Source organism: Rhopalosiphum maidis, chromosome 4, assembly GCF_003676215.2.
Source record: "Rhopalosiphum maidis isolate BTI-1 chromosome 4, ASM367621v3, whole genome shotgun sequence".
Taxonomy (NCBI): Eukaryota; Metazoa; Arthropoda; class Insecta; order Hemiptera; family Aphididae; genus Rhopalosiphum; species Rhopalosiphum maidis.
Window position 1 is genome coordinate 20,383,545 of NC_040880.1, and position 63,369 is coordinate 20,446,913.

At 26.9% G+C, this 63,369-nt stretch overlaps 4 protein-coding genes across 4 annotated transcripts; 3 read left to right on the forward strand and 1 right to left on the reverse strand.

Moving 5' to 3' along the window:
- Positions 1-3,702: 3,702 nt before the first annotated feature.
- On the forward strand, positions 3,703-23,348 carry LOC113548417. Its single transcript, XM_026949287.1, has 27 exons — positions 3,703-3,815; positions 4,571-4,686; positions 5,164-5,334; positions 5,447-5,670; positions 6,588-6,796; positions 7,262-7,384; positions 7,466-7,614; positions 7,853-8,010; positions 9,822-9,936; positions 10,981-11,060; positions 11,145-11,293; positions 12,232-12,561; positions 12,678-12,793; positions 12,858-13,017; positions 14,208-14,333; positions 14,401-14,549; positions 14,625-14,829; positions 19,800-19,845; positions 19,975-20,129; positions 20,504-20,833; positions 20,907-21,022; positions 21,107-21,277; positions 21,346-21,569; positions 21,783-21,991; positions 22,678-22,800; positions 22,863-23,011; positions 23,090-23,348. The coding sequence occupies exons 1-27, from the start codon at positions 3,723-3,725 to the stop codon at positions 23,346-23,348; spliced, it is 4,455 nt and encodes a 1,484-aa protein (XP_026805088.1). The 5' UTR covers positions 3,703-3,722.
- Positions 23,349-29,091: 5,743 nt separating this feature from the next.
- LOC113548425 lies at positions 29,092-34,095 on the forward strand. Its single transcript, XM_026949301.1, has 6 exons — positions 29,092-29,166; positions 30,157-30,365; positions 30,823-30,945; positions 32,163-32,311; positions 33,185-33,355; positions 34,050-34,095. The coding sequence occupies exons 1-6, from the start codon at positions 29,106-29,108 to the stop codon at positions 34,093-34,095; spliced, it is 759 nt and encodes a 252-aa protein (XP_026805102.1). The 5' UTR covers positions 29,092-29,105.
- Positions 34,096-34,113: 18 nt separating this feature from the next.
- On the reverse strand, positions 34,114-40,987 carry LOC113548432 (DC-STAMP domain-containing protein 2-like). The gene is made up of 14 exons (XM_026949311.1): positions 40,861-40,987; positions 40,546-40,681; positions 40,236-40,386; positions 40,004-40,163; positions 39,647-39,768; positions 39,405-39,546; positions 39,096-39,309; positions 38,903-39,032; positions 37,640-37,808; positions 37,411-37,575; positions 36,644-36,893; positions 36,151-36,378; positions 35,908-36,077; positions 34,114-34,259 (listed from the first exon to the last, which is right to left on the reverse strand). The coding sequence occupies exons 1-14, from the start codon at positions 40,985-40,987 to the stop codon at positions 34,114-34,116; spliced, it is 2,310 nt and encodes a 769-aa protein (XP_026805112.1).
- An 11,919-nt stretch (positions 40,988-52,906) lies between these two features.
- On the forward strand, positions 52,907-56,209 carry LOC113549098 (probable NADH dehydrogenase [ubiquinone] 1 alpha subcomplex subunit 12). The gene is made up of 4 exons (XM_026950257.1): positions 52,907-53,078; positions 53,842-53,924; positions 53,994-54,109; positions 55,967-56,209. Exons 1-4 carry the CDS (start codon positions 52,984-52,986, stop codon positions 56,096-56,098), a joined length of 426 nt encoding a protein of 141 aa, XP_026806058.1. The 5' UTR covers positions 52,907-52,983; the 3' UTR covers positions 56,099-56,209.
- The last annotated feature ends 7,160 nt before the right edge of the window (positions 56,210-63,369 follow it).

A 63,369-nucleotide genomic window follows, 5' to 3' on the forward strand; every position in this document is an offset into this window, starting at 1 on the left:
AAAATCGTATATATTATCTGATCATATTTTATAATTTATAAACAATAATAGTAAGGTAATAAATATATTAATGCTCTACTATGATATGACGTCTGAATTATTGATATTTTATTTTATAAAATATTTAACTAAATCAATTTAACTCCGTTAGTATAGGCAACACAACTTTCATGAATCTTTTGTAACATTTAAATAATAGGGCACTGTCGAAGAAAAAATTTATATTTTAAGTAAAAATAATTTTTTTTTGGAATGATGTTTGCATGATAGTTGTGTAGAACTTTTATGGGATATGTAAGATATTACATAGTACTGAAGTACTAGTACTAAGAATTTCTATTAGTATCCATTAGTAACCCTTGGTTTGTGATTTAACAATTATAAATGTTAAATTAAATTAAGTTTCTTGGAATTAAATCTGTAAATTGGTCACATTAATTATTAAAAGTAAAAAATCATAAACCAGTCTTAAACCTATTAATGTAATAGTTTATCAGTATTAACTAATCAATGTAAAAGGTAATGTTACAGTAAATACACCCCTAATATCACTAGTCTAATTTATATCGTTTAACTGGTATTCAAGTTCAAATCAACTTAGACTTAACTTAGGCTAAGTTAAACACTTGACTAACGTATTTTTTTGTTGTATATATTTACGTTTTAAAAAACTAAATGTTAACTTGATAAACAAATTTATAATAATAATTATATTATTATTTTAAGGAAATAATTATCTCTGCAAACGTGTTTTAAGTTGAGTTAAAGGTATATTCTAGATAATAATAATTGACGTACAATTTTTTCAATTTATCATTAAACTGGTTTTCTTCAATAGCGTAGATTTATAAATTATATTAATTATGACATATAATAGGTTAAAATATCTAAACAATTTTTTTTTTTTAACGATACCTGAAATATTTTTTAATCAAGAGTTATTACATAACAATACAATAAAAATTAAATCTCTTTGTACATTATACAGTGATATAATTTTTTGATAGAAGACTGTTTCAACAAAGTATACTTAAATAATATAAAACCATATTGTAATATTGTATAGGTATCTACTCGTACAATTCATAAAATAAATAAAAATGTAATATTTATGTTAACAAAATACCGTACATATTACTTTTTTAAGCGTATCCTTTGATATAATATGTGACATAAATATGTTATATGACCCCCATTTTAATACATCTAAATAAAATATTGACTAAATACCTACATTTTGTTTCAGGTGAATTGGAAAAAAAAAATTAAACACGCGACTCGTGACTTGACTCTACTATTCTTCGAACATTTTATTTATACTTTAGTGATAGTCTATTACCATTATTTGACTAACAAAGTATGCCATTTGTGTGCAAGGCGAGTCGGGAGTCCGAATCGATCTAATTTTTTCATTTGGTTTGTGTACTTAATCGTTTAAGATGCGAAATTCTGTGGCATTGATGTTTTGTCTTGTGGTGTCGTCATTTAAAACGTCGGCGGAATACGACGGTTTGATAAACGCGTTGACCAGAGTGTTTGTTCATAATCACGTACAAACTGTAACTGCCGTCACGTGTTGGCCCAGAGGTAACATTTTTTTTTTTTTTGCCTTTGTCGTTTTACAAAATTTAAAGATCGATCTGAATGGCATAGAACTAATATTACGCCCATGTACGTAATACGTATTTTACGAATATAAAAATATAAAAAAAAAAAAAAAATTGTCCCACAGACGCAAATAATCGACTGTTATTAGCACTGTCGTCGGCTGACATATCAGTGAATTTCCATCCGTCCGTGATTCCAGTTCACGAAACTTGGTATAGATATGGAATTCTGGTCGATCTGTCTTGTACTCAAGTTGCGACCACTCTGTTTCAGAAGGTATACTGCTGTTGTATAATATTATATTATCATTATAATAGTATTGCTTTTACATTACGCCGTATGAGTACCACTATCCGCACCTATTGATTATTTTTTATCGGGTTTTTTAAAGACGAACAAACAGTGTTGAGTTCAAAAAGCAAAAAAAAATATCTAGATAAATATTAGATGACTAGCTAAGTAAATTAGTCTATTTATATATGATGATAGAATACTCAATTTTCGTCTAGATTTGCATTTTACAATAGTTAATTTTTATTAATGCTTGACATACTATTGGATTCTTGACTGATTAATTTTATTAGGAGAGGCATAACCAGGAAAGTTTATTTTGTATCAAAAGTATATTAAAAAATAAAAATATGTATGATGTACAATTAGTAAACAGTTATTGAGAAAAATATATGTGATTTACACAACGAGATTTATCTAAATATTTATGTAGATTTCCATAACTCTATCTAAATCTTCGGTTCCAATTGAATACTAATTTGTCTATTTTTTTTAGATACAATTTAAGTAGATAATTTATCTAGACATCACCGAATAGAAAAGATGTATGTTTAGTATTTATGTGTTCCGTCATCGTGTACATAGTTTTCTTCGATATTTGTTCGACTCCGCTAGCTTATTGTCCATAATAATTACTTATCTATTCTGCCAAGCCTTAAATTTAATACAATATATAAATGTGTTAAATTATAACCTTTAAGTGATTTTAGTTTGTTTGTTGCTTAACGTTTTTTTTCCAAATAAATTATACTAATTATATTCTAAATTCGTTGTATAAAGTATATACATTATATACGTTATGATACAGGTATTTTAAATAAATTATACATGATATTAATACATAATTGTATACATTATTAAATTCAACATTGTGATATGTTATAAATTAATTATTTTAATAAACAATTTTAATAATAATAACATTTATGCAGTTTAAAACGTATAACTGGTTTCTACCGTTTTTATAAATTTAAGACTAGGACAAATAATCGATTTATAGATAATACCATGTATGACAGTGTAACAGATGAAGTTAATAGATATACATATATTATGTAATACAGATTTATATTATCTAATGGACAGTATTCGATAGAGTCAGTATAAACTTTTTTTATATATTTTTTTTATAACAGGATGCTTCGGTGGAATCGATCGCGTCGATACCTTTAGAACGATTATATTGATGAGGTTATTACGTAAAATATTGCATTTAAATATAGTATAAGATTTTTTAAGTTTTTTAACACATGAAATAAAAATATATTATTAATTTCGTATTATTTTTAAGATGCGATAAAATATCGTAGCAATCTTATCGATATTCTGATGCAGTATAGGATTTAATAACTAGATTATACGTTGCACTTTTAAACGTCTGTTAAAACGCTCGTTATAGTAAAAATAGTTTTATTCGTAGACTTAACGCGCTTGATAATTATTTTTCTAAAATTATATACCACAAACTGACGAGGGCAATCAATTCACGTCATTATAAATTGTATTTAAAAAAAATAAAGGTAATCGAATAATAATGGCGTCCCTACCCATAAATAATATTATATTTAATGCGCTCGCAGGCTTCGAAACACAGACTTTTTAACATGCAAAATGATTGGATACTAATAAATTCACGGCGAAACGAAAGTCACGCGCTAAACACATCGGCGATTGCGCTCGAGACGTTCGAAATGCATTTAAGCGAAGCATACGTTCTACCAGAGTCCAATGTGTTCCTTTTTGTCGACTTCGCCGATGGGTGGGAAATATGGGAGGGCTTCAAAGTCGGTAAAATGGAAAGAATCCAAGTGAACAGATATGGGATGGTGACAATCGACAAGCTTAATTTTGAAAAAAATCACTCCATCGCGTTCAGGTCCAACCTACGAGGTATCACATTGAAGGCTACTACTGTGGTGAGTAGATATCGTATTACGTTTCTTACATAGTGCATGTAATAAGAGACACGTGAAACAAAACAAATCAAAATGAATAATTCAAATGTAAAACATAATAATATCACCCATAGAATTATATAGAAGAATAGAATCAAAGTAACTATTTAATGAAAAGCATTAATAATATCAGTGTACATCACACTGTAGTTTTTCAATTTTTTTTAGAACTGTTAGACTGGATATTTTTAACATACAATTTTTTTGTTTTTATAAATTTAAAAGGGTAAACAGATCATTTATTGTTCAATTTTTTTGATAGTATTATGTTAATATTATTTGTTTGAAATATTTTCATTAATTCTTTTTTTTACAACCTATTACATCAAATTTAATCAAATATTATATTTAATTATCTAAATTAATAGGCTTACCCAAAATCTTATTTCAAAGAACTTGAATTAAAAATTAAATTGTTGTCATTAATCTCACAAGTAGTGCCTGTTTTGCTTGTTAATAATCAAGACAAAAGCTAGATAAAATAAATATTTCAATTAAAGAAAAAAAAACTGTAGGTATAAAAAAAATAATTTATACAAATAAGTATGGATGGTTGGGGGAGGTGTTAACAGATAATAATAATATTTTAATAAAAAAAATATGTAATGCAAATGTATGTATAAAACATTTAGATTAAGTCATTCAGACATTAGTTCCATAAATACATTTCTGACATTTAGTATTATTTATTTAATTTTGTCACCATTTCTTGATAGATCTCGGAACCAAATAAATTCAAAGGATTTTATCCATTTGCTGACACAGATTTAGACACTTTTGCTCAGATGCACTACGATTTGAACATGATTCTACAGGATCAACTTAATTTTAAGTAAGAAAAACGTATTGCAAAATAAACAGTAAAGTATTGACGAAGATAATATTTTTTTTTATTTACTTTAAGCTTAAAGAGTTAGAGTTATTGTGTATTAACTATTTATTTATTAACGAATTGTCCAATTTTAAGTACATTTACAGTAGTGACAATTGAGAATAAAGTAGTAATCATTATTAAAACTTAACTTTTTATATTGGCGACTTAATTTCTCGTAAATAATACTTTACTTAATTATTTCCTTTAAAATGACCACATTAAAACTACCTTTTAATATTATTATTATTTATATATGCAAGTAAAAATGTATTTGCTTAGTATTTAAATATCAAAATGTGTTACTATTTTAATATTTTAGAGATTTAGTAAAATTATGAACAAAATATACATTTTTTTATAGAATATTTGTGTTATGAGGTAATTATTTTTTTAATGTTAATAGTAGTTTATACACATATTTGTTTATGTACATAGAATAGATCTAGGTATCGTCGACAGTTTCGGCTGGAATTTGGGAAACGGATCGTTTAGTGGGCTGACGGGTCAACTACAGAGAGAAGAGATTGATTTCGGCGGCATCGGTTCATTCATAAGAAAGGATCGAATGACTGCAATTGACTACACCGTAGGGACGTTCTATAGACAGTAAGCCGATATAATACACTGTTGAAACACTTTGCTAGTGACCTATATGCATCATAATAATATACATATTTATGTACCGAGATTTTACGTTATTATTTAATTTTGATTGTAGGCCGGCGGCGTTGTTTAAACAACCACCACTATCCAGCGTCCACAACATTTGCATTCTACCGTTCAAGTTTGAAGTGTGGATGGTGACGCTTTTCACATTTATCGGATTTACGATTCTCATCGCGTTCTTGTCCCGGACAACCCGTGCGTTTAAGAAGGACGAAAAAGAAACGTTAAACGTTTTGGAATCGGTTACGATCGTGCACGGAGCGATTTGCCAACAAGGTATATGATTAGTCCGATACATACACAGACGTGTAATTTTACATTAAGATGATTTCAGCACAATTTTTCTTTTCTCTCTCAGATCCACGAGCAAATTTATATATATATAAAATGCATTCATGTAAAACCATTTTTTTTTTAATTTTCGAGTAATTATTTATATTCTTATTATAAGAATAATATGTTTAAAGATTTGCCTTAAAAATAAAATGTCTCTATAAATTTAAGTAATGGATAGTACGTTATTTTTAGACAATATCTAACCAAATCAATATATTATGTTATGCCATCAAAAATATTATTATCTATCGTTTTCGTAATCGTTTTTATTGACATTAGGTACTCTAAGGTTATAAAAAAAATATAAAAATATTAGTTTGCATTAATACGTTTTGTGTATGTTGATCGTGTGCTAGAGAGAGAAAACAGTTTGCTTACATCCTGCTCTAAACCTATCACGGTTATTCAAAGGTCCGTATCGCATGAGCTATTGCAATGATGAACTTTTCTGTACCCGAGTTTGTAACACTAGATGATGGTTATTATTTGATCCATCTATACTCACCTGTTTATGTAAAGGGTTTTTTTGTTTGTATTATTATACTTATTATACTGCAATTTACACATACGCGTATATTGTACATATTGCCCTACTGTGTGGTTAAAATTATTTTTCAAAGCCATATAAATATGATTTCTCAAAATCACAGAACTGATCCCCAATCGAGTATATCTGTGATGTATCTGTTATCGTCACACATTTGTCGCCACCTCCTTTCCACCCCACTACCTAAATTATAATGTTATATAATTCTCATCCGGTTGATTTACTCAAAACGACATCGCGATGAATACAAAAAAAAAAATGTGATAAATAATTAATAATTATACACAATAGATATTGGTTTTTTTGACAGGGTACACGATGAATCTGAACGCAGGGTCCATACGAGTTGCCATTTTCGTGTTGTTTTTGACTGCGGTATTTTTGTTCACGTCATACTCGGCCAGTATCGTTGCATTACTCCAGTCACCCAGCAATTCGATAAAAACCATTAACGATTTGGTGGAATCATCGATGACATTTAGCGCACAAATCACTCCGTACAGTCGTGTATACTTCGACGTAAGTATAATACATCTTACAAGCTAGTAAATAGGCATATACTTTATAACAGACCCAAAATTTCGCATTCTTTCCTAAGTCATAAACATAATTGCAAAACAAATTATTCAAGTATTTAGAGTAAAAACGTTCATCACTATATATCGCTCTTTTAGATTTCTTTCTATACCATATGGAATTAATTTAATTGAAAATTATATTCTATAAAAGCTTAAAAATTTATTTGATCTGATCCTATAAATATGTTATCTCCTGTTTTTTACTCACTCACTCTTAAAACTGGCGAAGGTGTACCATTTTCTTTTCTTATTTTCAGTCGTCACGAAAGTTATTTAGCACGAATTAATTTTTATATTTAAAATATAATGCATTCTTTTTGTTTTTAATCGTGGGATAGTTTAAATAAATTATACATATAATACATTTTTAATCGTGTATTCTTACAAATGCAATTTTATATTTTAGGAATCTGACGACCCACTTTTACGGAAGCTTTACGATAAAAAAATGAAATCTCACGATAAAGATATGTATACAGATGCTTCTACAGGAATTACTAGAATTCGAACAGAGTTCCATGGATTTTTGGTTAGCCGAGTCATAATATTTTAACAATAAGTAGGTCTAAGATGTACTTGAATAAATTTAACATATTCGTATTGTTTTAAGATTGAAGTTGTATCGGCGTATAAATTAATTAGTCAATTGTGGCGAGAAGAAGAAAAATGTGGTATATCGGAGATTCAACTTTTCAAATTACCAATACTTGCATTAGCGGTTGTTAAAAGATCTGGGTATAAAGATATTTTAAAACAAAAGTAAGTTATCAAATAATATTATTAGTTTTATATAATATTAATTGCACGTATCATAATAAAGTTTAATCTGAAAAAACTTACGTAACAATATTATAATAATATGTTGACATTTGTGTTAAATTTAGCCATATAGGTATATTTTATTATTTTATATTGTATATGTATTTTATTTCCTCTTTATTTTTTTTTTTTTTTTATAATAAATGATATGTTATTATTAATAATAATAATATTTAAGATTAATGCAACAACAAGAAGTCGGACTCAAAAATCGAATCATAAGACGATGGATCCCTGCCAAGCCTATGTGTGATTCTTCAAACCGAGCCAATCAGTTTGTCAGTGTTTCTATAAAAGAAATATATCCCATGCTTCAGATATATGGATTTGGATTATGTATTTCGATCATAATTCTATTTTTCGAAATTGCATACAACGCTTACACTTGTCGAAGCAAAACCCTGCACATCAATTCATATTTAAGTGTGTTTCGTTTTATGTATAATAAAAGAGACTCTTAAGTACAAGTATACAAAATTATTAGTATAATAGTATCACAACATATTTAATATCATGTTCGTTATTTCCATTCATTATCCGTGTAGACTTATGTTCAGCAGTATGGCCCTTTAAATTATTGAAATTTCCGTTGTTATAACATTTGATTTATGTAAAACTTATCTTAAGTTTATCGGCCGTGATTTTTTAAGTATGCCTACATTGTATTTTTCATCGTTAAAATATACGTACTAATGTAAAAAATATATTACACAAGTTTAGACAATTAGAAAACTATAATATGTTAATATATTATAGTAACATAAGTCAACTATTTTAATTTAAAGTATAAAGATTTTTTTTTTTGTTATTAACGTACCTACCTCTAAAAATGTCATAAATAGTTAATTAAGTTATTACGTAGGTATAATATATTATTATTATATGTATTTTTGATGATCGCTTTATACGAGTACCTACCTGATTATTAATTTAAGACGACCCTAATGTTATTGGGCATAATGAAAAAATATTGTAACATTAGTTATTATTTTTGTGTGTACAAATCTAAAACCTCGTAAAATTGAACGCGTTTAATAAATTGCAATTGACAATCACTACGGCAGTGAATAAGATTGAATTAATTGCATCATTCAATAAAATACAAATATAAGAATTAAAAACTTTAAAACTATGTTGTTGGCCAAATGATATTCATATTTACCAAATTTCAAACGAAGACAAATTGTATTAGCCATTAGCCGAGCCTAAAGAAAAGTATTGTATTTGCATTCATTGTTATTGTGGTCCTTACTCCTTAACCTAAGAATTGAAAAATACTTTTTCACATAGTAATTTTAGTAATTTTTACTTTCCATATAAATAAGAGTATTAAATTTTATTTTATTGTTCTGCACTGGGTTTAGTGAGTGAAATTTGTAGTAGTTAATAGTTATATTATCTTAATGAATTTTAAGAAAATAAATAAACAATAATATCAACAATTTATTCAATTTATTTGTAAGAGATCAATATATTAAACAAAGTAAAGTGATTAAAAATCAGTACAACATAATTATTGATAAATCAGTAAATAACTTTCACTTCACCAACATTTTATTCAGACATTTCAATATCCTAATTTTGCTTAGTAAAAACAATTATGTTATCATTTTGAAATTGTGTTCATAGTAAAATTAAACAATTTATACCCGAATACATATTATTATTAACTTGACTATTTGGAACAATTGGATCATGCCAGATTTCTATTAGTACAAACAATTATAACTAAATAACAATATAATTTTTTTGTTTTTAAATAGTATCAAATCGTCTAAATTAGTATTAACATATTTCATTAAAATTGGTTAATTAATAAATAAAATACATTTGTTCATAAATTCCTGTATTGTAATGAAATATTTAATACTATAGGACGGCCACCTTTAAATAGCGATCATTATTTATGGTCCCTATGGTGGCTGTTAATTGGAAGTTTCACTGTATTATAAAATAACAATATTCGCAATGTTAACCATTAGCACGGTGAATAGAGTGATGTATTTAGTCATAAAAGAAAAACAAATAACACGAACTAATTATATGTTTGATAGCATGATAACATACAACTATACTGTATTTAAATAAATTGTAGTGGTTCCAGAGCTATTTTTTTTTTTTTCATATCGTTATAATCTTATTTAAAGGTTTAGCCATCGCCTTCGACTTAGAAAATTTACCCAGAATACTCGTAGTCACTAACTTTTTCCGTTTTTTAGATTCAAAACATGATACACAAAAAGCGGATTGGACAGATGTAAAGTGCTTTAACGTTTAGAATGGAAACAATGTTATTTACGGTTTTAATTTACAACCCAGTCTTTATAATCAATATCTGGTATACTAATAATTATGCTAGCGTAGGATTCTATAGATTATTCAAATAAAATTATACAATTATAATATGCTTAATCTTAGTAACTATTTTTTTCCTTAAGTTCTATATTTTCTTCACGAATTCTTACGTTTTTTATCTCTAGTACCTGTAATTACTGAAGATATAAGTTTTCTAATTGTTCTGAAAATTTCAAGTTATAGGTACTCGTATATTTTACTGATTGCGAAAGAATTGTTATGGAAATATCAGTACTTAGCGCTTTGATAATATCCTGGTTATATTTTGTGCATGCCTGATGTCTGTAGCCGTTTTACTCTAATTTTCAAAAATGTTCTTCTCTCAACCGTTCACAGTAATCTTAACATTGCTTAAACTTCTTACATTTTAAATTGTCTTCGTCGAATATGACATACGTTATCATTGCATATCACATAAAAAATCTTATGTAAGTAACTTAAATACCTATAGTGGTAACACATTTAGATAAGAGCACTCATTAATACAACCGTCACCAACAAGGACTAGGTAATAACTTTTAACAACCAATAAGTAATAACTAATGTATCATGATGTTGTTATTACATAAACTGAAACTAAAACAGAATATTATAACATTTATTTCCAAGAATCATTTAGGTTTCTCATAAATTGGAAACAATTATGTTAAATTAACCTTACCTACTTCAAACACAAATTCTTGAAATAATTTTGTGTTGTTTGCCAATATATTAGTTTAGTTATATGGACATTATCGATCGAAATATCATATTCACCAACAGTAATATTAAATAACATAATGTTACTTTTTTATAAAAATCTTAACTAATATGCGATGAAGGTTTGTATGTTTATAAATTTGCTAAAATCGTAGTTAGAAAATTAACGAACGATATGATCAATATTATTTTTACTCGAGTAATATTATTTTTAATTTTGACCATTCAATTCACATCTCAAAATGAACACAGTGATCTGATAAAAGTCATATCGAACTTTTTCATCCAAAGACACGTTCAAACAATTACTGCTGCTACATGTTGGCCAACAGGTAATTAAAATATCACTGAAATCGATTATGATTCCAATTTGAATGAAATAATATACAGTAAAATTGTTAAATTATTTTTGATAGATGTAAATGAAGAACTATTAAAGACATTATCAACAATCGACAAATCGTTAAGTTTTCATTTATTTGCGCCTCAGACATACGCCACGTGGTATAGACATGGGTTCATAGTTGATTTGTCTTGTGACAGGACATTAAACTTCATGCACAAGGTTTTTACTCACATAATATATATTTTATGTTATAACTGATACATACAAATATAATTTATAAACATATTGATATTAATTAGTTATTAAATTATATATATTATAAACCATTCACTATAGTAATGTCATATAGTAATTATTAGTTATTTATATTTGGCATTCCTAGAAATGTATGTGAAGGAAAAATCATCAAACAAATTTAAAATTATATTATAAAATACTGTACTATATTAAAAAGTTTAGCTATAAATCATTAAGTACATTTTTAGTGGAAATAAGTATTTTTGTTCAAAGAAATATGTGTATATATTTTATTATATACCAAAAAATATATTGGAATTTTTATAAGTATCTGATGGATAGTTCTTTTTAATATAAACTCATGCTACATTAATTAATTTGATAATTTATATTGCCTTTTTGTGTCAACTCTCGTTTTTATCATAACTTTTTATAAAACAGTGATAATTTGAGCAATAAAAATTGTTTTTATGTACTCGTATTTGAACTACTTGAACTTAATAATATATTTTTTGTTTTATTATACTAATAAATACTAATATTACTTAGTTTATTTTGAACATGTTTAAATACTTAATAATTTTGTTATTCAACAATTATATAAGTATTATAGTTTATTACCTGTAAGTTCCTCTCGAGAATTACCACTCCTAGTAATATGTTTTATTTATATAAACTTTATTTATTTTTTATTTTTTTATTACTTAGAACTAAATTTATAATAATATAAAAGATATTTAATGACACATAATATTTAAATATAATAAACATAATAAATAAACAAATATATTTACTTTTATCATTATACAATTTTAATATATTTATGAATAAAATAATTGTTATAAAATTTAAAAACTGTACTTTTAAATATTTTATGAGTTCGTTGTATTTAATGATGCTTGTTAATTATTATTGTTTAGTTATCAAAAGACCGATTATTTAACTTGCAAAACGACTGGTTATTGTTTAACCAAAATTCAATTTCAAATACAAATGATACCTTGACGATTGCTTCGGTTGTTTTTGAGACATATTTGGGTAAATCATACGTGTTGCCAGATTCTGGTGTGTTCTTGTTTCAAGAAATCAGAAATAATGTTTGGGAGATCTGGAGTGGTTTCCGAGCGAGTAAATTAGATACGATTCGAGTCTTCAAAACCGGTTTGGCTTCAGAATATCACATTGAAATCAGCGATTCGAATGAACTGAGAACGAATTTTCGAGGAGCTAATCTAAGAGCGACTACTGTGGTAAGGATGAATGCAAAATTATTTCCGTTCAATATTTGTGAATTTTTACGTATATTATGTACCTATAGGTATACATATACTATAAACATTTAGTTAGCTGTCTTTATTTCTCACAGATTTTCAACCCATCTGAATTTGTCGGTTTCAATCAGACAACAACTTCCGGCTTGGATGTATACGCTTATATGCATTATCCAATGATTCAAATTTTAGCTTACCAACTGAACTTTAAGTACTGCAATAATATTTGATGGTTGTTTATAAATTGTTTACATTTTTATTATTGATATTATTAGTTATACCATGAGTATAACTGATGATCATGGTTGGTCATACGGTAATGGTTCTTTTTTCGGTTTAACTGGAATTTTGCAAAGAGAAGAAAGTGATTTTGGCGCTGCTGGGTCGCTGATGAGACTCGATAGAATGACAGCAGTTGATTTTACAGTTGGAACGGTTTCCTTAGAGTAATATAGTATATACATATAATAGTTAATATTGTTATTGAAGATAATAATTCTGTTTAATTTAAACAATTTAAGTCGATTAATCTCTAGTTACACAATAATATTAATTTATTTCATTTAACAAGGTAATAATCATTTTAGTATAATATGTATATATAATAAGTCACTAATAATACGTTTTTTTGGTGAATACTTTCATTTATAAGTATTTAATCATGCAACAGCAAGTAAAATATTTTAAATTATTTTATAATAATTGTAAATTTGATTTAATTACAGAAGCAATATATTATTCAAGCAACCTATGTTATCGAGTATCACTAATATTCATATTAAACCGTTTAAACATGAGGTGTGGCAAGTTACTTTAATTATGCTTATCGGATTCATCTTGATTATTCTATTTTTAAATAAATTCAAAGCAATTCACGGACAATCATTGAATGTGTGGGAAATTATAGGATTGGTTCACGGTGCTATTTGTCAACAAGGTAAACATTATTTTATTCGAAACATCAAACGTGAACATCAATGTCTTTTTTATATTGGTAAAAAAAAAAAAAATGAATACAACATTTTTTGTAAGTACACTGACTACTGATGACTACGAGTGACCTTTTCTATACATAAAGCTCGTTTATCTTTAAACACATACAATTTAATGTTTGTCTATACGATTTCAGGTTCTACAATTGTCTTAATTTTGAATTCTATAAAAATTGTAGTTTTTGTATTATTTTTTACTACTTTCTTCTTATTTAATGCATACTCGGCTTCAATTGTGAGTCTATTTCAGTCAACGAGTTCCTCAATAAACAGTGTAAAAGATTTATTCTACGAAAAATCTATGACAATGAGTATACAAATTGCCACGTACGCAAAACCTTATTTTAACGTAAGCATACCTTAAATATAATATTTTACCAATGTGATCGATACTATCATAATATCATTAAATTTTAAATAATATTTTATTTTATAATATATTATAAACTTTACGAATTGTATAAATGTCATTGAGTATTTTTTATACGCTCAATTGACTTACATTGATTTAATACATATTTTATTTTATTTTCATGCTATAATTTTTTTTTTTTAATTAAATGATTTAGCTTGTAAAAGAAAATAATTTAGTCAACGGTGCTTTAATATTTCAAAATATAAAATGTGTTATAGGAAACGACTAATGAAATATTGAGAAAACTTTATGATATGAAAATAAAACCATATGATGAAAGCAAATCATTTACAAATGCATCAATGGGAATTGAAAGGATTCGCACAGAATTTCATGGGTTTATGGTTGATATTTTTTATTACATTATGTCTCTATGTAAAATGGAAAAAGTTATTTTTTAATTTTATTTAGGTTGAAAAAACGTCAGCTTATCAAATCATTAATAAAAAATGGAGCGAAGAAGAGAAATGTGGATTATATGAAATTCAGCTGTTCAAATTACCTGTTCTGGCTATACCCGTGGTTAAGAAATCTGGTCACAAAGATGTGTTTAAACAAAAGTATGTTTTTATTTGTGTACTCAGATTATGACCATTTTAAAATTAATACTTGTGTTACTGTTATAATATTCAAAGGCTGATACAACAACACGAAGTTGGGATTAGAAAACGAGTGATTCAACGATGGACGCCACAAAAGCCGTTCTGTGACTTGTCGAAAAGAAATAGGAAATATGTCAGTGTATCTATCAAAGCAATTTTTCCAACAATAATGTTGTTTGGTTATGGATTGTTAATTTCATTGACGGTGTTTATGTTGGAACTAGCATATTATTATTTTGTTAACTACATTAACAGTAGAATTAAAAAGAGCAGACAATAATGCTACAAATATTAAAAAAATAAAAATTATATCTTATAGCAGATCACGTGTACGATAAATAATTGAAATATTGAATAGTATTTATAATAATAATAATAATAATCAAGAAGAAATATTTAGATGTATCTGTAAGTTTACGAACAATAAGAGTAGTCGCAATAGATATTAAATTTATTTTACTTGTCTCTATACTAATCACTTATAATTGATATTATTTATCTAAAATCATCAATTTTAGTTTTTATTTCTTTTTTGTAAAATAGAATATTTTTTAATCAAAATTATATAATACAAGAATTTACAACTATGTCATAGCTATAAACATAGATTTATTATTCGACGAAAACAGTGTAAATAGTGAAATGACGAAATTAATAACCTCATGATTCAAATTGACTCTAAAAATAACCATTGTAACCAGCTTAAAATATACTTTATTTATTTCCTTTGATGTCAGTAATATAATGTAAATCATTACGTCAAGTTACAACATATTTTCAATTCATGAATTAAATAAATTATGAATAAGATGAGAATTTATTATCAATTAAATGTAATGAAATACATTATACATACCGGTATAACAAACATTGCAATTTAACAGCAAAAATATGCGTCAATGTTTAATACTGAAACGTTTTCAAATTCGGATTTACTTTCAAACTGCGACTGCGTATACGGTATACGCGTTGGCTGTTTGATCGTAAATTACACCTAGCCAAATGTTATACTTTTACAGTACATTTGTGTTACAAATATAATATATTGATAAATATGCAAATACATTAAAAGTCCAGAACTTTCATTGTACAATGATATATCTATGTGTTTCCGATAATTTTATTCACAATTAGAATACGTCACATGAATGACGTTATACAGACACACACGCATCGTAGTTTATCAATTTATTGTAACAAATTAAACACGATTTATCTAACAATAATTTTATTCATCTTTTCTAAAGCACCCTGAAAATAATTTAATTATTTTTAACTGTATTGCAGTCATTTTAAATATATAATTTTTCTGTAAAATGATAATTAAAAATTGTATAGAACTACAATAGTAGAATATAACGTATACAATTATTTTATATTATGGGGTGGTCATTCATTCGTGATAGATCAAAATTGACATCACAAGTTAATTTTAAAATGACTAAGATTGTAAATATTATCCATTTTTAGGATTTTAAAATCAAAATTAATTGTAATTTAGACATATCCTCTCACATACATTATAGATTATCAACCTTTATCATATCAATTTTTTGTCACTAACCACCAATCCATTCCTGAACGAGACACGTAAGAGCAGCATGTGTCGGCCGCTATAGACAACAATATGGATCGATGTCACTATTAAATCAAATTCTGCGAAAATGAATTTGTTAGCATTTTTCTGTGTATAGTTTGGTCTAAATGATGAAATATTATCACATTGAATCGTGGATTGATAAAGTCCAAATATTTATAATCGGTTCATGGAGTAACTTCATAATTTGATTAGAAAATTTAAGGGATATTAAAATTCATTTTTTTTTTACTTATTAACCATGATCATTTTAATTTCAATACTGAATTAAAAAAAAATATATTGGAATAATAAAATTATGTAATGACCAATAAAACGTCACAAAAGTAAGCTCACGACACTACTGTAGCCAAATAGCCTATACAAAACGCCGTGTCGTTATAGGGAATTATGACTGAAATGCAAATAATAATATAGATAATACATGAAAAATATAACATTAAACGTAGACATCGAAACGAGTTTCGTCATATTGTAGTGCAGTGATCTTTCTATGTTATTGTAAAATGTATAATAACGCCTAAACCGAGAATTACCCAATTAACTTGTCATGAAAAGGATTGGCAACGTCGCTCAAAACTACTAAAACTAATAGTTCTTAATTCCTTTAATAATTTTTTAACTAGTCCAAATGGTTTTTAATAGTGTTAGTTTTTTAAAAAATTAATAAAAAAAAATACATATATTTCATAAAAAAAAAAAATATGAAGAGTAATCAAAAGTCCTGATCTGAAAATGTACAGACAAACAAAGGATTTGATATGAAAATATCAAAAAATATATATTTTAAAACTTATTGACAGTAGATATATCTAATATCTTGACTAGTTAATAACTTTTTATAATCTTATCCTATTTATGATGCTCATTATCGAGTGTTATAATTGTATTGCTTTATAATAATAATACAAAGTGTTTAATCGTCAAAAATATTTATGCAGCTTTCACGATCTTATTATATTTTTGTATCGTTAAACTACTTATAAAATACTAAGAAAACAAGCTCATTGATAGCAAAAATATGTTAACGCCTAGTCAAAAAAAGCGAAAATTAAATTGAAAGCATGAGTAAGGTTAGGTCATACATCGATTGTTGTATTTAATTTGAAAATATTGTCGTTTCTACGGTTTACGAAGAACAAAATTGAATAAACCGATTATATAAGATTTTGATAGTAAAATATATTATATAATATTTTATACCATACCCATCCGATTAAATAGGTATAATACCATACCAATATAATAAGTTAATTTTAAAATTGATTAATTAAACTGGTTTTCAGCGTACTGTGTAGGTACATAATATATTATAATATCTTATTGCCATCAATATAACTACATTATTATTTATTATACATATATTATATTATACAATAATATTATACTAGTTTAGTTGTTAACTTTATGTATAAGACACTGTTAATTGTTACGAAAGAATAATTTATTATAAGTACTGCCTATTAAAACAAAAAATATATTTAACGATTTTTTTTTTAAACTCGGTATTCTATATATGCTTAAACTATGTATAGTAGTAGTGTTATTAGCTATATATTAATGTTTACATTTTTAGTTTTTTATACAATTATTTTTATAAAATATTTTAATCCTGAAAAAAATTATGATTAGATTAATATATTTATTTAAGTCAATTTGTTTTGAAAAAAAAAATGAAAACATTGTTTATTGCTTCGATATAATAATATGGTCCATGACTTTTTCATGTAGTTGGTCAGTCACCTATGTATATTGTTTTTAACCAAAAATGAAATGTTTAAAAAAAAAAAGTAAAAAAAAATTTATACATATTATGTTATAAGGTAAAATTATTTCAATAATACATAATTTATAATTTTTATAGTGAAATAATTATACATGGTTTGGGGTAAGGAAAAAAATAAAAACTACAACAGAATATATTAATCGTTTTTTCGAATAATAACGCTTTCATAGATTTCTGATCAATACATTCACTAATTTAGTCACAACTATGTGTGCCGTTTTACAAGGTGAAATACATCATAATTCAGATTTAATTAAATTCTGTATAATAAAAACACATTCAATAACATACAACCAATTAAATTAGTTGTGAAATACTTAGCTGTCGTCGACAGTGAATAATGATACGCATAAACGTATAACGACATAATTATATGTCATAGCATAATAATGATCGCAGTCACGCATTTTACAATGGATCATAATATATATTATCGACGGAACGTATTATTCGAGTATCTAAAAAATATTAAATATGCCAAAATAAGAAAATCGTATTAAAGCTATACGTGGTTTTAATCATACCATTGATAGGTATAATAAACCAACTACGTGTAAACTAGTTTTTACTTATTGCCGTAATCGATATCCGACGGCGTGTTAAGTTAATTACTTAAGGAATAAATACGAGGAAGTTGTTTTATAATGATTAATCGTTTAAAAAAGACGTCGTAGATTTATTGGTAGATTTAAACAATTCTCAATAAAGTGAAAGTCAGCTCATAGTCTAAATTCCCAATGATCTGAACATCGAGAGATCATAAATATATTTTCCTGTCTAATAAATTAATATCATCACATAGACCGTACTTACAAACTAATATAGTTTCATCATAACATTTTCGATTTCTCTTTTTCGAGTACGAAAAAGGTAAGTACGTGGTAGCCAAGAGTCTAAAATGGTATAATGGTGTATTGTACATGATGATTTATTCTTCAATATTTATACTTATTTGTTAGATTGCTCGTCATAATTACACATGACATGTACAATTTATTTTTAATATCAATTAGATAAATATTTGTATTAGAATTGTGTTATAATTGAAATATTATCGATGTACATTATCTACATCATTGAAAAGATGTATATCAGTATAGTTTAGTTCCTATCTACTTTATTTCTTTTTTACCTATAAAAAAATATTACACAATGAGAATACAAATATTAAATTTGAAAAAATAAATTTATCTTGATAAATTAATAACTAGATAAATAAAACAAAATGTCAAAGATCTTTTTTTAAGTGTATATTTTTTAATAATTATTTATTTTTAATTCTGTTTGAAATTAAATCGGAGCTTTGATGTAAAATGATTTAATTTTATATTTTTTTATATCTATTATATTTATATGAAATATAAAATATACCATGATTTTTTTCATTTTTCATTCTTTCAATTTTAATAAATAATAATTAGCTTGACATTGACTGTTTTCAAACGTAATAAAAATAATGGTAAATTAATAATTTAAACGTCCTTTGTAAAATGACTAATGTGACTTTTATACACTTATACGTACTTATTTGTTAACTATTTCTTTCATGTAGAATTAATTTATGCACTTTTCTAATAGTTACTGCATTGCTTATGTAGTATTTTTCCATATAATAAAATATATTTTCACGGTATTAGCCATAAAGCATTTACTTTAATTCCAAACAGTACAATAATATACTATATTAACGGATAATTTTATTAAACTTTTAAAAGTTTAATAAATGGATAAATTTGTTATATTTATCGTGTTAATGATTTTTAACACTTCTATTTCAGCAGATTACAATGAAATGTTAAATGTATTAAAAATATTTTTTGTTCAGAGACATGTTCAAACAGTAACAGCTGCAATTACTTGTTGGCCATTTGGTAGGTAGACAAACCGAATGTCGATACAATGATATATTCGATAAAGGTGTAATTATAACAGTACTAACAACTAATATATTGAAATAAATATTACAAAAATTAACGACGTATAATATGTTTTCGGCACAGATGTCAATAAAAGGCTTTTGGACGATCTCTCGACCGTCGACATATCCGTGTCTTTCAGATCACCCACGCTACAAACGCAATACTATTCCACGTGGTACAGATGTGCCTTTATAATAGATCTGTCTTGTGAAAATTCAACAGAAACATTGCAACAGGTAATTTTTTCCGGATCGATCTGATCGAAATGTTCATACTCATACGGGTTGATAATATTACACTGTTATCGTTTCCCGTGTAAGCCATTCGGCTTACACATTATACTAATATCCAATACAATTAAAAATATTCAACTACTTTACCGCGTGATTTGCAAGTAATTAAATTCACTTGTTTATATCACTAAAATTGTTGAATACGAACAATAAATATTAATGTAGTGGATAAGAAAAAAATGCTGAACATGGACCACATGTAGTAGTATTCAAAAATTCGGTGTTAGCGAAACCTCCATAAATGTTTGTAATTTAATTAATATGTATAACAATATACTTATAACAGTAAATAATTAATGTATTGTGAACGAGTAAAGATTTCAAACGATCGCCTGTTCAATACGCAAAACGATTGGATACTGTTTGATCAGAGTTCATTCGCGAATGAAACGAGCTCAGCTCAATTCGCATTGCGAACATTTCAAGTGTATTTGGCCAATGCCTACGTTCTACCGGATGCCAGCGTGTTTTTATTCATAAAAACCTATGGTGGCGTTTGGGAGATTTGGAGTGGTTTTCGGGCTAGTAAATCAGACTCGATAAGAGTTTTCGAAATTGGTAAGGCGTCGTCGAACCGGTTGACAATACGCGAAATAAATGAAGAGAAAAGGAATTTCCGCGGTGCTACATTGAAATCTACAACAGTGGTTCGTATAAAACAACAAAGTATCTTTAATTAAACGAAATAAAATATCTAAGGGCTTTTTTTTTCCATTACAGATAATCGACAGAGATCATTTTTTTGGATTCGATAAAAAAATTACTTCTGATTTGGATGTATTTGCTCATATGCATTATGAAATGATCGTTACATTAACTAATCAACTTAATTTTAAGTAAGAAAATCGCAAAAAAAAAGTTTAATACTTTTATTATGTTCAGATAACAAGGAAATTTATTTTTTTTAAATATTTTTGAAGAATAGAACTTACCATTGTCAACGATTACGGATGGTCTCTGGGCAATGGTTCGTTCGGTGGTTTAACCGGACTTTTACAAAAAGAAGCAATTGATTTTAGTGCAACTGGTGTTTTTATTCGACCAGACAGAATGTCAGTAATCGATTTTACGGTTGGCACAGTTGCATTACGGTAATCGCAAATTATGTTTAAATTTACAAATTTGACGGCAAATTCAATTTGTTTTTTTTTTTGAACAGAACCACAGCAATTTTTAGGCAGCCTTCGTTGTCTAGTGTACATAATATTTTGTTATTACCATTCACGTCTGATGTCTGGATAAGTGTGTGTGCAACTTTTTGTGTATTTGTAATCACTTTGATTTTTTTAATACGTGTGAATAACTACTTCGAAGAAAAAAAATATAGTACACTAAATGTTCCAGAAATAGTAACCTTGGTTCACGGTGCTATATGTCAACAAGGTAAGTTTAATCATACGTGATGTTAAAACTAATCTTCTATTACCTTATTTAGATAAATATTTTGCCAGTTATCTAATGGTTATGTTAAATAACGATTTGTTTTGAAAATTTAGTTCGAATTACCGTATTAATACTAATAGAAAAATGAATTACTAATAACAATAAAACTGTATAATAAAATGTCCTTAGAAAATGATGTGATCATATTTTTAGGGTTCAATTCAACTTCAACCTTGGTATCTATACGTGTCGTCATCTTTGTGCTATTTTTCACATCACTTTTCATATATACGTCGTATTCCGCAAGCATTGCTGCATTAGTGCAATCAAACAGTAACTCAATCAAATCTATTAAAAATATAGCAGAATCGTCAATGACATTTAGCGCTCAAATTAGTCCATATGGAAAACTTTATTTTGAAGTTAGTATAAATAATATAAATAAATCATTAAATGTTACTTTTACATATTTTTTCAAATTTTTATACTTGTGTAAATTTCATTTTTATTCCAAGCGAGTATATAACATTTATTATATAATTGTATTGGTAATTGTTTAATAAAATATACTAGTCATTATAATATTTTCTTCTACATACTGATGTACTAGGTACATTTTATAATTAATATACATTATACAGTATTCCGTTCAATACATAACTATATTCCTTTTCAATTTAATGCGCGAAATGAAGTGTTAAAAAAATTTAAAATTGTCATTTAAAAAAATAGTTTACAATAAAGAAACGAATGGTTTCTATTTTTACTTTAGAAAATATGTTTGTATTACATTAATTACTCGTAAATATACTCTTACACAGCATATAGGAAAAACCTACCTGTTCTATAATTATACTCTACGTGCTATTTTAACTTCGGTGTTTCATTTTTTTTTCTTAGTTTTTGATTTGAAATTTAAATTCTTTAATAATAGACTAAGACATTAAAATTTATTCCAAATTATCAAATTCTAATAACACGTGATATTATTTGTTACGCCTAAATTCAATAATGTTTAATACAAATAATACAATATTGTATATAATGTATAATGTTCGTATATAAATTATTCAAAAATTTCACACTGTTGTAATGTGATGTTTTCTAGGAAACAGAGGATTCCGATTTAAAGAAACTTTATAAGACCAAAATGGTGCCTCGTGGTAATGAAGCGTTCGTTAGAGCACCGGAAGGGATGGAAAGGATTCGAACAGAATTTCACGGATTTCTGGTCTTTATAATTGGTATTTTATTTTGGAACTGTAAAAATAATATATACATTTCTTACTTTAGGTAGAAGTTATGTCAGCCTACAAGATAATCAGTAAAGAGTGGCGCGAAGAGGAGAAATGTGGCTTGGGCGAAATTCAACTTTTCAAGATACCGCTTTTATCAATTGCATTAGTTAAAAAGTCTGGACACAAAGACATATTCAAACAAAAGTATGCATAAAATGTTGTTACAATTTTTAATCCACCATTATAATTGTTTAACTTCCCATAACATTTGTCTACACCCAGACTAATACAACAAATGGAAGTCGGGCTGAGTCAACGAATCTCTAGTCAGTGGATACCTCCGAAGCCATCCTGTGGATCGTCCAGTAGAGCAAAACAATACGTCAGCGTCTCCGTTAAAGAAACATATCTAACACTTGCAATATTCGGATACGGTATTTGCATTTCATTGGTGATTTTTATACTAGAAGTATTACATTTCAACTGGATGAATCGCGGATCTAAAAAAAAAATTGTCGAAGTAGACACTTTTAAATTTTAATAGACTAATTAATTAAATATATTTAAAATATCTAATAATATTATTACGATTAATATTTTTACCAAGCTTATCATAGGGGAAAAAAACTAAAATTATATTTTTAATTCAGTTTGATCCGTTTATTTAACAAAATTCTCTTTTATCGCATGTTATAATGATACATTTTATATTGGTTTATATATTAGTATAATATTCCAGTTGTTGTAACAAATGCAAAAATAAATAAATAAAATATAAATAATAAATACTCAATGTTTTTTTTTTTATTTTCATGTACGTATATTTTTTAGTTTAAACAAATATCCTATTATTAGTTATATATTAATTTAATACAATATTGTATTGTATTATGTAAAATACAGTATATGAATATTTTTGAGAAATAATATTATGTTTAATTGCTTATTTTAAAACTTCAATCACACTGGTTACATGGATACTAGTCTAAAAATATGTATGATAAATAATCTTATAATGAATATTACAGTTGTCTTAGTAAATTAAATTTTGAAAGTTCTCAAGTTACAACATATGTATATTATAATTAAGGTTGTAAGTTGTAATTAATATGATTAATATAACAATAATATTAACTAGTGATAGCAATCATAATAAATTCAAAAATTGATTTAACAAAAAAAAAAAAAAATAATCAAATAAAAATTATTTCCTTGTACCTTACTTGTCTTTTAAAATATTATTTCATAAATACGCTTTTCTCAAAGAATTAAATATATTAAATAAACATTTTCGGAAATATGAGGTATTACTACAAGCAATGTAAATGTTACACATTTTTATAAAATTTATTTTATTCATATTAAATAGATATAAGGTAAATCTTTGACGAACTATTTCAAAAATCTAGTTTGTAAGTTATTGAATTACTTTTTATGCAGACATTATTTTGATTTTTGAAAAATTGTTTTTATAAAAATTTTATTGAAAAGTACGAACTCTCATTGAATTACATAGGCTATACAACCTATAATATCACTGTAACGCGTAATAAATACAATTTACGCTTTTCTTTAAATTTTGACAAATATAAAATGTAATATTTACTAGATAATATAATAATATACCTATTAAGTATAATACGTATTAATTAAATACGTATATCTAATACAATAAAATGTAAATGATGCGTAACTTATTATGTATAAGATCTAATAAGTAAAGACAAAACAATCGTATTAAATATAAAATAAAATAATGTTACTGACTTTATTTTAAATACAAGTTACAATAAGACTACTTCAGTAAAATATATAATTACTATTTATATATTACTTACATTAAACAAAATATTTTGATTACAATGTCTAAAGAGTTTAAGTTAAATTTTTTATTTTTGCATTTTAGTATTAGACGAGCATGGCATAATAAATGTATGACAAGAGATAAAATTTAAGTACTACTGCTTTACTTAGCAAAATAAATAAGAGGTATTGGGTTTATATTAAATATTAGCTGTAAGATTTGTATCAACGTTCGTGGCCCAAAATGGTTTTTGGTTCAACAAAAATATAGATGGTAAAAGTTAATTACTTATATTATTTTCTGTTGATTCTAAAATATTAAAGGAATAAATGAAATATTAAATTATATGTTATTATATATTCTCTACTTTTATTTTCATCTTTCTCTGCATAATTTTTATCTTTATAATCACTACAAGTATATAAAATCTGGTTTCTAAGTAACTTATTGGTATTTCAAAATCTAAGAGTGATTCAATTTAATTAGCTTTCAACTTCATTATAGTTATAAATACCTACTAAAAACTTATTATATTACAAATTTATATATTTATTTAAAATGCATAATTTTTGTTGATATATGACCTTTTATTCATAGTACTATAGTAGTATTTAAATAATAATATTTGGTTTATTTGAATAATTATATGTTTAACACATATCTAAGAATAAAACTAAAGTGACTAAAATGTTTAAATTCAATCATTAAAATAACTAGGTAAAGTATAAATTACTTTACGACATGCAATAAAAGTAAGACTTAAAAATTATTTTTTGAATCATTGTTCAAAAATATCTAATAACATTTTAAAAATAGGTTAAATGTTTTAATATTTACATAATTATTAATTTAACGAGTTACTTTCATTTTTTTCATTGATACATTTTATAAAATAAAATATTCGTTTTTACCTTTGCGTAAAATTAAATTGAAAACCTATTTAAATTTTAAATTATGTGTATTGGTAAACTATAATTTGTATAATATTATAACTATTATTTACAAAATATATCATATTAGTAATATTATTCTCTTTCATTTTACTATATGAAGAATTTGTATTTACTATCCAAACACATTTAATATTTGAGAAATGGTGGGTAGACAAATCACTAATTCTGTTAGATTTACCACGCAACCGCCGTCTATAAAAGTATTCAAATATTTAATATTCGTTCTTTATTTATGTGTAGAACTTTTGTACACCAAAATGTAACATTTTTAAATATAATTTTTATACATTTGTATAACATTAACTAATAAAAATGTTTATACTGTGGCAATTTTTATTATTTCTTAGAATATTTGGTTTCATCAATTGTGACAATAATAATCACAGTAATTTATTAAATGGCTTAATAAATTTGTTTAAGAATATGAACGTACACACAGTATGGACTACCACATGCTGGGACACAAGTAAAGCCACTTTATAGTATACAAAAATTATCTTATTTCATTCAGAATCAATTAAGTTAAAATATGATTCAATAAGCTGCCTGTAAAATTTTAGATAAAAATGTATATGAATATTAATACAGTATATTTATATTACCTAAATATATTATATCATTCATTCATACATAATTGATATTGTATCAATTGAAGAATATTAAAATAATCAATTATACATTTATAACTTATATTTATAATATATTTTATATTATACGATCCATGAAAATATATTAAATTTCCAAAACCATATATTTATCATAGATCAGTTCTTACGACTTACACTATAATTACAATCATATTATATATTAAATGGACATTGGAAAAAAATATTAATGAAAATTTAAAATAAAGATAATAATCAAAATAAATTCAACTAAAATATTACTTCAATATTAAAATTATATCTATATTTAATAAAATAAAATTATTATAATATAATAAATAATCACTACGAATCTATGTCAAAATTATTTAATGGTATATAAGCTATACCAATAAGTGTGTCTATTAATATTAAAATATATTTTAATTCATTAATAATAATTTTCGTTTTTGCATCTGATTTAGGAATAAACAGTGAATTTCTTATGAAATTTTCAAATGAAGATATATCGATAAATTTTGATTTGAAAAATATACAGACGATTTTACATCAGACACAAAACACGTGGTTTAAAACTGGAATATTAGTTGACTTATCGTGTGATCAAGCTTCCAATGTACTTCAGCAGGTTTAACTTATATAACAGCTATTATTTTTTAACAATTATAAAATAAGATTTATCTTATTCATTGGTTTAGCGTCAATATAATGTAAATTATTCGTTATGAACATTTTGCACTTGATTATTATATTATTATTTTACTATAACAAAAATAAGGATTAAACAAATTACATTACATAATATTGTAATATTTCATAATGTAAACATTATATAGGCATCAAATAGACGACTGTTCGACCTTCAAAACGATTGGGTACTTTTTAATCGTCACGGAAATCCGAATAAAACAGACGCCTTAGAAATTGCTTTACACTCATTCAGAACGCATATGAATCGATCGTACGTGATGCCGGATTCGAGGGTGTATCTATTGATAGAGGTTGATAAAAATGTCTGGGAAATATGGGATGGTTTTCGATTGAGTGTCGCCAAAGAAATTCAAGTGTCCCGAGTAGGTGTGATGACACCGGAACGAGTGGAAATTAAACTCTCCGATCGTACGGACTTTAAGCGTGTCGTCCTCTCGGCGTCTACGGTAGTAAGTCTTATGCGAAATGTTTTAATCAATAATATATTATATAATAACAAATTTACCATAATCATTGCCCTATTATTAGCTTAAATACCTTCTACAGGTACACATAAGTATAATTCCATGTGAATATATTACATATAGGCACATATAGTTGATGCACGTTAATATATTATAATCTAATTTAGGGTGCCGCATAAATCGTGGTACTTATGTGAAACGTGTAGGGATAATTTAGATCACTACAGTGATCGAATGGTTAAATCGTTATATTGCATTTACCGATATTAGCGAATTTAAATTGATAAAAAAAATGTGCTTTTCTAATGCTACGCGTATTTATTAGATTCTAGAACCAAACAGTTTCCACGGTTGGGATAAGCCTATACTTACTCACAATTTAGATGCGTTTGCCCATATGCATTACGCCATTTGTAAAGTGTTAGCGGAACAATTAAATTTCACGTTAGTATAATATTCATTATACTAAATTATCATTTGAAAATCATCAGTCCTAACATTGTTTGTGATCAAAGGCTAAATTTGACCGTGTCTTCCGATTATGGATGGAACTACGGTAACGGGACGAACAGCGGTTTAATAGGACAACTGCAAAGAGAAGAGATTGAATTTACGGCTGCTGGTGCTCTGATGAGATCAGATCGAATGGACGTTGGTGATTTGACCGTCGGAACATTCGTAGCTCGGTAATGATTGACAATGTAATATTGTATTAGTAATTAATTAATTTATCCAAAACAGAAAAAAAAAATTAGTTTTTACAACAGTGGAGTATGCCTTTGAAGGTTTTTTTATATTTACCAACCTTCTCTGTTGTTTATTTACTATATTATTGATTTTCAAACGCAAACATTTTCAACGTTTAAAATTATAATTAGGTATTCTATCTAGATAAAAATTAAACTACTTAATAAAAATTATAAATCACTGAATATTATATAAAATAGCGTATCCAGATTTATTGATATATTATCGCCTAGAAAGGATCACTGAAAATATAAGTATGCAATTTGGTCAGTAGTTTCATTATATGATGCAGAGACTCACTAAAAAACGATTTTCCAAAATTCATCCCCTAAGTATGTTAAAAGTTGTAAAAAGAGCTTAAAAAAGAACACGTTATCTCCTGGTTAGATTTTTACTTTGCGATAGTCATTATAATTGTACGTAATCTTAAGACGGTGTAACGCCATACGAGATTATCTCTATTATAGTAAGTACATTGTATATTGACATATAAATGGTCTTCAATCATTTTATTTTTACCTTCAAACACATTATGAATAAAAAATCAATTTTAATATAAAATTCTAATGTATAAATTTGCTTATATTTTTTCTTTTAAATCATCGCCGTATTGAAGAATTAACTATAGTAGCATATACTTACCGTTTTTTGGTCTACCTGTAAAAAAAAAATAAATGTTTAAAAATGTTTACTGCAATTAATACATTATATTTGACCAATAAAATATAATATTGCTATCAACGCTAATAAATCATATCACATAATTATTTTGATTTCGTTTTAACCGATTTAATTATATGATTTCTATATTTGCGAGATAAAAAAACAATGCAGTTATTTTATGTTTACAGAACGGTCGCTATTTATAAACAACCACCTCTGTCCAGTGTCAACAACATTTTTACTCTGCCATTCGTGCCTAACGTCTGGATAGCGATGTTCGTCGTCATGTCAGTATTTACGGTTGCTCTGATATTTCTTACGTGGACATCCAATTGGTTACATGGCATAGAAATGAAACTCTCGATAGCACTAGACACGGTCATCTTAGTCTTTGCGGCTATTTGCCAACAAGGTACTTATAAAAATAAAATCAAAAGTCTGTACGAGACCCATAATAATAATAATAATAATAATAGTATAATACACAAGGCAATATTATTTTAACAAGTGACGCTTCGCAGTTTTCCGTAAAATTATACTTTTTTTTTGATATTTTCTTATAACTATCAACTTTTAATTTTTAATGCATCAATATTAAAAATATCAAATGAATACATTAAAAAATTATTTAAATAGTTTCAATGTGTGGATACTAATTAAGTATTTTATACATTAAAATATTAACATTTAGAAATCAATCATGTTAACGTAGTAATAACAAACAAACCGACAACGTTAAAATATGATAAGTAAAATGCAAGAGTGTCTTAAATTTTCTAAAAATAATGAATAGTTAATTAATAATAATAATAAACGTTCACTGTTAAGTTTATAATATTCTAATTTATTCTTGTATAATTTATTAAATACCAACTTTTAGGTGCATTTTTTTCAACGTGACTTATTTTAATTTTTTTCGAACTCGTGTTTGTATTACACCATTGAATATATTTTTCAGGTATACTAATGAAATGTGTATAATAATATTATGTTTGATTTAATATATTTCAATAACAACCTTTTAATTATCAAACAGTGTTTATTATAGACAATTACGCAATATTACTGTCAGGTTTCTGATATCATGATTTTTTATTTTAAATTTATTTTTAAAAAATGTGATCATGCATTATTGTGAATTGGATATCTCGTGTATAAACTGTCTACTAATAGTGAGTTCATTTTCACGGTATTCTTTTATATATAAGAATACTAAATAAATACTAAAGAATAATGAGCACAAAGTAATAATAAGCATTATAATATAACATAGGATAATAACGACAACACAAATAACTCTATGACAATATAGAACGTTATTTTGAGAGTAAAAAATGTATGCCCCTAGCCCATGGTGTTTTTTAATTTGACCTACAGGCTACACAACACTCATCATTCGCAGGTCTGACGGCTGCTCACTACTCAATACCGACTCGAATTGCCACGTTCACGCTGTTCTTGTGCGCAGTGTTCTTGTTTACCTCGTACGCGGCTTGTATCGTAGTACTACTGCAGTCGGCAAGCCGGACGATTAACACCATCGTCGACTTGGCAGACAAACCGATTACGTTCAGCGCACAGGACACCAGACACAATTATATATATTTCAATGTATACAAATAATGCATTATCGATTATCATAACGATATCGTCACTTATACGATATTAATCATATTTTTATAATACGCGAAGACTAGGAAAAATTAAGTGTGAGGAACTCTGTTAAAAGGAAAAAATATAAATAGCGATTTTTTTTTTTTCATATTAAAAACGATAAATAATTACATACTTCAGTGATTCAGAGTCAACGAAAGCCCCGGCCACCAACGTATATTTATATTTATCATTCTACGCACGCATAATATAGTTTACTATACGCCATATATTAATATATTAATATATTATTATGTATGAGGACTTGTAATTCCAGAATATACTTCACTGGTTAAAATTAAACGCAAATTTAATAATATGGCGATTTGAAAAGAAATTTATGATTTAAGTGTATAATATAAATTCATTCACTCAAATAAATACAATCTACTCGATTAAACATATTTCATTACAGGAAACAGTCGATAAAAATATTAAGAAAATCTATCTCGAAAAGATGAAACCACAAGGTACCAGGGCGTTTACGAGTCCGGAAATAGGCGTGGAACGGGTTCGAAATGAATTTCATTCGTATTTGGTGAGTAATGTCCCCTATCCACCGGTGTCGCTGCCATTTGACGTATTCCTTATGACAACGTTTTTGCTTGTATTTACAAGGTCTCGGTGACTCTACCCAGATATCAGGTACACAGGTGTGTAATATTAACGCTAAAATTTAGGGCCGCCTAAATACAGTACTCGATTATTGGTATATATAAATATCGTAAATTGGCATTATGCAAAGACTGATAATATATAAATTAATATGAGGGTTACCAATTCGGGTATAGTGATTGTGGGTGTTCGCTGATGGCCGTGCTGATCATCGAAAAGTCTTCATCAACTGTCGTATTTCTGTTCGTGTCGCACACTCTCGCCAAGTACGCATCGGTCATTATTATATTATACCACAGCCGTTACTGTAAAACTATAAGTCAGCAGTCGGTCCCGTTCATAATTTCTTACACTCGGCATACTAACCGTGTCCTACCTAAAGAGCGATGTACGATGTCGATAGACGGCAATTCGTTACAATATATAGTATTCCCTGTTATTCGGGAAGTGAAAGCAACAGTAATTTAGTGGAAGTTAATGGTGTAATATATGTATTATATTAGTCCAATTTTAAAAAATAATGATACTCCAACCACTTGTAACTATATTTTCTTGATTGGACTTAATTTAGTCGTATATACACAACAGTCCTACTATTACTACAACTACTACTACTACTCAGCTGGTGACTTCATAGTTACTAAAGCTTTTTACTGTTTATTTCTTATTTTGTATTCGGTACTCATTATCTCCCACCACTCCAAAAACCCAATTTTCAAATTCACCTATTATATTTATTAAACCTCTTTTCGTTCTTACCTCACAATGTATAGCATTTTAATAATTCTGTGTTATTTCTAATTCTGATTTAAAATCGTTGCATATATTTGAAACATTTGTATTTACTAAATACAATCTCTAATACCTTTTTAAACTATTCATTTTATCAAACTTTTCAATAAAATCAAAAATATTTACATATTTGAATACATTAAACGTTCCAAAGTAAAATATAATTTTTCTAATCATTTCATAGTAAATACCAGATTTGCCTTCTCGGTAGTTGTCAACAATCTTCTACTCTACTTGAAAAGTATCGATGGTTATCAGTTTTAATACTAAAATAATTATAATAGTTTTTATCAACATTTTAACAAATTTTATTAAAAATATTAAATGTAATATAAAAGTAATTTTTAGGTGGAAATCACGTTGGCATATCATATAATAGCTAAGACATGGCAAGAACATGAAAAATGCAGTTTATCTGAAACGGAGTTATATAAAATACCACTTCTTACTTTATACATTGTAAAAAAATCAGGATACAAAGACGTATTTAAACAAAAGTAGGTATTTATTCAGGCACTAAAGGCTTACCTGTTTTTTAATAAATTTATATTTTTAAACTTAAAATGAATTCAACAATAAAGCAAGACCTTAACAGTAATAGGTATTATTTTCATTCTTTTATAATTAAACACTCATCATACCGTCAAGAATTGATCTTTTTCATTTTTTTTCTTCAAAATACTTTTATTTCATGCTGTTTTCAAACTAAATGAAATTTTTTTCACCCTTTTATTTAATTGTGAAACCACTATCAACTTTTAATTTTTAAATGGCAACCTAGATTTAACTAAATTAATAGGTTTTTTTTCGTGAACTTAAACGTTCAAGTTATTTTTTTTAGCGAGATATAGCTTTTTAAAGTTGGATGGTTTACGGTTTCTTTATTACTTCTTGTTTCTGAAGACCAATAGGCAGTAGTCACATGGTTAATAGATAATAAAAGGTACATAGTTTCATTATGTAATAAATATAACCCGTAGTTGCTTCACAGCCGTAATAGCCTGTAAGACGAACACCTAAAAACCTCGAACCACTCAACTTTGAGCAGCTATAACTTACTAACGGTTAAATTAAAAATAATAATTTTAACGTTAAAATTCATAAAAAAAAAAAAAATAGTGCTATTATTTGATGACATTTTAAATATAGTTTGCCATATTTTGAAAATCAAAAGTTATTAACGATTTCACTATTAAATATAAAGGTGAAAAAAAATAAAAATGTTACATACATATTAGTTTTAGTAAAGCAGGCATAAAACTAAAAATTTTGAAAAAATCAACACTTTGAAATAATGAGTGTTTATTATTTAATGATAAAAGAATCGCTCTATACACTGTATATTTACAATAGCATAATTATCATTTTAGGATGATACAACAACATGAAATCGGCTTAAAATATCGAATCACCAAGAACATAATGCCACAAAAACAAAAGTGTGTTTCATCGAACTCGGGCGCAATACACTTCGACAGCGTTTCCATGAAAGAAATCTATCCAGCATTAATATTTCTCGGTTACGGTATATGCGTTTCGTGGTTATTGTTTACATTTGAATACATATTTTATAAAACTCAAATGGATAAATAACATATATAATATTAGTACGAGACTTAAGTAATCGATTTGCTATTCGCATCGCAGAACGCATACGCCTTAAATTAACTGTCCTTAATGTCACTGATATAGGAAACTGTTACCTACATAATAACACGCAGGTACACTGTACCGCGTACGATTACTGGTAAGTAATTATTTTAATACTATTAACAAGAAATGTGTACAGACATAAAACAAATTATGTTGTACATACTCCGTCTAACATCTTACAGTATATTATTATGTATTGTGTATTAACTATTAATATCCTGGTCGAACAATCCATTATCATATTTCCTATTATAAAATTTTACACACACGTACATCCGATGAAAAAAAAAAAAAAAGCAATATGTCAAACATACGGCCATCCTAGATCCAATAAATAATATATATTTACGGAATGCATACACGCGAGTAGCCCCACAAATAGTCGAATAGTATGACACCAGAACACCTTCGTGACGACTTCTTGGTTCTGGCGAAGATGTTGGAAAATTTATGTTATCGCCAAACATAGGCAAATTAGTTTAAGTTTAATAATTTGAATAATAATTATAAAAATAATAAAAATTAAATAAAATGTTTTTGAAAAACATGTAATAATTAAATAAAATGACAATTAACCACAAGCCAATGGAACAGGTGTAACAAGGGTCCAACACTAACAACACAATAAATGTATACATTATTATAATTAAATCGACGTATTTCTTCGGATACCGTCTTGGCTCTCTACAACTAATGTCCTGTATTTCAAATCCGAGTTTTCGTAGTTAGGATCGTTTTCATAGGAGTTGGACACAGTGCTGCATGTACTATTTGAACATTCGCTTATTGAACCTTAACATTAAATTCACACAACAGTTAATAAGTAATTCGCTTCAGCAGTAATTCTACCAACCAATAAAATATTCAGACTCGGAACGAATGAGTTTAAATTAGCTGGTTCATTAGTTCATAATGTACGAAAGGAAACTAATTAAGTTTATATCATGATTGAATCAACTTATTTTTAATTATACTAATGTTTTTGATGAACTAAAACTTAATCATGAAAGCTTATTATTCATGTGCACGTGTTTCAATAATAGTAATGTATCGGATTACCTAAATTAATATAGTACGTTCAAGATTTATTATTTTAATATTAATAAATTATTTCAAATTGCTTAACGCTAATAATGTCCTTATAATTGTATACATATTATTTTTAATTACAATCGTTTAAATAGAATCCTAGTACCTACTAGTCAATTGAAGAATATATCAATATTATATATTAGCATAATACTTATTAGTTCTAGTTTTATATTATGTAATATATTCGTTAAGGCAAGAACAAGATTGTTAATTAAAAAAAAAAAAAAACTAAAAATTTACAAGTTATTATTTTCTAATGAATTTATTAATAAACAAGTTATTTTTAGGGAACTGAAAGTCTATTTTTTTTTAGATTCTGAACGGAGTGATGAATGTATTGATTTTACAATGTGTGTTTTTTTTTTTTGTGTGTCTATCATCACGTTTTGGAGTAGTAATAATGCTTCGATTTTCGACTTCAGCCCCTCTTTGAACAGGAAAATTCATCTAGTTGGTATTTTGGGGGGTCAAAAGTAAAATATTTCCAGTAGTTTTTAAAAGCGTCGGGAAAAACCCTGGAAAAATAACGGAAAATGGGAATTTTTACGCATAATCATTTTTCGATAAAATCGATTTTTGATTTTGCTATAACTTAAAAACGAATCGTTGTAAATACTTGAAATTTTCATCAAACGCTTATATTAGCGTTATCTATTTCCGATTACACTTTAAAAATATTTTGACCTTTTTTAAGCTACTTATAGACAATTGAAATGTTCTACTTTTCTAAGTTTTTTTTCTTGAAATGCCGATAAAAAAATTTTGGCTAACCAAAAAATCTTTAAAATTTAATACAAGGTTTATTATAAGTTGTACTTATCATAGTAAAAAAAAATCAAAAATCGTTTAGTATTTAAAATTCAAAAATTTACGAAATATATCAAAGTCGCGAAAATTTGCAAGGAATTTTAAAGTTGAAAATTAATAAAATTTTTGTGATTTATACCTAAGGTTAAAAAACCCAATACATGGTTATCCATAAGTTTTCCTTCAAATAACTGTAAAAAAAAATTCCAGCGTCAATATAGAAAAAATGTTATGAGCGTAAATTTTTTTCGAAATTATGTAAAATAATGATATATTACAATTTAAATATAGATAATAATATAATATATCTTACTAATTATCATTGACTGACAAATCATCTCCGTTCAGAATCGTTTTTTGTATACAATGATACAATGTCATTGCATTCAAATTTAACACATCCATTATAGAGACCAGTGACCTAACCTCCATCTCTACTATACAGCAGAGCGGTACCCACTTGCCCACTTTTTTTTATTAAATTTGATTTCAATATTTTGTTTAAGAACTTTCCAAGATCTAAATATATTATTGTACTAACTTTCATCGCCGTCATTTCCTTCATCGTCAGTGCTAACATTGCGAGAAAATGAAGTCGCTTTTGTTTTAGCCCATTTAAGTACACGTCTTCGTTTTCTAAACTTCTTCGCTGGTTTTTTGTGTACAGATAATTTTGAAACGTCTGTCTCTATTGCATCCGAAGAACTATCTCTGCAAAAAAAGCCGTATATTTTCTATGTATAATAGTATCACGGTATTATGAGTTAAAAGTTTAAACGCATACTTTTCTTCACTAATGTCTGTTATGTCTCCATAGTTAATAGGGTTACTGCACAAAGTGCATTTGTTATCAATGTCCGTGAAACATTTTGAACAATATACACCTTTGCAGTTACCATTGTCACACGAAACTATTTCACCCGATTTTAAGTCTATTTTCTTTGCTTTGTAACCACAAAGGAAACATACTATCTGCTTTTTACGACTCCAGATACGATCCAAGATCGGATACCTTTAAGAATATCTTCTGTTAAATAATATAATAACATATAAAAAATATAATATTTACCAAAATTTGTATTAAAATTCTTTGTTTAAAGATTTATATAAAATGTATAGGTAACGTAAGTTACCGTAAAGTTAACGTAAGTTACAGTAATGTATACTGTGGAAAATTGAAGCATAGTTAACAAAAATTACAAATTCATGTTATAATGATATTTTGTAAAGTAATACTTGGTTAGTTGAAGGTATGGTACCAGAATTTAAACACTGACTTAGAATATATTAAATCCAAAAAGGAAGTGTCTTGTGTAGTGCTTTCTCCGCCGCCTAGGCCGAATTTCCTGCGCAGAAATCGCCTTGCAAATTTGACAAAATTGATTCTCCGGCGAATTATGTGATTATGCAGCCACACCGCTCTTGTCCTAGCCACGTCCGGATGATAGTATCCCATAACGTAAGACCGAAACCGCAAACCGTACGGTTGCATGATGGCCAAAAACCACGTCAAAGTCAACACAACAACTATAAAAATGAAAATAAATTCTTCAATACGACCACGAATGAATGGCTTACCTCCTACATTTTTTAATTTTTTCAACAACTTTCAGGTTATTTATTAGAGAAAATTATAAAATGTTTTACACAATTCCTAAACAGGATATCCGATAGCTATATGTATTATATGAACGTTTAAGATTCATGTATGAATTTTGTGTTGTAAATTTGTAATAAAATTATAATATGATTGAACTATTCATTAATATTTTTACAACGAAAGCGATAACAGGATATATGTATACGCCGTTAAATAAATAATTTTGAAGTCTTTATATACATCTAATATAATAAATGCTATAATAAATTTGTAAAATTGTTATGTAGTGAGTACGGGGGGGGGGGGTGAAACTCTTCTACTCATTCATGATTCATTATATATACGTTATCTGTTCTTATTGATTCTACGCTCTTTGTCGATTATAGTACAGGCAATAATGTTATTGATTTTCATTTTTAAGATGATTATACGTATTGTATTTACTTATCCGTCTATAACAATCGTAATTTGGCGGCCACGGATTCGGCAAACAACTCATTGTATCCATGTTCATTTCATTCGCCACCGGCTTAAACGTTTGAATTATAGTTTTATACAGATCTGCTAGTATTCCGTCGCCGTCGATGTTCACATCGACCATTCTTGGCGCTATATGATATATATGAGAAATTAATAACTTGCACAGTTCATACAACGGCCTTATTGTTTTTACGGTCAAGTTGTGACGACAGTCGCCCGTATTTTCTGACAGTGATCAATATCCAATAAAGACTATAATCCACCGCCATTTGTATGAGTATCTTAAAAGTCGCCAGTAATAGTATGGCCAATGACCGGAACAACGCTTTTCTTTCTTTTGGTATCAAACGAGCAGATGTTCGCTAATTCACAATGTTGACAACAAAAATATTATATTGAATTACTAGTACGTTCAACAAATGTATACCGATACAAATATTAATTTGTCAAACAGGATATTTGTAAGTTTTATATATATTATTGAATGCAACTAAGAATTCGCAAAATATACACCATGGAATAAATACAAAAATAAATATGTAATTCATATTATTAAACAGTATTTAAACATAAAATATTATACATTCACTGTTTAAATAGTTAAGGATATTATGCAATTTTGAATATTATAATTAGGGAATTTATTTATATGTATTTAAAATACAACAATACGTGTATAAATATGCAAGTATAATTTATTAATTTATAAAATATGAATTTTTCGTCCACTGCGATATGGTTTTATAAACGTATAAATGGTAAAATATCAAAATATATTTCAAAATATTCATAAATCGGTGAAATATGTATAATTATATGAAAATATTTATTTAATGTAAAATAAAATCTGTGTCATTTAAATATAAGCTAATTTAAATCGTAAACATTTCCTATCAAATTTTAAATATCTTATTTTAATACAAATACGCATTGTGACATTGTGTACATATAAATCCGTTCCCTAACTAAATATTCGTAGTTGTTATTATTTGAATGTAAATTACTAAAATCATAATATTAAAGAAGGAAGTATAATTAAATATTGATGGTGTAAACTATATACACGCGTAGTTGGTAATTCAATTAGTCAAGTGTTTTACATTATATATAATTATAATTTTATAACACGTGTTTCGCGTTGATGTTAGCATTTACGAAAATACATTATATGTCATTTATAATAAACTATATATTGTAGGTACTGTATATGTAATGACTTTTGATATAATTAATATTTTAAACTTTTTTGTTTATGTATAACGGTTATATTAAATTATTATTAGTGATTATATTATATTAAGCAAAAAACGTTTTAAACAGAAAACATCACATATGATGGATAATTAATTAAATGTCAGCTATTTTTTTTTCCATTTCACCCTATGTAAATAGAAAATATAAACCTAATACTGTAGTTATTATTAGTAAGTACTTCTATGAATTTATTTTTTTCAACTCTAGTCAGCGGCATGATTGTCGGCCGATCGAGGATCTGTTTCCGTTCGTCTAGCTCGTATAACTCCGTTGTCAAATATTTGTTATCAAACGAATCAACCGTTAAATACTTCTGTCTGTACCGCAACACCCTACGACCATAACATTTCAAGTGATACATATTTTATAGGACCACTGAGTTCAAAAATACTCACCTCACAAACACGTACAGGAAGAAGAACGAAAAAATCGATCCGGCCCAGTCAAACAACATTACGACATTTTCGATCTTATATTTGATTTCGGTTATGATACCGCGAATAATATCGCTAGTCAGTTTGCTCGGCGTCGACTCAAATGCAAACGAATGTTTGAACTCGATTGATACGTAAAACATGTTCTTCATGTGTCGCACGTAACTCTTCAAACCTGAAAACCGTAGAGTTTAATAATTGGATAACAATTTCGCGTTAATGGCGGTAATTAGAAAACCGGTGTTCGTGTTAAAGTCTTTCAAAGCTTACTGTTTTGAATCGCTCCGAAAATAGATTCGTTTATGAATTCGAAAAATTCACAAAGGCTATCCAGAAACTTAACCGTGTAGCATACGTTTGAAATAACGTACGATATCGAACACATCCAATCGAAAGTAGGCGACACAGTCACCTGCGTGAAACTCGTATTGGTAATTTTTCATCAATTGTTGTTATGCAGTACCACAGTGATGGAAATACGAAATATTTCTAAGCCACTTATAACTATTTACCTTACACTCATCTAAAGCGTTGTCGAACATTTTCGTGCACCTCTGATACGGCGTGCCGACTTTTTTGTTACAAATGTTCATTACGCTGTACAGCCATTCGTACGCTGACTTAATTGTTCTTACTACATAGGAGAAGACATATACAAATCATAAAAAATATAACCTTTTAAAACGTTTAAGTTAAATCTAACCCTTGCAAGTAGGTAACTAATGTTATCAACTTTAGTTAGATACTGACGACGGAAAAATTTGCGAAAAATATAAGAGAATTTTTATATACGTAATATACTAATTTAATAACGATCATTTTTGTGTGTACGACTCAAATCGTGATATCCAAATTTATAACCTCCTCACCTAATTCGGTCACGGTTTTCTTGACGGCCAACATTCCTTTTTTCATTTTATTGATTATTACGGCTAGGTCCGCCTTTATGCGTGTTATAGAAGATCGGACGGCCAGTAATGGCTTTTTTATTATGTCAACGATTTGTCTTATGGCCGATTTTATTTCGTCCTGAAATATTCAGTTTGGAAGCATTAACAAATTATTATTGATCGAAATTATTTTAGTGCTAGCGATTCACACCTGCAGGCAAGTGAGCGATTCCGATAAGACTCCGGTGTTGTGTAATGTAGTCTTGGAAGGTCCAGAAAACGATAAAATGAACGCATACATGAGTAGCGCGTGTCGACCCTTATCCGAAAATAATTGCGGCAAGACCATCATAAAAATACACCTAGGTAAATGGATTAAAAAATATAACCATAATTTTTGATATATTTTATCTTGGATTAGATACGTAAAAAATATTGATTGCTATCTCCACTGCAAATTAACGATTTATAGTTATTAGGTACTTATTAATTATTATACATTTTAGAAGTACCAAACGCACCTGCAAATCGGAGAAAAAGCCAATCCTAACGTTAGTACACTCCCAATTGTTGAACTTACTACTGTGGCCTTAGTGTACGAATAATTTAATTGCAGTAACAGAAACATGAACATTCCCATAGTTAATACAATGCCACCTAAAATGTACGATCTGCTTGAACAATAGTATATTCAGACCAGAATAAACTTGATAGTAAATTGAACATTTAATATAAAATTAACTACATCTAATATCAGTAATATCGTTAATTATAATAATATATTATACATTTTATACAATTATATATGATTTAATAATTTTATCAAATTGATTTACTCATAAATCCTAATAAAGATTTTAAAAGAAAGTTGGCAAACGTCCCATTAGTTTCTAAAATTTTCTTAATTTTGGCCCATTTAATCATTCTCTTGTTTTCTTTATTCACACCAAACCATTTATCCATCCAAATACACCATAATAAACTAAACAAGTAAACAACAAACTATTCAGTGGTGATTTCAATAAAATAAAAACAATAACAAATAATAACTTAAGCAAAACGTTGATGACACGATCGAAGATTGAATATTTTGGTTTCTTTCCTTTTAGTTTTTCCAATGCATAGATTTTTCGTCTTAAATAACTTTTGAATATCATTTTTAACAATAAAGTGCGAAAAACACGAAGAAAAAACATAATAATCACTTTCTTTTATATTTTGAATCAGTTTATAAAATTGTTCAGAATAGATTAATAGAAAACAAAGCATAACAGTATATTATCTATACACACACACGAAAAAAAAATGTAATGGTAACTATTAAATAATTACCAATTACCAACTAAAAGAATATATAAATACTGAAATAATGTGAAAATATTTTATTAAAAATATGTTTATTAACAAATATAAAAATTATTGTTAATCACAATAAATATACATTTTAAAATTATTAGTAAAAATAAATAGTTTACATAGTAACACATTTAGATAATACCTATAATGTAGTCTATATAGATACCTATACTATGATAATTTTTTTTTGACCAACAATCTTACAATTAAATTATTTCGTGTCATATGATCTATGCACTAACTGCTCCACAAAATATATTTTTTGTAATTTTAAACTGGACAATACTTATTATATCATAGTATAGGTAGCTCGTAAGTGGTTTAGAAATAGTTTAAATTAAAAATATAAATATTTCTTTTAACAAGGTAATTGATTACCTTTTGTGTGTCACTTGAACCTGAACTTATAATTTGTATTTTTTTATATATAACGAAATCAGAACCTAATTATTTTTAAAAATTAATTCAAATTTAAAACAGCTTTACTTAGAAAACCAAGATGTACGAGTAGCCAGAGGTAATGACTAATGACTAGTTACTGAATTTTAATATTTAAATATTATAAAATTATTATACAACGATTTACGTGGCAGCACCGCCATCTACCAGAAACTTTAGAAACTGTTTATACTATTCATAAAGGTTACGTACCACCTAGATCCCGCGACAAGTAGATCCACGTACATCAACTGGATCCCCTTTGGACATTTAGAGCCTCAAAGACTTTTTAGATTCCATATTAACTATAATCTTTCACGTCATTTAGATACCCAGATATCGGCGGTAATTTAAAAGACTTGTCTAAAAAAATACTCAAACAACAATTTAAATTTTAAAAATATTATGAAATATTATGAAGTATAAGTAAATTATATGTCGTTAGTAAAATCTCTAATTCCATTAATTATGATATTAGATTCGATGTTTTAAATACGTAACGTTTCATTATATTCTTGTATACACGATATATGAATTATCGATTATATTAATGTAGAATTTATATATAATTTTAAAAGAACTTGCTCAAATACCTATTTATTATAATAGGTAAGTACATTAAAACCTATAGTATACAGGGTGACTATAATTATTTACAAGCATTGTATGGCCACTTATTCCTTTAATGTTAAATTTATGTTGGACTTTTAAATTTTAGAGTTAACTTTGCCTAAAGGCCATATTTTTAAATTCAAATACACAGAAGTTGTACATTGTTTAAGCTATGTCATGTAACGGTATAGACTTATTTTTTCAAATGAGAAATAACCTTTTATTGCGAATAATTGAGCAAATTGTTTTTTTGAAAATATTTATCAAACTACATCCACATAATAATCCTGAAAAATGGTTTTAAAAAACTTAAAAATAGAGGTAACCATGTAAGTAATATTTAATCTAGTAATTACAATAAAACAGTTTTTGCAAAGTATAAAATATTGATGAATTTATACTACCTAATCAACATACTTTTTAAATTAGCATATCCCCCATATTTCCAATAGTATATACAGTATTCGCATTAATTGGGATCGAGTGGGTGCGGATAATCAAATAAGCACTACAAATAAAGTTAAAAACTAATTTACTGTGTGTAAACGTACCTAAACTATGATACATTAGAGTGAACCGTAGGCCCATAGTAGATAATTAAATAATCTCGCATTTTATATAATATAAACACGATACAACGAACATAGCTAACGATAGAACTAAATTAAATTAAACTAAAAATAAATTTGTACAACAATTTTGTGGTGCGGATAATCGACGTTCTACTGTATTATCATGGGTAGACGGTGGTCTTATTCTTAATACACTACATAAGGTTAAATAACTTAAAAACTACTCGTTCAAATGTTAGTTTGGATACAACTTTGAATTTTCAAAAAAATCATCTATTTGGCTATTTTACAATTACTTGGAATATCGAATATAGGATAGTAAACACTGACATCTGACACACAGTTCGCAAATGTTGATGATAATATTGTCCAGTGCCGCAACTGCCGGGGGTGCTAGTGGTGCAGGAATACAGGATACTCCTTTAAAAAGTAACTTTTTTAGCAGATATTAGTTAATTAAGTTAGTGATTGGTTCCCAAATAATCGATAATGAACTATTTTTTCAGTTTATCAGATTATGACAATTTGGGAACCCTGGAAAATCAAATAAATTATTTTGCTTATAACTTTATTAATATTTATCACACATTTTTTTTTATTGTCTCTTTGAATTCATCTAATTATAATAATAATATATTATTATTATTATCACATTATCGATAACAGCTTTTGTTGATTTTTAAAATGATAGGACGCGTATGTGCGTCCATAGCAGTGAGAGGGTTAATTATGTATATCTTATTTCTTATTAATTCGTGGTCACAACAATCAAAGCCGACTGGCTCCGAGCTCGTATGTCGTATATATTACTATATTATATAACTATTTATACTGGTCGGAGCATATCTATGGCTGGCAAACTGTTTTTAAAAATAAAATTGTTACCTACTTAACTATTCGTTATTTATAAATATGTACGTAATCATTGAATGAAAGTATGGACATATTATTACACTCATTACTCTTTGTAAATATATAGAACAAAGATAAATCTAAATAAAAGTTAAAAATTATAATTAAACTAATAATAATATCATTATTAATTATACATCTACTCCGACTTTTCGGCTTGTTAGTTGCTGGCTACTTAAGTAATATAGAAATTTTAATTGTTAATATAATTATTAATTTTAGGTAGTTATTTTATATTTATATATAAATGGGTAGGAGTAAAAAGTAAAAACTCTTTAAAAAATAATATAAAAAGTAATAACTTAAATAAACATTCATACATAATATATCATGTTTAATCTATGAACTATGGTACCTAATAAATAATAATAATTACATGACCAAATATTTTACAAATACAAAAACTTTTAGAAAACATTATGTGATCCACAGCATAAAAAGGTTGAAGACCCCGGGTCTAAGCTAATAAAAAGGTTTAACGTACTACAAATTATTATTTATTTAATAAATAATTTTAAAAATTTATATTGTACATTTTCAATCTGGTTGACATCTATGCTATTAAACTTTTATATTAAGCTCCTAAAACATCATAAGATCGGTACATTACTATTAAAAGACCTTTTTTATTGACCAAATTGTTGTGGGATTTATTTAGGTACTTATTTAGGCTACTTTAGATACATACAATATTTCTGCGAATATTAATCTTGACCTGCTTTTGTTAGTGTCTTAATAAAATAAAAAATAATATAATAACTACTTGGAGTCTTTTTATAACTAGTCAAAGAATATTTTTTTTTCAAAACTATTTTATTGTAATACTTTCTAAAACGTTAATATTTCTCGTTTATTGATATAAATAATTATATAATTTAAATTTAATAAAAAATGTATGCAAGGTAACTATAAGATAAGAAATTTGTAATTTTCCACACCACCTTTATTATTAAACGACGTACAATAACATTGTCCGTATTGTTTAATAACTTTATGAGGTATTACACGAGGCGCGTTTTTTTTATTGTGGTGTCCCCAGTAGGCCTAATCCACATCGTAAGCGAGAACGCATCATATGCAAGGGCCGTATTTAGGTAGGAGCTTTGGGCATCGTCACAACAAATGTGTGCCATAGAGGTATAGAATACTATAGTATTTATATAACATAGTGTTCTATGGTATTAAAAGTTTCACCATTGCGCGGTGTAGAAGTATTTTAATTTTTTTTTTCTGGGGGAGAGGCGGCAAAATATGTGTTGCCTTTATTCTAAAATTCCTAAATACGCCACTAATCATATGAATGCATTCAAATAATAAAAAAAAATATACAATAACTTAAACTATGTAAATATCAATAATACTATACAATTTTTTTCAATAAGGAAACCTAAGAATAAAAATATGATTTTCGCTATTGTACATGCTACAAAAACGGGTAATGTGTATAATATGTGTGTTGCCGGCCGGCGATAGTCAATGTGTTGGATGAGTGTGGATGAGAGATGAGCGCTGACGCGTAAGGGGACAACTAAATAAAAATTATTATAATATACTAATATAATAACCTAACCTAACCTATACTATATTACAAACACATCCTGGCAACACTTGATAATAAGATGAGCTGCCAATCTTCCTCCGGGTTGAAACGAAGTAGAGTGCCGACACATTTCCCATCAGCTTTGTGACAAATTCTTCTTCACTGATAAATATAAATATTATATATTTATATATAGTATACTGTACCTACTACGATTCTAAACATTATTATATAATAGTATAATACAAACAAATCCTTTCGATAGTTGATTATCAGCTGAATTTCTTTTTGCTGCTGCCAAACGTCCTCCGTGTTGAAATACAACAATCAACTTTGCTGCCAATCTTCCTCCGGGTTGAAACGAAGCAGAGTGCCGACACATTTCCCATCAGCTTTGTGACAAATTCTTCTTCACTAATAAATATAAATATTATATATTTATATACAGTATACTGTACCTACTATGATTCTAAAAATTATTAAATAATACAAACAAATCCTTTCGACAGTTGATTATCAGCTGAATTTCATTTTGCTGCTGCCAGACGTCCTCCGTGTTGAAATACAGCCGACACATTTTCCATCAACTTTGTGACAAATTCTTCTTCACTAATAAATATTATATACATTATACTGTAACTACTACGATTCTAAAAATTATAATATAATACAAACAAATACTTTTGACAGTTGATATTAAGATGAGCTATTATTGATGCTGCCAATCTTCCTCCGGTTGAAACGAAGCCGAGTGCCGACACATTTTCCATAAGCTCGGTGAGTAGTCCATGATCCAGCTAAATGTATGGTTCCTATAAAACTACAAACTAATGTGCAGATTAAATGCAATTTAAATGATAGAAAAAAACAATTTTAATATATTAATATATTTGTTGGTGTTCTTTTATTTTTGAGTTTAAATTAATTTTAAATTTTATATTCATAATTTATCAGTCAAAAATGTAAACAAGAACTAAGAAGATCATAGTATATTGCAGTTTAACTTTCTGTTCGGTGGCCACCTTTTAAATTCCTCGCTCTCTTTTATAAGAAAGTTAAACAGCACAATAACTATAAAATATATAAATTTAAACATACACAAAGATGAACTAGCTATGTAATAAGAAAAAAATTGAAAAATTGGTAATTTATCAACGTATTATTAAAATAAAAAGAACACCTAAAACAGTAGTACAGTATATTATCTGAAAAAAAACCATAAAAGTTAAATATAACTTAAGTAAATATTCATAATATACTGTACTACTGTTAAAAAAATTATAGTATTAAACAAACACAGCCTTGCAACACTTGTCATTCAGATAATCTTCTTATTGATGCTGCCAATCGTCCTCCGGGTTGATATTATACAAGGATATACCGTAATTATTTCAGTTTTTTTGTTTTCCCCATATTATGGCAAGATCTGAAATGTTTTGTTTTATTTTACTATTTACCACCCAAAGTACCAATTATATCATATTTGCTACAAGAATTCATGACAAACAGAAAATAAACTACATTATTATAATCATTATACATTTTTCACTACGTCCAGGATCTAAGGTGTACTCAACAACTTTATTTTATTCTTGGCAATTTCATCATTAATGCGTACTCGGTAACCTTTTTGAACTCTCAGGCCAAATTCACAAATTAAAAACAGTTTGTGGACCAGATAAAAATAAAAATTTTATATTCTTAAATTATGTACTATGGAAAAAAAATTTTGTCTAGAATTTTAAAATAATAAAATATAAATAAAAAAAAAAATTTCAGTGTTTTAGAATTTAAAACGGGTCGTATATACAATAACCCGCCGGTTACCGACCACTTCATTGGACTGGACGATCGGAAATAAAAAATAGGTCTGTCATCGGGATAACAACTCGTAGAAGTTAATAAATATTTATTTTATGTATAAAAAGTCAATTTATTACTACCCCAAAATTATAGGACAATTAACCTACGTAAGTATCCTTCGAAGCTTTTCGGCAAAATCAATCTGTGCCATATTTAAGTTCAAATGTGCACCGTCACCGAAGAAACAACTAGTTTATTTCTTCATTAGTCTTCTTTATGCTTTGGAATAAAATTATTAAAATATTTTATGAAAATGAGAGTACTTGTCATGTACTGAAGGCTGTTGTTTGACGACTATTCAATAAAATTATTAGAATTGTTAGACGTCTCCTACAAATGACAACGTTTGTCGTTTGCCATGGATGATAAATATTATAATAATGTTTTTTTTTTTTTATAGAACTCTTTGGGATTTTATAGAATTTATTATTATATTTCAGCTAATTAATTTCATACGTAAAATCATAATAATTGTTAAGGAATAATACATACTCATACTATTTTTACTATGCTCAAATAATTTGTGATATTAATATACATACATATTTATAATAAATGCATCTTAATGTATTCTGCTATGTTTATTTTATCCTATAACTGTATAGTCAAAATATTTTGAAAATTATAATATTTATAAGAAATGCAAACATTAACATTTGTTAAAATTATTAAATAACTATGGTAATTCGTTTTTAAATTACTACAAAAAACAAAAATCAGTTGAGGAGAAATAGTTATCATAGAAATATGAAATGGATATCTAATAATGTCATAAAAATTCAAAATTCAGACAATTATAAAATATTAATGTGTCTTTTCGGAAAACTTTTTATTTTTTTCGGGATAAAAATAACTTATACGGGTACTCGGCCGGTTAAAAATGAAAAATGATATTTATACAATTAATATAAATATAAATTATTATTCTATAAAATGGTCTGGTAATATGATGATTATGTATTTTCGGTCACACGTATTTTATGCATTGCGCGTTGGGGAATAAAATATGCATACGAATACGTCACCCGGCGTGAATAGTAGAATAAAATATGTAAATAAAATGTAAATATGTATATATATATATGATTACATCGTCCGGGTAGCCAATTGTTCATATAAACGAATATATTTTAATTTAAGTTTAAAATGTAAATTTAATCCTAAAAAAGAATAAGAAAAAACTTACGTAATCGTCGACTGTTCCCGGGAAACCGAGTTGTGTCAATCATCAGTCTATACGTAGTGATGCACCACCGCCGAAGAAACTGCAAATTTTCTTCATATCGATCTTCATCGTGATTCTAAAAAGAGAATAAAAATACACAGCACGAAATGAAAATGAGAGTATTTGTCATGTACTTCAGTACTGTTCATTAAGACTATTATAGAATTGTTAATCGTCTCCGACGAATGTCGTCGATTGTCGTATGCCACGGATGACGAACATTATAATTTGATAAATCTATATAGAACTCTTTGTGATATTATACGATCTATTTTTCTATTTTAGCTGTTTGATATACGTAAAATTGAAACATATAAACTAGACCAAATCTTTATAGATATTACAAAGTATTAATATTTTATTCTAATGAAGATGTCAAGATGATTACAAATTATTTAATTTAATCTATGAAAATAGTGAACTAAATAAAAATAATTATGATCAAAATCGTTATGTTTATAAGTTTTATTATTTCTGCATTATTTTTATTCTAATCACGCGCAGTGTTTTAACTTAATCTTACATACCTATTACATTAGATGCAATTATCTCTGTCTGTAGATATTGTGTCTGAAGACACCTATCATAATAGAAAAAAATGCATACATTTTGTTTATTGTGGTTTCTTATAACAAATACTAAATAGTCACTAATCAATGCTTTGGGGAATCAATTTACATTTTAAACTTAAAATAAAATATATTCATTTTTATGAAAAATCCGCTACCTGGATGATGTAATCGATGTAGACGCATATTTTATTAATTTATATATAAATTATATAATACTGAACTTCAAACAGTCATAATATAAGTTTCCAGTGAGCATTTTATTTTTGTTTTTGTATTAAAAAAACTAATGCGAATTCCTATAAAACATTTTAAAATAGTAGATATAAAAAGAAAATATTTATATGAATACTAATGAAAAAAATAATTTGTAATAATAAAAAAATAAAGAATATTGTATATATATAGTTTGAAATATTTTTAAAATAATAACATAAAAAGAAATACTCTCATAAAAAATTAGTTAAAATTTGTAAGTATAAAATATAAATTAATTAAAATAAAGTAGACAATTAACCTACGCAAGTATCCTTCGACGCTTTTCGGCGAAATCAAGCTGTGCCATATTAAAGTTCAAACGTGCACAGCCACCGAAGAAACAGCTAGTTTATTTCTTTATTTGTCTTCTTTATGCTTCAGAATGAAATCATTGAAATTTTGTCATGTACTGAAGGCTGTTGTTTGACGACTGTTCAATAAAATTATTAGAATGGTTAATCGTCTCCTACAAATGACGACGATTGTCATTTGCCATGGATCATAAATATTATAATAATGTTTTTTTTATAGAACTCTTTGTGATTTTATAGGATTTATTATTATATTTTAGCTATCTTGCATACGAAACTTTTGGTATCTAATTAATTTCATACGTAAAATCATAATTATTGTATATTATCCTGAATTTTTTTTTAAATTATAATTTTATAACGGTTATTAACGGTTTTATACGGTTTGGCTGAACTAAATGATTAATAATTTTAAAAATATTTAAAAGTTTAATCATTAAACTAATATTACATACTAAATAATAAAGAAGGACATACAAAATCAATAAAATTAATTTTCAATACAAGCAGTTATTCACATTCAACTCGTTATACACATATAGTCACATACAATTTCCGTTTCGGTACTATTTTTACTGATTTTAAAATTGATCGACAAGTTCTAATTAATATGCTCAGATAATTTGCGATATTAATATAATATATATATATATATATATATGTATGTATGTATGTATAATAAATGCATCTTTTTATGGTACTATGCTATGTTTATTTTATCTTATAAGTGTATAGTCAAAATATTTTGAAAATTATAATATTTATAAGAAATGCAAACATTAAGATTTGTTAAAATTATCAAATAACTATGGTAATTCGTTTTTAAATTACTACAAAAAACAAAAATCAGTTGAGGAGAAATAGTTATCATAGAAATATGAAATGGATATCTAATAATGTCATCAAAATTCAAAATTCAGACAATTATAAAAAAATATTAATGTGTCTTTTCGGAAAACTTTTTATTTTTTTCGGGATAAAAATAACTTATACGGGTACTCGGCCGGTTAAAAATGAAAAATGCTATTTATATAATTAATATAAATATAAATTATTATTCTATAAAATGGGTCTGGTAATATGACGATTATGTATTTTCGGTCTCACGTATACGTCACCCGGCGGGTAGCAGATTGTCCGGTGCAATAAGTATGTATTTATTTTATGTCTAAAAGAGTAAATTAAAGTTCCAAAAGTATAGAAAATCAAACTCACGTAAACATCGATTTTTTTTTTGTGAAAATTATTTGTTTCATATTTAATGTTCACACGTTCAGTAACCACATCGCCGACCCAGGAACACCTTTCCTCGTCCGTCTTTACCGCGTTTCGAATTGAAGATATTGAGATATTTCATAAAAATAAGCTGAACAGAACGGCATATGCGTGTAAAATATTATATATATTAAAGTACGGTTTAACGATTTGTACGTCTATTTTTTTCTCCGTTAAAATTATTACAACCGTCAATCGTCTCCGACGAATAGCGAACGTTGATGATTGCCATAGATGATAGATTAATATGATAGATCCATATCCATAGATCAGGTATATACTGTATTATTATATCGTAATATTATTATTAGCCAGACATTTAAATTTATTCGGGAGTTTGCCGTTCTGGAGACTCAATTGTGTACTCAATATTATACAAATCTTATATGCATGACAAGGCGAAGGGCGGGGTGGATTGTACAGTGCATTGAGACTAGACTCATTCAAAGTTTCTGCCATTGGCATCGCATAAATTAGTAATTAGTTGTTGTTATCGATATTTTTCGCCCGTATTATTATAGAATGACACCCGTCTTCTCGTTATTAATGTAAAAATATAATACAAAATATTATAATATTTTTTATTATCAACAATCAATATTAATATCGAAAACCATTATAGTTATTTTCAAAATAGATGAAAATATTAAATTATACTACAATTTTCTTCAAACTTTTTTATTGCTTTACTACTTTTTTATGGTGAGTCGCCGTTTCAAAGACCCCTGACGAGCCGCCACTGCTGAAGTGTTGATAAGTTTATATAAACAGCTTAAAACTAATCTACATAATATTTTGAATACTTCTGCGTTAGTGTTAAATAATAATACACGAATTGGTGTCTTTAAATAATATTTTTGTAATAACTTAAAACAAAATAGATAGCTATACCTATAATCATTATTTTTCGTTAAAATATCCAGTTTTGTCAATATTCAAATTTTGTATATGTTCTAACTACTGACAGTAGCGCCGAACACGGGTATGAACAGAGGAAAATTCCCCAGAAATATTTATGGGTGGGTGGATGATAATCAAAAATAGTACGTTATAATGCAGTATCTTGTATGTATATAGTTAGAAATAAAATAGTACCATTCGTTCGTAACTAACTGAACATTTTTTTAGTAGGTGGGTCTAACACCAGCATTTTTACCCCATAACATGAAATTTAGATCGGCGCCACTGGACTAACGACTAACTTCTGAGACTGGGAGTGAGAATATGAATGAAGTTAAAACTTTTAAGCGCAATAATAATAATACAATAGTAGCTATAGTTATATAGTTATACTAAGTTATATACTATTCTGATTAATATAAAAAAAACATAAGATGGTGACCAGACATGAGTTATGGCTATTTTAACTGAGAAGTAAAATGTTCAGTAACTTTAGTTACTACATTTTAATTTTTTATTACATGTTTAAACGAATCCTAACATTATGAAAGCTTTATTTATGCGTATATTAGGTTATAATAAAAAATATTTTTTAATTGTCTATTAAACAAAAATTATATGGATTATGTTAGATAACAACTGTTATACTAGTGTTACTACGATATAATAACGTAAAAGCATTTAAATACATTAATAATTAAAAATTAATAATACTTATAACAAAATTAATTAATTTGTAAAATCCTTAGGATTATTTTAATCTCGCGTCAATTGGATCCTCTTGCGTCAGTTAGTCACCGGGATCTAGCTGTCGAGGGATCTATGTGACTGTTCACCTCCATAAACGTTAACTAAAATAATTAATAATCAATGGCAATTTATAAAGTTAATATTTTATGACAATCGTTATTATTATTAGTTGAATCGATTTTTAAATGTATTAATACCAATAATACAAAAAACAAAATATTATACTTAGCAAGCATTAAAATAATTATTTAAAAAGTAAGAAATAAACATCTGATTGCTTGACATTGATAACAGCTCCCGAGATAATAGTTTTTAAAGTCAAGTCCATTGACAATATTTTATTTTTTTAAGGTTGCTTATGGTTTGATTTTTTTCAAAATGAATAAAATTTTTCCTTTTAATAAATTTGTCACCGGCTTGAACATAATCAAAGCCAACGGTGGACCATTAAACGCCTTCAAAAAATTGTTCAGGTATGTTTTTTACTTTAAAAAAATATGCATTCTTTGTTTAATTTTAGGTTGTTTCATTTAAACAAATCTTATGATATACATATAAATTGCGTAAAAATGTTTTTTCGATTATACTCGAGTGAATAACTGTATTAGTTCAAAAATGAATGAATACGTGTTTATCACAAGAATGCAGCAACATTACGCCGTATATCCATGCTATAGGAAAGTGATACCCAACTCGATAGTATAGGTGATTATTAAGTATAATTAGTATTATATAATAGATGAGCATAATTTACTTTTATACAATATTTTATACAAATATTGCTCTAATTGGAAGTAATTCTTCAAGTTATTTTTATTTATTATAGCTATATCATTATATAATCAAACAAAAACTAATTCATCAACATTCACATACTTATGGCCTACATGTTTGGTTACATCTGTATTTAGTAATACTTAGTAGCATTTAGTAAATATAATGAATCATGAATATTATTTAATAATATAATTATTAAACAGAATGACATGTTGAGAAAATATATTCATTCGATACCTTAACGCTTCGCAAGAAATAGTTATAACAATATTAAATTGTAATAAGAATATGTTAAAAACTTTAAGTTAAAAACACTTGTAATTATTCTAAAAAGGAAATAGATGAAAACTACAATTACTGTAATTTTTTAATACTCATTATTATTTGTATTGCATAATGTTTTGTATTTACATTACAATAAGTTATTAATTAATTAGGTATATTTTTTTTTTTTTACAGACACGATGAATTGAAAATTGGTACATTAGTTGGTACTGATGAAATGGGCAATCGTTATTATGAAAACAATCTATATTTTTATGGTAATTTTCTATCAATTGATAACATTTTTTTTTTGTGAGCATTTGTTTAATTTAGTTAACATATTTCAGGACGTAATCGTTGGGTAGAGTACAATGAAAAAGTTTTTTTGAATTATGATGCTAGTCAAATTCCTGCTGAATGGTATGGTTGGATCCATTACAAAACGGACCTTCTCCCACATAATGTAATTATAATTAATTACCTACTTAAAATAGTAAAAATGAATTGTTCTAAAATAAAATAAATTATTTTTTTATAATAATTTATGTTTATAAAAATAAACTGAAAAATTATTACAAAATCATAAAATATTATAACTGAAATGAATTATTCTTGTTTCTTTTATATAAAGTGGATGTAATATAAAGATATATAATGGTGGCACCGGTTAATATGGACAAAATGGGCAACATTATGCTCATAATAAATAGTCTAGTCCCAATACAACTAATTTCGGTTTTTATGGGCAACTGCTTAATGTGGGCAAACAAGGCTGGTCCTGATGTGCCCGCATTAAGGAGAATCCACTGTATAAAAATAAAAACATCCTAACTATTCTATTACAAATTGTTAATTTACAAAAAAAATTAAAATAAAATCAAATCATAATAGACATAATTAGATACAAGTATAAGAATCAATACTTTAGGGCACGCCTGCATTTGTTGTCTCCGTCTTACAAATTTAGAACATAGCAAAAACTGTTTTGTATGAAAAAGAACCAAGAAGGCTTTAGTTATAACTAAGAAACAACATTTTCATCAGATAAAAAGGAAAACTTTGGCTGTGAAATAGATATAATTTTTATTTTTTCAATATTAGTTCTACAAAAAAAGGTAGTCAATTTCAAAAATAATAAATTTTGAAACAATGAGAACTTTTTTTGTATTATTGATATGAAAAAAAAAAAAAATGATATTTCATACGTAATTTTTTCAACCATATTGTTTATTAATTTGAAATCTTGACTATCACTACAGCCTGAATAGTTCTATATCACAGAAAACAGTTTTTTCCATGTCTTGCATGAGTAAGACAGAAACAAGTGACAACACATTTGGGTATAGTGTCCTCTTAAAAAAAAATATATACCCGTTGATTTTATAATATTATAAATTATAAGACATTAAAGTTAATGGAATTTGATTTATTTATTAGGGGTCCTAATAAATAATAATGATTTTAATAAATATTTTAAAATCCAAAATAAAATATTAAAAATTATTAAATATAACTCAATAAAAAAATTTCTATAAACTTAAATTCTTAAAGATTTAATTTTTACATTAATGAATTTAAAAAAAAAAAATTATATATATTGTCCTTGGTCAATTTTTTTTAATGTAATTTAAGTTGAGAACAACTAATCAGCAACATTTTTTCAAGATAGGATCAGTTAACCTTGAACAATATTATTCTACATAAACAAAACAATTAAAAAATAAATTTTTAAATCTAACGTAAAGTATTTTTGATTATCCTATTTTTCCTCACTATGATTTGTCTATTGGCTAATACTACTCATTACTACAAGTTATTACCCATAAATCATAATATCATTTTGGTATGATAAGAAAATGTATTAGCTCTTTTACACCAAATTATTTGGATTTAAAGTAATAAGAATAAATTTCAGTTCATATAGTTCCGTAGTGTGATCTCTATACTAATAGTAATTGTGAAATTTGGTTGAAAAATGTCCTAATTATGATAATGTCCTTAAGCCTTACTATTAGTTAATAGATTATTTTTTAATTAATAAATTATAAATAATGTTTTAATAATGTCTAATGTTTATCACTATTTTGTTATTATTTGTGTTTTGTCTTAAATATTATTGTTTAAAAAGCCAAATAGTGTTGATTCATTGATAAAATTAAAAAAATATTGTTTTATAGTTTTTTGGTTTAAGCCATATATTTATTTTTTATATAATGCAAATAATACAATATAAAACTAACACATTAATTAATATTCTATTAGTATGCGTACAAGTTCTTTATGAATAAATATAATTTATTTTTATTAATGTATGTTTCAGGATCCAAACAGACCTAAATATAAATGGATGGCTAAACATACAGAAAACGAAACTGGTACTGAACGCGAATATGTACCATACAGTACAATGCCACCAAAAATTCAAGCTTGGGTACCACCAAATAAAAATTAAATTATGTGGCTCTTTAGTGTAAATACCTATTTAAAACAAATTGTTATAAATGTCATGATTAAATTAGTTTAACAAATAGTGAATTTCAAATAAATATACCATAAAATTATATTTATTAATAGATACAACAAATATTACTAAATTAATATTATATTACTAATTTGAAATAGGTGATTATATTATTAACTAGAAATACTGTTCAGCATAAATGTTAATTTGTATAATAAAGAGTTCCATTTTCTTATATTATTAGACACGAGTAATTTACAGAAAATATTTTAAAAACAATGTGATAAAATGTAACACAATTTTTCTTCTTATTAAATTCTAGTTTTTGAGAAAATAAATTTATTGAGAACTATTTTATCAATTACATTAATTTATTCAAATTGTTTATGATAGCAAATCATTACGCTAGTTAGAATGTAAAAATTATAATATGCTCACCTACAGCTTGCGTCCCTTTTACTTTTCAAGAAATTTGATCGCTATTGTGTTTTATACCTATTTATAGTATAGTATAATTTTATACTCTGCTTATACCGATTGTACCCACTATAGTAGTTGTCAGACAACATTTCTGAAAACAACTTTGAAATTTATTCATTAAATTAGAACCCTTTTAATTTTTTTTTTTAAACATAATAATATTTAATTTAAATCATTTCAAAATGTAATTAAGTCATTTTTGTTGTATAATTAAGTTTGACAAAAAAATTGTCAAAACATTAATTCAAACAAATTAACTAATGTCTACTTAACATATTTAATGAATTACATTATTATGTATGGGTGCACGTGTGAAAGTGACCCACAATTTCTTTTACACTACTATAGCCATGGGCACCTATAAGGGGGGCAAGACTGGGTACTTACTCTCCTGGAAAAAAAATATTACCATAATATTTTACCAAATAACTTGAACATCATAATAATATACATTTTTGAACTACATTAGGATGAAATTATTTAAACAAATAAATGTACAGTTCTTATTATCAATACTAAATAATACATTTGATTCATTTGAAAATATTTTATTTTATATTTTTTTACTTTACTTATTAAAATGTATTTTAATTAATTCTAATGTACCAATACTAATATATTAATTCTATAAATAATAGTATATAATGAAACTTCCAATTAACAGTCATCGAAGGGACCATAAATAATGACTGCTATTTAAAGGTGGCCGTCCTATAGAGGTGACAATACATGACAACACTTGATGGGACCAATAAAAACTAACGTTACTTAGAGGTGACCGTTTTGCTGTATTTATATTTATGTTAAAATAACATTACACCTTTATTTTATATAGCTTCAATTTAAGATTTGTTATTTTGTCCCTTTTAAAATGTTACCTTTGGGGGGTGTTCATGACTGCAGCACACATACACTAATGAATTATGATCACATACTACGGCGTAGTAACTATGCAAACATTCATATGTATGCATATAGAAATTTGCCTATATTTAGCTCCTTAAAAGCAGTATGTATTGAATTTATCCGTATTATATTATATTTGAATCATGTTTTATTAACTAGTTTCAACATTTAGGGCCCTGGTTAATTTTAATTTTGATGAAAATTTGTTTTTATTTTGGGTTTTAACTGTAATATAATATAAACCTAAATAAATAATTTTTAATCGATGTTCTATACGAAATCGAATGTGGCACGATGAATACAAGTGTGCGAAAGCATAATAATTATCCATTGTGAGTTGTGACCTGCAGTAAGTTAAACTAAACTTATCACTAGGTATTCCGTCTTTTATGTTGGTGACGGAGTAGCATAGTTTGACATCGACGTTCATGATCGGTACAGCCGAATCACGATAATTCGGTAGACTTCCTACGAGTTGAATTTACGATTTTAAATCGACGAATTCGTAAAAAATAAGCTACATAAATGTATGGTGCCTTATGTAGTTGTATACTTGTATATGGCACTATATGCTATAATCGTCTATCTCTAACGCAGTAAAATGAATGAAAAATAATAAATAAAATCTTCTATGTAATACCTACTGCGAAATATAAATATTGTTATTTGTTTATGAAATATGCATTTCTAAAATATTATTAAAAATGTGTAACGAAGCATTGACAACTTATACAATATATATATTTAAAATATTATATTTTCAAAATAATATTTTATAAATCGTTCATAAAATTCTAAATTTTTTTTTTAGATCACTAACATTTTTTTTACGTTTTTTATAATATGTCTTGGAAATCAGATTTCAGCTAATGGAAGGTTTTTTTTCGTGTCAACGATGGTACGTAAATTTTGATCTAAAATTTGTATTATATATTATTAATATCAATTTACTAACTAACAACCATTCACGGGCTACATCGACACGCATCATTTGAAATCGTCGGTTTTTATGCAATAGAAATCCCCGGGTGGCCGGGTCACACCTAGGCAGCAGCAGCGGACCGCATGACGAGCGACGTATATATTCGTACTACGCAACCTGCGGGTATTAAGTTATTGTATCGTGCCACATCATATTATTATTTATTATTTTGTCTTTGTAACTCGGCCGAAATGAATATGAGATTTCAGTAATTGAGATATGATCTGCGGACCATGATTTTTTGAAATCGTAAATGGGACGAGCTGTCCGAAATCGGAGTAAACACAACAATATGGGAAAGATTGAATTGCATTCGGAACAAAGAAAATTTACATTCGAACTGTACACGTTTTGATCATTATATAAAATCCATTTATTAATGAATATCAGTATATGTTTGAAATAAGATATTATGTACAATCTAACTAAGGTGAACATTTTATATTGGTTGACAAAAATGACAATAATCTGTTTAAATTGGAAAGGAAAATAATGCTTTTTACGTCAAGAGGAAATTCGTGTAGTCGTGATTAAGGGGAAATGACATTTTGGGATACAATCAGAGTACAGCCATCCGAATTTTAACTTAATTGAGCCCAAGTGAAATTCGAACGTTTTGTTTTAGGTGGAGTAGCTCTACAATCCCCAATAATAGATACAAGAAATATAGAAACGTACCACACGATTAAATGGCGAAATAATAATCGTCGTTTGTGACTCGCACATAATTAAATATTAAGAGAGATGGTTTTTGATGGTTCAGCTCTCTCAAAAATTTCAAAAGCCACGCCACCTAAATGGAATTGCATTGTATATTCGTGAACCATGTAAATAGTAACCACAATACGCAGGCCACTTAACTTTGGATAATGCTAGCCTCTTCATACCCAAAAAATTATTCAACTAAATGTCTGCCTATAGATGGTCCATAGCTTATCATATTATGCTCTTGTTGCTAAATTTAAGTTGTAACAGAGGAAAAAAATTTTAAATACCGCGATGATTCACTAGCTGTGTACTTAATGCCTTAATATATTATGTATAAGTGACTAAACTTTACTCGTAAGTCCTATTCATATCGTCCTAAAGACCTAAAACATAGTTATTAAATTCGTGTGCAATGATAGTAAAGAAATAATATTACATAGTTTCACTATCATATTCTAGATTTTAATACTCTCATTCACGAGTATATTAATATAAATTTATGAACGTACCATTCTGAATATTTCAGTATATCTGTTTTAAATTAATAATCTAACGAATTCAACAACGAAATTTGATAGCTTAATAATATGCTGAAAATAATTTAAATTAAGTATTTTAACAGTGTGCAATAATTATTATTTTTGTTTCTTAAGAACTTTGTAGTTTGCACGCCGCAATCTATTGTCTTCGTTAATCCCACGCACATCGTACAACATAACAATAATGTAATATATAGCGATGTACTGCGCGCCCTATTTTTAACACTGAAAATATTGAAGGTTACAATATCGTTACGAAATATTTATTAAAAAAAAAAAAAAAAATAATAATACATTTGTATGTAGTTTATGATTATTTTGATAATACAATTGTTAAGTGTAGTAGGGACCTACCTATATTTCGTCATAATTAATTGTTATTTTGATTATTTTAATAACTTTATTTAAAAAGGAATAATGCTATATATTTTATATATTTAATAACGATATAAAATTTCATTATAATGTAAGTTGTTGTAGTCATAATGTTAGGAATAAAATATATTAGGTTCATATTATTATTTTACGAGTTTTTTTTTCAGCTAATTTATAAAATATTATTATTTTGAAATCGTTCTATAACACGTGTTATAAGTTATAATTATAATATGTAGTTATAAGTTATAAGTAACTTGTAGTTCCGGATTAACTTGAACCATATGCAATATGCATAGTAGACAGTAGTCTGCTACAGACAATGAAAAAAATAACATAATGATATTAATAATATTGAAGTACTAAATAAGTGAGCATTGAACAACGATATATTTTAAAATTATACCCATTCGATTCTATGAACAATATAGGTATATTTTAATATTTTTCATGACGCATTCAAGAAAAAAAAGAGAAACAGAAAATACGATGTGCAGATAACTTGGGATATATATTTTTTTAAATATCATAAATAAGTCTCACGAGGACTACTATAAAATATTCCAAACATATTATGACGTTTTTTAGATATGTCATTATTGTCCATTTGTTGTTTAAAGTGCTGTGGACCATATTAAAATTTTAGTATAATATAGGTATACAGATATATAATAAATATTTATTTTATTAGAATACAATTTTCTTGGTATGGTCATCTAAACTAAATATCATTAAGATGCGATTTGTTTAAAGTTATAATATAACAATCGATATTTCGAAGTAATAGTAGTACATAATAATAAAATAACACAATTTCTAAAATGACGAAGAACGATTTTTCCTTTCTAGCATGCCACTCGGTGCAGATTAACAGTTTACCTACTACTGTTTCTAAAGTAGTTCACTGCGAGTTTCCCTGACTTCTGCATCAGTGTGATTACGGCGACGACTGTCAGTAAAGTCCTAGTGTTAAGGCTTGATACCAGTTACAATCGTGAGGATCAGGTGTAAGGATGATCGACTATAAGTTACGAAAACGCCCATTCAAATTGACATGACATGACTGTCTTGTTCGCAAGGACACGTGCGATTTTTTTTATTTGTCACTCGTCGTTGACAAAGATGTATTCTGATTACACTGACTCGAATATATTGAATACCTAGCTGATTCATTTTTATAATTTTAAATTAAATAAGAACATACAAAAAATCATAGCCTTTTACATCGAAATAATATTAAAATGCATACCTACTTAGACAGCTTGTACTTTTTCAAATAAACTCATATATATATACATAGTTTGACGACTAAACGAGTGAACACAACGATAATTATCGGGCTATTCGAATTGATAATATTTCTGAGATCAAATAAAAACAGTTTTTTTTTGGTTGGTCTCTTGGGTTTATTTGGTCTTACATTAATGTTTTAGGTGCGTATACGCGTGGTACGGTATTTAGCGTTCAAGTCAGTCAGCCGGAGTGCATGTCTTATCATGATACCTAAAAAATCCATACCGTGCGGAGTGCAGTTATGATTTCCATAATAATAATAGTATTATATAAATATTAAATTCACTTCTAATACTATACTATTCCGAAAATTTACGAAAAATATAGTACTTACACTAACCTACTTAATATTATTATCATTGCATAATTGTATAATGACACACGCGTCAGTGTTTTAATCTATATTTGTGTACAGTGTACGTGTTTAACTATAAGATTATGTTTTATATTATTGTTATTAATTCTCGGCGTTTTTCTTTCATTAGAGTAGTTACGTTGACATACGAATTTAACAAGCGCTAGCTGTTGTCGTTATATTAATATATATATTTATATTTTGTGGCGGTAATAGCTGTAGTAGTATCCATATGCGTGCGCAGACTTTAAAAGCGGATAGTGCCCATATTTATTATCGGCCTTCTGATGTCGGATCAACCATTTTATAACGCCCTTTTCTTACGTAGTGTAATTTAATATTAAAATATTATTTTAAATATTTTATACTAAACGGGTACTATTGGATAATTAAAATAAATTATAATTATCCAACAAATATAATAATTATGAATTACATAGCTAACAATCATAAATGATGCATTTTGTGTACTTAGAGATGAGACATTTGTCTCTTACCCATATTATTGAATTCATATATTACTGCATTTAAATCTAAGTTCGATACCATTTCTTGTTCTGTGAAAAGCAGTAATAACGACTCCAATCGTTCATGACCCCAGACCCGTTGTACTGCATAATTTGGTTGTTTAAATTTGTTTTTTACTAAGGCTAATTTTTAAAAAACGCGTTCACGCGTACAACTAGTTACAGGCGTGATTGTAAATATTTTTAAAGTTTTAAAAACACAAGTTTATACTATATACTGTGGATTTTCCAGTTTTTTTGACCAATGACCAATGAATCCATTCATAAGCAAATTCACCAGTAGCACCATTTAGTTTCATAACGTTTTGATAAAATTAAAAGTTTCAGTTCAATAAATAAATCTTCCTCAGAAACCTTTGATAAATATGTCAACAACATTTTTGTAGTATTTTGAGTTTTATTCATATTTAACATGCATGCCGTAGCATCAACCAAGTCAAATTTATCCTGCTCAAATCTTATATTAATCATAATGAATTATTCAATTTTTTTTAAAATTCGCTCTAATAAAATTATCTAAAATTGAATGAATTTAATTATTAAGGTAGATTGAAGCTTAGGGCTCTTCGGCCCAAGAAAAATCACAGTGCGTGCCTGGGCACGCCCTGTATGCACGTCTAAGGTAGCAGCAGCCTATAAGGTGTTTTCCTAATATTATTGCCGACTTCAGTGGCGTTTTTGAAATACAAATTGTGAATAAAAACTTTGTACTAACAAAGTCGTTTTTAGCACAGTTATAATTTAGACGCGATGTTATGGCGCAATTATCGTTCGCCCACCCTCGGGCTTTATGTTATGATGGAAACGTTAAATCTTAAAATGGGACAAGTGATATACGTGCTCGCACTCACACGGTCATCTTCAGGCCATTAAATAATGCATTAGGCATGTAAAAATAAATAACCATACTGTATAATATTATATTATTATTGCGTGCTCTGTAAAGAAACAAGAAAATGTATATGACTCGGTATAGCGACGGCGCGCGCGCGTGTGTGTATGTGTGTGATGTATTAGTGTGTGTGTGTGTGTGTAGTGTAATAGTATGTCATAATAATATAATATTATGTCATATATGCGTATAAGATGGTCTATTG

What these genes read in the sequence shown, in the direction of transcription:
- LOC113548417 (XM_026949287.1), top strand. Translation starts at nt 3,723, where the DNA reads ATGGTGACAATCGACAAGCTTAATTTTGAAAAAAATCACTCCATCGCG. An exon ending in CAGGATCAACTTAATTTTAA is followed by an intron (nt 4,687 to 5,163) that starts GTAAGAAAAACG and finishes TTATGTACATAG; the next exon opens with AATAGATCTAGGTATCGTCG. An exon ending in GATATATGGATTTGGATTAT is followed by an intron (nt 8,011 to 9,821) that starts GTATTTCGATCA and finishes TCTTATTTAAAG; the next exon opens with GTTTAGCCATCGCCTTCGAC.
- LOC113548425 (XM_026949301.1), top strand. Translation starts at nt 29,106, where the DNA reads ATGAAACTCTCGATAGCACTAGACACGGTCATCTTAGTCTTTGCGGCT. An exon ending in AAAGACGTATTTAAACAAAA is followed by an intron (nt 32,312 to 33,184) that starts GTAGGTATTTAT and finishes TTATCATTTTAG; the next exon opens with GATGATACAACAACATGAAA. An exon ending in TACGGTATATGCGTTTCGTG is followed by an intron (nt 33,356 to 34,049) that starts GTTATTGTTTAC and finishes ATTAACCACAAG; the next exon opens with CCAATGGAACAGGTGTAACA.
- LOC113548432 (XM_026949311.1), bottom strand. Translation starts at nt 40,987, where the DNA reads ATGGATAAATGGTTTGGTGTGAATAAAGAAAACAAGAGAATGATTAAA. An exon ending in ATCTTTATTAGGATTTATGA is followed by an intron (nt 40,682 to 40,860) that starts GTAAATCAATTT and finishes CGTACATTTTAG; the next exon opens with GTGGCATTGTATTAACTATG. An exon ending in TTCCTGTACGTGTTTGTGAG is followed by an intron (nt 39,033 to 39,095) that starts GTGAGTATTTTT and finishes TTATGGTCGTAG; the next exon opens with GGTGTTGCGGTACAGACAGA.
- LOC113549098 (XM_026950257.1), top strand. Translation starts at nt 52,984, where the DNA reads ATGAATAAAATTTTTCCTTTTAATAAATTTGTCACCGGCTTGAACATA. An exon ending in GCCTTCAAAAAATTGTTCAG is followed by an intron (nt 53,079 to 53,841) that starts GTATGTTTTTTA and finishes TTTTTTTTACAG; the next exon opens with ACACGATGAATTGAAAATTG. An exon ending in AAACAATCTATATTTTTATG is followed by an intron (nt 53,925 to 53,993) that starts GTAATTTTCTAT and finishes AACATATTTCAG; the next exon opens with GACGTAATCGTTGGGTAGAG.